General features: G+C 47.7%; 1 long non-coding RNA gene across 2 annotated transcripts; it reads right to left on the bottom strand.

Moving 5' to 3' along the window:
• Window positions 1–21,713: 21,713 nt before the first annotated feature.
• On the bottom strand, window positions 21,714–68,551 carry LOC138727388 (uncharacterized). Of its 2 annotated transcripts, none has more exons than XR_011338550.1 (4): window positions 68,404–68,551; window positions 68,110–68,288; window positions 22,183–22,414; window positions 21,714–21,760 (listed from the first exon to the last, which is right to left on the bottom strand). It is a non-coding gene; the product is annotated as an uncharacterized lncRNA (long non-coding RNA). The 2 variants fall into 2 exon arrangements; XR_011338551.1 differs by lacking the exon at window positions 68,110–68,288 and adding an exon at window positions 61,636–61,729 and having other exon boundaries at window positions 68,404–68,550.
• Window positions 68,552–71,765: the final 3,214 nt, after the last annotated feature.

Below are 71,765 nucleotides of genomic sequence, written 5' to 3'. Positions count from 1 at the left end.
ATCCAGCATGAACGACAACAAAAACAACAACAATAAACAGTAAAGAGGAAGTTTCCTTTCATCCCTAAATGTGTTATCACACATAGAGACAGCTCTGAATGATTCTTTCAACTCAAGGGAGGACCTCTGGAGCAGGGCTTATACTGTGATTTGGAAGCTGGTACCAGACGGAGGCCCAGGAGCACCACCACTCTTCTTCATATGGAGTGCAAAGCTGAGTTACTGGGCTTTATGGAGGACTGGGGCCTCTGCTCAGGAAGGAAGGAGAAGATCTGTCTTCTTCTGCACCAGCAAGTACTCTGCCTGGGGCATGGCAGTGCCTTGAGTCCAGGGCAGGGCACATCACTCACCATCAAGATCCTCACTTCTGCATGTCCCATGCACATAAGCAGGGCTGCAGAAACCCTAAGGCTTGGTCTAGAAATCCCAGATCTGTTTGCAGCCATCCTTCTAGTTTTTTTGCTTCTTGAACTAAGTGCTTGGGGGGTAACTCCTGGCATTAGGGAGGAAAGATAATATCTGAAGTTTATACCACCCTCACCTTTTCCCCTGGCCCCAGAAGAAAGAGCTATGTGTAGATCCTGGTGGATGACACTGATGCCATCATTCGCCCCTGGAGGACACAAAGGAGCTGTGTGGGAAGAAGTCTCTGCCATGCACTGTAGAACCCTCTCAGAAGCAGACCTGGAAAGCAATTCTGCCAGGGAAGAGCAAAAGCAAAAGCTAAACCCGGGAAGTGCTTTAAGGCTGGGGCTGCCGTCTGTGACATTCATCCTCTCAAACTCAGTGGCAGATCATCCTCACTGCAAAACATCGATCCCAGAATACAATGGCAAACCAAATCCTAAGGAGTAGGGGTGGCAACAGACCAGGACAGAGACTCTTCTACATGGAGGTAGCTGTCACCCATGGAAAGCTGAGGCATGATCTTAGATGTGCCGGCTGGTAAACTATTCCTGCTCTGGTCAAGCAAAGAAATGCCACCTCCCAGACACCTCTGGTGTACCTCAACAACAGTAAATTTACTTAAAGTAGAAGAAAACAGCTTAACTAATCTTTGGTCACTGGGCTTAACTTCTGCCACTGACACAGCAGGAGGTACTCACAAGCCCAATGGCTTTATTTATTTAAGTGTATTGATTTTAGCCTAGATTGGAAGAAAACAGGGGGATAAAGGGCAGGAAATTCCTCAGCTGTGAGAACCATGCACAGTACTAGAAATCAGATTTAAACTAGCAGATGCAAATACATTTGCCAGAACAAGGTAATGAATCATTCTGCCAGAGGCACAGAGATCTGGCCAAAAGCCAAACCTTGCCCACTTAAAAGCAGCAATTTGGGGTATTAAACCATGACTGCATTCCTATCACTGACCATCATTTAATATAGCAGCAATACTTGATGGCTCCCAACCAGAACTCAAAGCCTGCTGCATAAAAACAGAGCTAAAACCCTCAGACTTTCCCCTAAGACCTTATTTATAATCAATGGCCTCAGAGTCAATCAGATTCAATAAGGGAGGGCTAAGCAAGAAGAATGGAGGAAGACAAACCATATCAGAAAAAGTGTACACAGGCTGCTGTGCACAAACAAACAGCAAAGAGCACCAACGTATGCAGGAAGATGACAAGGGAAACATTTTTGGAGGGTAATATTTTGTTTACGTGTCAGCTATGATTATCTGATTAGCTTCTTTGGGGTAGCCCAGTGGCTGGGACTCTGGGACTCTATGAGAGAGGTCACAGCTCTGATGCCTGTTGTGACAGATCTTGCCGTAGCTAACAGTACAATGTGACATTGTCCTGTGGAGATGGGCAGGGAAAGCAAGGCACCTGAAAGGAATTATAAAACTAAGTCCCAGGGGCCAGTTAGAAATGAACTCATGCAGTCTCTGAAAGCAATTCCTGCCTTCTCTGTCAGTGGGGAGACCTTGAGCAACTCAGAACAAGAAACTAGGCTCCAAGTGCAAAGCCCTCTTCTTCCAAGGGAACCTCCCAAGAGCCCCTGAAGATGTGGAGATGTGCTGAAGTACCCATTCTGTGAACATTACCTCACTTAACACATAAGATGTAGGAGGCAGAGAAGTAGCAGGGATGATGGGTTGGTAGACCTGCCTTAAGAGATTAATAGGAAGTGTGCACTGTATTTCTCTTCCTCTCCCAGCAAGGACGATGCTCCTTCCAGTGCTGGTGAGGCCTGAGCACCCTTGCCAGTCACCTATGGCTTTCCTTGCTTCTTCTGCAGAAAAAGTATGTCAGTGGATATGGAGGCAGGAGCTGGGATGTCTCCAGTTCATCAGACTCCTGGTGGGGAGCCTGCTCCCAGAGGCTGAGGACCTCAAATTCCCCATTTGCAGACAAAAAGCTTTTCACTGCAAAAGGGACAGCATTGCTGAATTCAAGGAGGAGGCAGCATTCAGCTGAGCACGGACGCAGAAGGAGCAACAAGACAAGCACCAGCTAGGAGCATGTTTGGAAGCAGGTAGCAGTACAGTTGCCACAGGATAGAGCTCAAACTTTTGCCAGCTGTACAGGGAAATTTGACTGGTTTAAGATTAACTTTTACACAGCTCACAGGTTGTGGACTGCCAGGCCTATCCTCACAGCAGCATGTGAGCAGCAAAGAAAAGCACCAGAGCTTGCATCTCTGTACTGTTAAGAGCAAGCAGGCAGAAAGAGCCTCCCCTGTCTACACCTTCTCCTCATGCCCTCTGCTGTCAAAGGCCTCGAAGGCAGGTGACTTGCAGCTACAGGGATGGAGACTTACTCTGTCTTGCAAGGGCAAAAGGGATTCTCCCCAGCAAGGTCAGGCAGGTTATTATGAGAGCTAACTGATACTCCCATAAACATTCATTACTCAATGCCCAGCAGGCACTGCAAAGGGTAAAGTTTGTCCCTGTTGTTGAAAACAAAGATAGGAGCATCCGATCTGATTTTTGCAATCTGAAGCCTTAGAGACCCATCTAAGCCCCAGGCAAACACACAGCAGGAAGAAGCTCTGAGAAAACCAGCTTGTGTCTGTGGAGCCACACAAAAACCAGCAAGCAGTCAACCTGGTGTATTTTGGTTACACATTTGATAACCAATGTGTGGAACTGTAAAGATATTTTATTGAGAATTTGTTGATTTGCCTCCCCTCTCACTGGAAAAACATAGATGGAAGACCTTCAATGCAGCAATTTGTGAAAGCCTCCACTTAACCCAGAGCTGCAAGACTGAACATCTTCACCATCTTCCCTTCACATCTGAGCATCACTGGGAAGTTCAATTCTCAGAGCAGGGAGGAGCTGCCTTATTGTTTGACAGGGGTTTACACAAACCTTATTCTCAGTTTGCACAGGTTTTCAAGTCTCGCAAGCTTTGTTTTGAATTCTGCATTCAGGACAAGTACAAAACTTCAGAGCAACTGCAATCTAAAGGGGCAGATTGATCTGCTCTTGCATCAGAGTTGCACTCAAGCGGTAGTTTCTTACAGGGCAGGAGCTCTGATGCCATTCATCCAGCACGGTGGGAACTTGGTTAAAATGCTAATCTGCAGCCAGGGTTAAGATTGAACTGTATTTTAATCTGTCATTTTTCAGATGTCACTAAACGTGATAAAAATCCCCCAAACTATGGATCTAAACTGTCAAATCCACAACTTGCCCTCAAAGGAGTCAGTGGGAATTGTACATGCTCAGCACTTCTGGAGAAAGACAGGCACGTCTTGTAAGTCTCCCAGGAGGCAGTAGGTCAGCCTACATTGAAAGAGCCAGCTATTTTCCATACGCAGAGGGACCACCATATCACAAATGGTGCCCCAGAAACGTATGCCTCCATGGTGCAGGGAAGATTTCAGTCCTGCCAGCACCACATAGATCTGGGCTCAAATAACGCGCCCTAACAAATCCTCAAAATAAACCATGGACAAATTTGACTTTGTAACAAAACCTAATGCCAGCAGAGTTTTGCTTCATTTTGAATGCTGCTAATTTCACTCTTCAAGCCCTTGACCAATTGGGAGAAATTGGCAAAAGGCTCCGTTTAGAGCTGCACATGTAACTGTGTCATTTCATTGTGCCCTCGCTGAAAACAAATGCAGGAAAGCATTTTTTAATTATTTAAATACATGGTACTTTCACCTAACAGCAGGCAAATGTCCAGGCTATTACTTCCACAAAGGTACTGTGAAAAGGGCCATCACAGAAGACAAGCATCATGCCCAGCACTTGAAGACTGGAGAAGGTCCTTTTGGACTGTTGCTAAACAGCACGTTAGTGGAGCACGCAGCAGTTGTCTACCTGCTGCTCTGCATCTCACGGACTGATTGTTTGAGAGGCAGTGGATAGCCAGGGCACTCTAAAACCTCTGAGTCACAGGCAGTGTATCCCAAACCCCTTAGCCAATGAGGGATATTTGTGGATTTCTGCAATCCTGGCCTCTCTTGCTGATTACATTAAATATTTATGGCATTTCCAGACTCTTGGTAGCCTCCTAAGTTCTTTTGAGACAAAGATCCCTTAGCTAGAGGCGCAGCACACAACTGAGCCTTTGTGGCTTCCAGGCGGGTAGGAGACACCTTCTATGCCCAACAGTGACAAGCTGGCTCAAAACCAAGAAAGGTTTGAAGGATGAGCTAAGATCCCAAGCAACGTCATTCTCTTGCTGATTTACTTAACAATACTGCTGAGCTCCCCAGGATCAACCTCTTCAGACACCTTGCAAGAGTTCCTAAGGAAAAGCCTCCTTGCTGCTGCTGTACCCCCCTGGCTTTCCCTACTCTATCAAGCAGTGGCTCTGCCATGGGGTCTCAGGCAAATGGGGGCTCCATGCTGTCCTGCTCTGGCTCCTCATTGAAACTCAAACATCTTGAGCAAGCACCAGGCTTGCTGCAGTGGAGGCTCTTAAGCTAGCACAAGAAGTCCTGGATATTGGGAAGGCCCTCAAATGACACTGTCCTAGAGAGGGTTGGAAGGACTTTAGGCTGTGCTCTTCAATAAGCTACAGCAGGAACATGCAGCAAAACAGGGGATGAAGTACTCTTCCAGAGGCATCACCAAGAGGCCATAAGGAGAGAGAGTGGTGACCTGAAGCAGCTCAGGGAAGGAGTGTGCATGCCCAACCCCCTCCTGTGCCACAACCTTTCCTGGGCAAGGTTTGGGCAATTCCCTCCCTAGCACGGCACCTCAGCTTAGCATTCCCAACTTGTCCTACAGTGCCTGGAAAGAAATCTGAGGGATTTCATGCTTCAGGCTCAGTCTGGGTAAGTTTGCCCAGCCAGCCCAGTAAGGAGCACAAGACAGCCCAACATACCTGATGGTATGGGAGCGCAGCGCTCCTGCCAGCTGTGAGTGGTGGGGAGGCTCAAGAGTCTCCAGAGGAGAGGGTGGGAGGATGAAGAAACACTTCACCAGCCTGTGGAGGAAAAGCTTGTGGGACCAAATCCAAAACTTGGGGAGGGTGGTTTGAACCTGCCCTTGCTTTAAGGAGCCTGGAAGTTAGCAAAAAGGAAGGATAGAGTTCTGCTAATTGTTGAGGTGGCTGGCAGCAAAGAAACAAATTCTGGTAGGGGAGAATTTATCCTCTAAGCTTGTTATCCTGTCAAAAAAGGAAATGAGGTTAGTTGAGGCTCATTTGTTTGTGACGAACTCTTTTCTCTTACTGTTTATCACCATATGATATTACCAGCTGACTCAAACTGAGTGAATTGTAGTTATGATGAGGCCAGTGGCAATGCAGAGAGGAGGGGACAGGCCCCCAGAGTTCCCCAGAAGCACAGGATCTCATCAGACTCCATCGCGGGCCAGAGAAGCACATAGCATCACTGGTCTTTTCAGAGAGGAAATGTTCAGTTTAGTGCATCAGTCTGAGGTTTAGTCTGGGGACTGAGTTCTCTTCAGTATCCTCTTTACTCCCCCAGTGCCCAAATTTCTACCTTGCACACACCAGAAGGAACAGGGGGGTTAGATGACTGACTACACATTCAACTGCTTTTGGAGACAGTGGACATTGAGGACTATAGGCAGTATGTCCACTTTCCCCAGGGATGTGTTTCAGGTATGCTCCCCGACTATAGATGACCACATGCTAATGCTGTGTGGAGGAAAGCTGTAGAAAGGGAATGCTTTATTTAGAGGGCAGCAAAACTCCTTCTGCACTGAAGGACACCGGGGCATGTATTGAGGCAGCAATAGGCCCAGCTATTTTAGAATGAAGTTCCCCAGAATTTCATGGTCTCAACCAATGGCAAATCAGAGGATGGGATTATATTTAACAGCTAGCTCTGATGGTTTTGTGGGCCTTCCCTGATGAGATGACACATCTACTTGACACATATCACACCTACCACTTGACTCTAAGGCTGACTCCAAGTCAACTTTAGGGAGGACTGTTGTAAGGCATTTGACATTCAACTGTACAACATTCTGATTAAAAAATTAGCAGTATATAATATCAATAAACCACATGTTAACTGGATTAAGCGCTGGCTGACAGATCTCAACAAGCAATTGTCAGTGGTGAATCATCTTCAGATGGGAGTGTTTCTAACAGGGTTCTTTGGGGAGCTGCTTGAGGCTTGACGCTTTCCAGCATTTTCATCACTGGGAACAAATGCAAATCTCAGTGCTATTACAGTGTATAAATGACAAAGATATTCAAAGTGATGAATAATGAGGAGCACAGGGGCAACCACGCAAAGCAATCTCTACAGCTCAGCGAGCAAAGCCCACTTAAACAAGAAGCATTTTACTGCAGAAAGTTGTTCCTGGAATGAGGAGTGCCAGGCAGACTCCCGGGGATGCAGCGTCTCAGAAGTGGGAGCTCTGCAAAGGGTTTTGGAGATCATGACAGAATATGATCTGATAGCATAAAGTTATGGCAAGAAGATGATAACGGACATATGCTCTGGGAATGATGAGTAAGCAAGTCATATACACCTTTGATGTGCATCAGCAAGACAAATCCCAGCTCATTGCCTCTAGTGTGGTGACAACACTCTGAAAAGATTGCTGGAAGAAGTGGATATAGAAAGGAGCCAAATGACCTCAGTGCTCCAGGGAGAAAAAAACCAAAAGCTTTCCAGCAACACATAAAACACTCAAATTATTTTGTTTATCAAAAAGAAAATTGAGAGTTGACCTTAAAGGAAAGAAATACCTGCTTGAGTTCTCAATGAGGAGGAGGATGGAGAACCAAAGTGGAAAGGTGCAAAGTTTGATAAGGATGAGAACTTGGACCTGGACCTTTCCAGTGAAAATCTTATGTGCTTAGCTGGGCAAAGGGGATGGCCAGAGAAGCTGCAGATCAAAAATCAGAGGGAAGTTTCAGAATAAAACAATGGGCTAGTAGCAGAGGTTTCTAAAGGATCTATCAAGTAGGGGAGGAGGAAGAGGTATGGCACTAGAAGTCTCAAGAATAGCATATAATGGATAAACAGACATTTGCACACAAGCAGCACATAAGTGCTAAAGCTTTGTATATCTCATGTGAAAGAAAGGCCTAGATGGAAGACTAAGGTAAATAAAAATCAGATGCAAGATGGGTTTTACAACAGGTAAGTCATGTTCTGCAGAAATGTTACTGCTTTGGTGAAATACTTTCCCAGATAAAGACAAGGCAGTAGATCTCATCCATTTGGACTTCACAGAAAACGTCTGATAGTGGAAAATTAACAGTTAAGCCAGCAAAGCTGGGGATTAATGCATGAACTGGAAGATAAGTAGCAACTTGTCAATAAAGGAGCTAGTGGCGGGCAGCATTGAAAGGACAGAATGAAACTCTTTTCAGCCTGCTGGTTTTCTTGTTTCATGTTTTTTAAACAGCCTTAGCACAACAAAAACAGGGGTTATGCTAATGCAATATTTTGACGACAAAGAGGAAAACACTGCCCATAAGGCAGGGTACTGAAATGCACAGGAAGGAGAAGACCACTATGAGGATCCTGGCAACCAAAACCAAATAAGAAGCAATAGCCCAGAAGCTAAGGTCTGACAGACAGGAACAAATAGCTTGAATTCCTCTCACTCAGTAGAAGAACAGAAAGAGAAACAGAGAGGGAAAAAGGCTTGGATTCATTAGCCTGCTTTTTCCCTACTAGTTTCCTACCTGCTTTGTGCTGGGCTGGCTGGGACTCCCTAACGTGCACAGGTATAACATTGGTTTAACCTTGCTAGTCAAAATGGGGCCATATCCCTTGCCTTCTGCATGCTGCCCGGTAGTCTCCACAAAGACTCATTAATCTCTTTGTGGGCTATTCTCTCAAGACCATACTTACAGCATCTGGGTTCACGAATTGATTTTCACTGCAGCCTTGTAATACAGAGCAGATGGAAAGACAGTTGAGACTAAGACAGAGTTATCTACCAGTTTTGGTAGTACAACTTGCCAAGGTGATGTGTTTTGTTACCTAACACTCGATATGCTCAGACGACTCTGTATTCCAAGAGTGACCCCAGCATCTCACAGTATCCAAAACATGAGAGGCACGCAACGCACGCAGCAGAGGTAGCCAGCTGGGCATCACTTCACAGCTCTGTGCGGGAAGCAGGTGCAGGGCTGATGGCAGGTCTCCACTGGGGCTAGAGTTGCTTGCATTTCTCAAGCATAGCAAGACTTTTTATGAACATATTTTTCCTTAGTCTCGCTCTGAGAAACAACTGAACCAATTTTGCTGAAGCTTCTGTTTAAAGGGAAAAAAATAAATTAGCCTGGGGCAGACATTTGGCATAGAAATATTCAGCTGCAACACTCAGGGTCTGGCAAGACTATGAGCAACTGAGGGGAAAGCCTCAGTCAGCAGTGTCTGTCTCCGGTATCAATGGGGGCACCCCTAGACCTGCCCAGAGGAGTGGCTCAGTGCCACCAGGACTGTGCAGCCACCGCAAGCCTAGAGACTTGCTTGCCTGCTTGCCCTTTGTGCCCCTTGGCTGAAACCGGAGCTGTCAGAGTGTTGGTGTTGCCTTCTGCCTGAAGAATGGCATTTCCAGCAACATGTCTGTGAGAGGGCAGAGGTCTGGCATTGATCTGGAGGTCAGAACTACTTATTGGATTAAGATCATTTCCTGGAGGAGTTCACTCTGGCGATCTCTGTCCAAAAGCTAGCACTCCATAATGGACCATTCCTACAGCAAGGAGCCACCCACCAGGAACCCCTGGGCTCCAAACACTGGCTCTGCAAAGGGATCTGAACAGGCTGGACCGCTGGGCAGAGTCCAATGGCATGAGGTTTAACAAGGCCAAATGCCGGGTCCTGCACTTGGGGCACAACAACCCTGTGCAGTGCTACAGACTAGGAGAAGTCTGTCTAGAAAGCTGCCTGGAGGAGAGGGACCTGGGGGTGTTGGTTGACAGCGACTGAACATGAGCCAGCAGTGTGCCCAGGTGGCCAAGAAGGCCAATGGCATCTTGGCTTGTATCAGAAACGGTCTGACCAGCAGGTCCAGGGAGGTTATTCTCCCTCTGTACTCGGCACTGGTGAGACCGCTCCTCAAATACTGTGTTCATTTCTGGGCCCCTCACCACAAGAAGGATGTTGAGGCTCTGGAGTGAGTCCAGAGAAGAGCGATGAAGCTGGTGAAGAGGCTGGAGAACAGGCCTTATGAGGAGCGGCTGAGAGAGCTGGGGTTGTTTAGCCTGGAGGAGAGGAGGCTGAGGGGAGACCCTATTGCTCTCTACAACTACCTGAAAGGAGGTTGTAGAGGGGAGGGTGCTGGCCTCTTCTCTCAAGTGCCAGGGGACAGGACAAGAGGGAATGGCCTCAAGCTCCACCAGGGGAGGTTCAGGCTTGACATCAGGAAAAAATTTTCACGGAAAGGGTCATTGGGCACTGTTAGAGGCTGCCCAGGGAGGTGGTTGAGTCACCTTCCCTGGAGGTGTTTAAAGGGCAGGTGGATGAAGTGCTGAGGGGCATGGTTTAGTGATTGATGGGAATGGTTGGACTTGGTGATCCAGTGGGTCCTTTCCAACCTAGTGATTCTAAGATTCTATGATTAGGATCTGGATTTCCAGAGCATTTAGTGTTATGCAGGTGTTACAGCAGCACAAAGCAGCACAGGACAGCCCACTGCCCCAGCATGCTGGAGGCAGGGATGCCGAGTACAGTTGTGGCAGCCTGGGGGCACAGTGCTCTCATTTCCTGCCTCCTGGCCATGCAGGAGGTGGAGCAGTGGGAGAGAGACGAGAGTTTACAGCCATTTGCTTGGCAGTCCATGCTGCTGGGGTTAGGAATGGCAGAGCTCTTTTGAAGTGGTTTCTAAGGCAGGATACTGCTTTTTTTTTTTCTTTTAATGATACTCATGTGCTTGTGATTCATAATTATGTCTGGTCTCCCATTTGAGAGAAGCATGGTCAGCGCTCAGAGTTCTAGATCTTCATTTAGCCACTGATACATTTGGGGAGCTCTTCCTCCACCCAGCAAAAGTGGGAAAGCCAGGATGGCAGCACATGCCTAGAAAACCAGTCAGATTGCTACCTTCCAAGCCAAAGCCTCCAACCACATGGCTGCAACGTAACTGGTTGCATGTTGCAGGATGTGAGAACAGGAGAAGTCAGCCCTGTTGTTTTCTTTGCTTAGCTTGGAAATGGAGCCAAGACCTGCCCCTCTAAATCCAGGCTGCAGAAGTGTGACAAATCTCCCTATTTCACCCAAACTTTCAATGTATGTCCCTTAAAACAACTGACAAGCTCAAATCAACCAACACTGTTGGTTTGCTTGCTAAAATTGCATTTTGTGTGCATAAATACATACTTCTCCCCCGCATCCTGCCAAAAAGCTACTAAGATGTACCCAGGATTTATGCTGTGAGGTGATTTGCAGATGTGCTTCCCTGCAGAAAAGGAAATGAAACTCATGGGCTCCAGTCACAGAGCTTCTCACTCTTATGAACAGTGTATGCCTCAGGTCTCCAGATTTTGAAAGGCTTACGGCAAAACCTCAAAAATCCTATAAGAGCAAGGCTGTCTAGACTAGGGGAGTAGAAGAGAGAGGCTGTGCCCTTTAGGGAGACAGAGAAAGAAAGATGGAGAGCTTTCCATCTTTCCTCCCAGATGGAGGCAAGCAGAGCAAAAAATATGTTCTATGGACAGGTGATCAGGACCTGACATCAGCTCGCGTCTGCTCTCTTCCCTTCAGTTTTACAGCAAGCAATGCACACTGGCAAAGCAAGGCTGCCCCACTCCTCCCCACTGAAGCATCAGCATAAGGATTGCTGTTGGCGGTGTGACTTGCCAGCTGTGCCCGGGTCCTTGCTTCTCTCCCTGGAGGGACACAGGAGAGGGCAAAGCATGCACAGGGCGAATTTTTAAACAGCGTGCCTTGTTATTGAGGCATGGAGGGTCTGTCTGCCTCTAAGCGCTGCCCTCATTGTCAGGGATCCCCTGGGGAAGAAGGGAGCTAGCCCTCAGCCAGATACCCTGAGGCATAGGACAGGCTGCATGGTTGCTAAGTCATGACAGGGTGACAATTAAAAATAATAGTAAAGTTGACAGCAGTGTCACCCACTTCTCAGAGTGGACCAAATCTATCAGCTTGTGGAGCAGCTGCCACAAACCACCCAGGGTGTGCGTGTCTGAGCAGAGGGATGGGTAATGTCCCCATCTCCAACCATACCAAAGAAGTGCATGAAATACCCACACAGGTCTCACAGCCAGCAGAGCTGCCAACCCTCTGCATTTCCCAGGACCTTTCATGCCAGCCAAAATCCTGACCCAGAAAACTGTTTATCCCTCTCTTCCTTCACACTGCAGTGCATCTGCATGCTGCCCTCCCTCCTGGATACCAGGTGGGGTTCTGTGCTAGACCTGCATCCTGATTCTTCTGGACCTTTAATGGTGGAGTGGGAGTTTGGAGCTGGAAAACCTACGCGTGAACCAACCATTTGTGCTGTACCTCTGTTTCTCCGTGCAGGGGTAATATTTACATTTCTGTATGAAACATCCAGATCCTCTAGAAGAAGTAGCACTGCTCAAGACCAAGAAGTTGAAACAAAATAAATACGTAAGGAGAACAGCAAACTAGCCTGGAGAAATATTGACATTCCCAAGCGCTTATTAAGACAAAGAAACACCTTCTGCCAATTGTTAGCACAGACCTTCTCGCAGGTGAGAGATGTGCCAACCATTCAGGTGCCTGCACAGGCCCAAACCAAGGCAGCTGCTCCAACTGCAGGCCTTGAGGAACCGCCTGCATACCCACTGCAAAGTCTGGCTGGATATTTTTGGGAGACATACGCCTTCCCTTGCAGGATAACCCCTGCTGCAGGTAAGGCAGGCGCTGCAGCAGCAGTCTGTGTGCTCAGACACATACTGCCTGCTCCCTGGCTGCAGGGGTATTGCCATGGGCCAGTCACCTCCATGGGCATTTCTCCTAGCTTGGATGCTGCTGCTACTTGTTTTCATACTGAGACCAACAGGAGCTTCATGGCTCTGGCATGAGAGCTCTTTGACCTGCTTCCTAAAGGAGCTGAGCTGCCACCGAGGTGTAGGGAGCCCAATAACAGTGGGCGCCGATGCTGGTGAGGCTGCTGGTTTGCTACTGTGGGAACAGTTGCTTTATTAATGAGCGAGCTGAGCTGCCCTGCTCAAGCCTGCCTGCATTGCAATAACACCTCTCACACTCCTCCCTGCAAGGGACAGCTACCAAGTGCATCCCCCATCACCTCCTCCTTCTCTTGGGCTACCATCCATCTAATAGCTTGGGGCAGCACCCCTAATCCCCAACCCAAGTACTCATTTTCCTATCAAACCCAACAGGACCCTTACGGTGAGCAGAGAGCCTGCTTCCCAGACCACACTGAGTTTCTATCCATCCAGCCCTGCTCCTTCATGCAAGGATGGAGATGTAACATTCAGTCCTTTTTGGACAGCACATCTCTCACCAGGTGCTTGGCAGTGTGAGGACGTGGGCAGTGCTCTGCCAAAGTCAGACTCCTGTGGGCAGACAGACAGCAGTCACTAGTTGCCCTTCTGGCAGGGGCACAGCTCCCCATGGCTTTCACCAGGCGAGCACTGCCATGCAAGCTGGAAATGCAACTACCTGCTCTCCCTGGAGGACATAAGTCATGCTAGTGCTCTGGTGTGCAGGACTGTGCTTCCCTGCTCAGTGCTGGGCCATCTGTGTGCCCTCCAGATCTGGGAGCAGCAGGGTCCCATTTCCCTTACCCCTGCATGACTCAAACTTCACCCTTCAGCTCTAGGACCCTCCATGCTCCTCCCTGACAAAGGAAACACAGCTCTTGGCAGGCCCTTGTTATTTCAGCTAAGGCTCATCAACCATCCTTCTGTCACTAAATGCCTTATTATGTGCAATTAATGGACTGACTGAGAGCAGCTACAAAGTCGTTCTCCCCGAGAACCATCAGAGGCAGCTGGGTTACTTCTAGTGACTTTCTGATGCTGCCAGCTTCATTACTAAATGCAGCTGTGCAAGGGAAGAGGGGCGGGGGGAAGGCAGGCAGGGAAGATGAAGCAAATGAGTTAGTTCAAATCCAGCAGTTGTGCCTTTCAAACACCCCTCAGCAGTGTGGCAAAGAGCTTCCTTCCATCCCCAGGGCCAGCACCTCCCTTTGAAGGACACTCAAACACTGGTGCCACCCACAATTACTTACAAGCAATCAGTGGCTCCATCGTTGCCCCACGTAGATAGATCTTTACCCTCTTCTTTACCTATTTATTATTATTATTAATAATACAACAAGAGGAAAGAGAGATAAGAGCAAACTGACAGTGTAGGCTGAAACAGCTAATTTGACTGTAGCCAAACTGCATTCGGATGTGCAAGGCAAGAGAATAATTTCCTCTCTCTGATCTCTCAAACATCATCCTCTTAGATGTCATGATTACATTTGAAAACAGTCTGACGGTACTTGAAGTCAGTGTCCCTTGACAATTAACTTATATGTGCACAACTTTCATGACTCCTTGCTGTATTACCGGTGTGCATTTTGAACCACTACTATCCTCCCCATAGATGTGACTGAAAACAAGAGCTAGGTAGCAGAGGGCTCCTAAGCCAGTCCCAGACAAAAGGACACTGGTTTCATTGGAGCATGGCACTGAATTAATCTGCCTTTAGTAATGCCTTGTTACCAAAAATAAGAGAGTTACAGCTGGCATTTATGCAATCAGTTCTTCCACTGTGCTAAGGCAGTTCCTAAGGACTGAGTGATAAGGAATTTGTTGTAGCTTATTTTTAAAAAAATGAAAAAAAGGCGACATTTCATGTATTTTAAGTCTCTCTGCGTTAATTCCTCTATGCAGAGACTAGTGCCCTTCTACCAAAGGACACCTGATTTTTATGTTTTTGGGGTTTTTTTTTGAGAATTGGAACTGAAAAAGAGTCAGACCTGTAGACAGAAAAATTCTGGGGCCAAATTCATCTTTGAGTGAAATGGACCTAAGCCCTTTGAAGTAAAGGGCGAGGCAATTGCTTAGATTAATCCTAATGACCCAAGCCAGAACTCACAGATAACCCCTTACAGGGTTTCCAGCTCTTGAGCAAATGTAGCCTGAGCAGCTGTTACATTTTGGAAAGCAAAATGAAATCCCAAGTATTTGCCTTAAAGCAATTTACATCCATCCTAACAGTAAAACACTCTGTTTTGAATATTAACAAAGGGCTGGCTAGCCTGTCAAGGTTACAGCTCTGAAGGATGTGAGTAGCTCTTCCTCTGCTCTGCTGGGCTTAGATTAAGGACACAGAAGTGGGGAAAATCCCTTCTAAAAACTCAGACACCCATTGAAGCCTGGCAGGAGTTAGGATGGCAAACATAGGCTCTTAGAGTAAAAGTTTCAAACAAAATTGAATCATGCGCTGTCTTCCCTCTCTAAGGAAAGTTTTCAATTTCTGCATGAGTGGAAGAGCCACACAGCCAGCCACACGTCCACTCCAGCATCAGGTGATGAGGAGAAGCACCAGCTGCACAGCACAGAGCTGATGGGAGGCTACAGTCTTCTTGCTCTTTACCTCTGCCTGTGCACCCAGGAAATCCTCTCTGTGTACACAGATGAGGAGAGGAACCATTAATGAACCTCAGCCAATCACCTAAGGAAAATAGCTGGGGCAAGGAGCTTCCTGTGAGATTCCAATGGCAATACGTCCATCAGGGCCAGGCTTCACTCTGATGCCCAAATGCACAGCAACTTTCCAATATTGCCTATCCTGATCCCAGGTTTGCTCCCAGTTGTTTTGGCATAATTCAGGACACACGCTGCCTGTTTGCGAGGTAGTTGTATAATCCTAGCTCTCTTCTCCCTCCTGTTCCCTCCGTCTCCACCTACAGTTTACCTTTCCTCAGCAGAGATGACTTTTCACGGCACCACCTAAAAGAGTAGCAAAGGGGCTTTCTGCACGTGTATCCCAAAGGAAAGCATGAGATGCTGTTTTCCGCTTCAGCCAAGATGTCTTTTTAATACCATGCAAGCTGGGAGCATCTTCAAGGCTTTGTTGTTTCTTTAGCAGAGGTGGAAGCACTAAAGGTTGAATTTGAAAACTAAAAACATTCTTTGAACTGGCAAGATTTACCGATGCGCACATGGCTCCCAATACAGATGCACACTTGAAAAAAAAGGAAAATGGAAAACATATCTATTCCCCCTCGGCTTCTGTCACCATTTGATGCCACTGCACTGCAGTTTTACCAGGGAAATTATTGGGGGAAAGCGAGTTAGACAGCATTTCCCTGACAGCAGCTTGTCAACCTGCTCTTTGAGTGTCAGGAAAAAGAGCTACATCTCACATCTTTTAAGTGCCATTCTGCCATACCAAAAGGGAAAGATAAACACCTGGCTTTCCTGAGGCCACGTGCCTGTCGCCTCCACTCCCTCACCAAAGCTGCCGCCAGCACATATGGCAGACCCACAGCCTGTGTCCCCTGAGCCACTCAGCTGCCCAGCCCCAGTGTGTTTTTCTCCTCAGTCCAACTCCAAGTGAAAGCTCACCACCAGCTGCATCCAAGAGCACAGTACCTCTTCAAGGGATGGAGAAATAGGCAGGGATGCTTGGTACCATTATCACTTACAGTGCAGCATGAGCTTTTGCCTCCCCTACCGGCTTGGCCCTGGCTGGCACAGGGTGAAAGTCAGAGTGAGTCTCCAACATCCCATCTCTGTCTGATGACACATTGCATAGAATACGAGAGGAGAAGAAATGTTTCTAATGAGAAGAACAGCATGAGTCTCCCTCAGTGCAAGAAAAGGCACACAATCCCTGACAGCTTTCTGGACAGCTCAGCACACCTCTTTTTATGGTGGGTCTTAGAAAGGAGGCTTCATCTATCTTATCCGGAGCATACAGCACTGACTCCAGCTTAGAATGCTCTGAGCTGATGGCTCCAGAGAGACTGAATATTTCAAACCCAGAGCTGACATCGTACAAAACCCCCATTGACTTGATCTCATGTTATCTGGACAGGGTCAAGGTTGCTCGAGCAGCTACTGATATTATCAGAGCACAACAAAACCCTCTGCTGCTGAACCACTGCCTTGCACATGCTTTAAACCCACATAGCAAGATCTCCCAGATAGTTTCATTTCAGAAAGAAATATCTTCTGGGCTGTAAATAACCTTATTTTTGAATCCTCTCCTTCATAAAGATGAAATAGCCCAAGCTAAGAGAGGGCATTTCTGGAAGCGTGGGTTGAGTACCGAGAGAGGAAGGGATGCAGTTTGCAGCTGCGATCAGGTTATCTCCTGCAATGTTTCCCTGGCAACCAAAAAGCTCAAGGTCTGGGTGACAGTTGCAAAGTGTAATAGTTTCTGAAAGCCAAAATATACATATTTTGTCAGTTAGTGCTGTGTTTCCCTTGAGATAGGCCAAAGGATCAAAAAGAAACTCCTCTGAGAGCTGATTAGTCTCTACGTAAATAGGGCAGACAAGTAACTTATCAACATACACCAGCACCTGGGGGTTAGCACTAAGTTTCCATACTACTTGCACACCCAGACAGCCACCTCAAGATATCATTTAAAAAGTGTAATTAAGAGAGACAAAATACATCCAGGACACACTCAGGAACTGCTGTACAAACACCAGGCTAGAAAGCTGGAAAGAACGCTGGATGCATCGGGGAGATGGGAGGGAAGGGACAAGACTTGCCTGCAGCAATGGAGTGAGTGAGAAGAAGTTCTCTGACTGGGGCTGAAGGTCTCTTCATCTCCACTCATGCTATAGTCAGTCCAACCAGCTACTGCTATACTTTCACCAAAAGAGTTTGATCCCCACCCTAAGTGCTCCTGTAGGACTTTACCAGGAGCAAACTCGCAATAGGCAACAAGGCACATGTACATACCCTTTGCATTGCCTTTCTCTGCCTTGTCTTGACTAGCTACAGCTGTCATGGGAGGGCACAAGGCCAATACACTCATGTTCCCACCCTTTTCTGAATCTTGCTGCAAGGGATGCACTAAAGAATAGGCAAGAAATAGCATGTGTTTCTTCCTCCCCCTAGCATTTCTGCTGGGAACATTTGCAAAGGAGCAGCTCCAAGTGGTTTCTAGCTCCTTTATGTGGGCACTCAGTGCAACTATGCACTGGGCCCACAGCATCAACATTAGGTCAGCTTTTTTGCACAGGATCATTCCTATCTGGTTTTATGCCCCGTATTCCATTGGAGCTGCTGCCTTTTGAAAATTATTTTGCAATGTGAAGTTTCCCATCTATTTCTGAGCAGCAGCAGGTGCGTGAAGAATCACCCTCCAGGTGATGTTGCCCATTGCTTAATAACAGGGTTACTCATTTCTTCTCAGATGAGGTACAGAGGTGTGAGTTGTAGCTTTCAAGACAAGAAAGGTTTGTGAAAACAAACTTCTAGTGGTGGCTACATCAAGGCAAAGAAACTCAAAGCTCTCCTGCAGCGTGGGAAGAAGTTGGCTACTGCAATCTAAACATCTGAGCATGTGGTTTTTTGCTCCCTCCCCATCCCTCTTGCTCAGCTCCTTTTTGTTCTGGAGGATCTGTGAACAGGAGCTCCCAAAACCTTAACAACCTGATCAGGTGATATGCTGCTCCTCAAACATTTGCCCCTGGGGTGATAAACAAGCTTAAGTCTGGCTCCAGATGAGCCATATCTGCAAGCTGCTGCTTCTGGTTGTGCTGCATCGAGGGCTCAGTTGGGTGATGCTGAGCATGTGCAGTGTTCACCTGGCTCCTTGGCTTGAGAGACTGCTGAACAGTAAAGGGTAGAACCACCCTTGTCCCCAGCAATTTGTTGGGGTCAAATTGCAAAATTATGGGCATAAAGCCAGGGCTGTGTTGCTCTTGGTGCTTGTGACAGGCAAAAGTAAAGCAGATGGTGCTGGCTTCTTCCTTGGGTGTGTGGCTCAGGTACCAGCCATGCAGTCTGTAGAGGACAAGAGGTGCCTCTGGAGAAGCATTCTGTCCACGTGCACATGAGCTGCTGTGTGGTCCCTTTAAGACAGCTTTGCTGCTGTGGAAATATTTATAGGAGGCTCATCACCATGGTATCTGAGCACTACTGACTAATGGGGTGTACAAAATGAGCCTGGTTGTATTTGTTATTAATTTCTTTAAAGGTGGATATTTTGACATTTTGTTTTTTCTCTCTGCTTCAATTTGGATGTCCTGCTTGTATGTATAGCACCTTTCATAGCGGTGTCCCTTGAAGGCACTATGGAAGACATGAGCGTTGGGAGCGAGGATAACTAAAGGAATCCTGTCAACCAGTTCCATCCTCAAGGTTTAGAGGAGGTTTTAAAAAGGAAAGAGGAAAGGAGGCAGGGTTGTTATTAAAGCCATCAGGAATTAAAACACTTTTGTAATTTAAAAATAAGAAATCAATGAAATGAGTAAGTCACTCTTTCTCTCCATGCTTGGGGTGAAAGGAAAGCAATGCTGAGAAGATGATGACCAGTTGGACAACAAAGAACAAAGAGAGGGGAATCAGCAGTGGTACCAGCCAGGATGAGGGAATGCTTTCAAAGTGTATGACTTGAACATGCTAGGATTCTTTCTCATTTCAGCTAAAAAAAAAATTATATTGGCAGTGGTCCTAGAGTAATAAACCATGTTGAAAAACCAGAGTCAAAACTATGACTTTTCTTTGAATACACAATTTTGCTGGTGCAACTGCATAGAGTTGAATTCTTCCGTTAGCCTCTTGCCCAGATCTGGCCAGCTGGCAGCTCCCTTTTGCCAAGGAAGCCTTTTGTGAAGACAAAAAAAACACATTGCAAAAGGGAAGTGGTGTACAGCAAATCCTTGCTGCAAGATCACAGTCATAGGGAAGTATTTTATGGTTTTAGCCTCTCCACAAAGGGATTGCTGGAAAAGGTTCTCAATATGCATCCGTACTCTGTGCTGTTTTGTGGGACAGCCCTTGAGGGCTGTTCCACTAAGCACTTGGATCAAAGCATCCCAGCTATATCCACAATTCTGATCTTTCCAGCTTTTTCCAAACATATCCATGCTGCCCCTTCCACCATTTACCATGACCCTGACTCACCCACATTACATGCCTTTCTGGATACAGCATGACTGATGTAGCGTCACTAGAAAAAAATGCTCCTAACAAGAAGCAATGGAGTTAAAAATCCAGGGGATTGGCCCATGATTTTGACATGTTCTGTCAGCCCTAGTATCTAGTGGACAACACAGGGGCAAATGCCTGCTACTCTAAGCTTCTTTGAAAGCTCCAGACCTTGGAGGCTCCAGCACTAGAGCACAAATCCCATGCTGTTCCTGGTGTACGATGCAGGGATAAGGCACATCTTCCTAGAGTGCCTGCCCTCTTCCTGGCCCTGACTAGGCAGATCTCAGGAGCTTCCATGGTCAGCATGACGGGTCTACCAGCACAATCCATATTTTGCATCCCAGAAAGCCACACTCCCTTTGGGTTTGTCTCTCTTGATGAGAAAACAATGAGGTTAAGTATCCTTCAGTTTGGAGAGGGAATAGCATGTATGAACACGCCAGTCTGCAGCGGAGGGCAGTTCATTCCCATCATCCTTTCTTCTTCATCCTTGAACTGCATAAAACTCAGCTCTAGTTGTTCTTCCTTTGCCTACAAGCACAGGCCTACTGGCTTTCCTTCACTTCCCTAGTGCTACCAAAGTCACAAACCTGTCAAATCCTGGGGAAATGGAAAGTGATTCCACCTTACTGTGGCTACGGGAGATGGCTACCTGCAGATTTGCCTCTGTCAGAGCCATCTTCCAAGCTTTCCATAATAGATTTCTTAATGCTGCATCTGAAAGGTACAGGAAAGACAGTTCAGATCCTAAGAGAAGCCTGACAAGTTTCTCTTACTGGGTCGTATGAACCTCCATATAACCCTTTAGCTTTCAACAGCAGAAATCAGACCTAGAGATAGACCTTCTGCTGATGAACACAGACCTGAAGCATGACCTCAGTTCATCACTGCCCACTTGGAGAACCTGCTGGTCAGTGCAACTCCTTGGGTAGCTCCAGGGCTGCCCAGCAGCAGGGATGTGGCAGAGCACTCACTGAAGCAGCAGTGGCTGAGGACAGATGAGAGTGTTTGAGGCAGGAAGTTGGAAGGTGAACCTGGATTACTCCTAGCCCTTCGGCACACCTGACATGCAGCAAAGTGGCTGAAATGAGAGGATGTGGCTCTGACATGGAGCAGCCACAGAGCACGTCCATGTGTGAGAGGCTGCAAAGTCACAGCTGCCTGCACTGCAGGGAGCTGCTGCCTGATGCCAGGGGAGCAAGTGACTCCACTTCTGTTCCTGCACCAAGCCCCGTGAGGGCAGCTGCAAAGGGGCTTCTCCCAACTCCACTGTCACCCCAACAGCTAATGCTCACACCTTCAGGGTAGAAAGGAGACTGACGGTGCTATCTATCTGAGCAAAGGCACTGGGCAATTTCCATACTCTTTGGTTGAGGGATTATCTCCCAGTTTTTCGCCCTGGGAGGAGTTGTCATTATTATTCTGTGACCTGATCCTCCATCAGCTCCTTCTTGCATGTTTCTCTCGCTCTTTATAATCATCTTCTGCTGGTCTTCTACGGCTACAGTTTAAGACTGGGAATCCTTCAAGTCTCAAAATTGTTTTAACTCTTTCCTCCTGACAGAAGGCTCATTTTAAGTTGTCTGTGTGGCAGTGCTAAAATAAAAAAGGTACCCAAACTCCACAGGATGACACACACACTCTCCTGTCTTCTGTTAGCTCGGCTTCCCTAGCACCTCAGGATGGGTACAAGAAGGCATCTTTTCCACTTTCCCTGTTCTTTTTGTTTAGTTTCATCTTCAGACCCGCAGTTCTCTTTTCTCTCGCCTTCCCCACTCTCCCACCTTGTCTACACCCTAGCCCCCTGCCAGGGGCCACCTTGTGCACCCTCCTGGCAGCTGTCCTCCCTGTGGAGAGCAGGGCCACCACTGAGGCAGGTCCCGAACAGTCCCACAAGGAAGGCAGCCCTGTGGCAGACTCATCATCCCCAAAGGGAAAGGTTGCCACATGTTCTCCCAGCTCCCTGCCAAGTCCTGGCTTCCCTGTGCCCTCACCTCAGGTGCTGGGAGGCAGGCAGCAGTAGTGGCACAGGGGGCTGAGGTCTCACTCTTGATCTAATCATACGCATGTTTTGTTTTCCATAACACAGTACTTTAAGGACCTTCATAAGCTGGGATGGGCTACATTCCTTAGGCAGATAGATTATTCCACTTGGGGGTGGAGGGGAGGGAGGGGAATAAAATGTCATTTTGCAGAAACTCTTCTAATGCAGCACTTCACTGGTAAAACATGTTCTAATTTGTTTATTTTTTTCCCAAACATCTTGAAGTGGTGTTGTTTCAAGATGAATTTCTGTTCTGAAAGAAAGACATCCAAAGAATGAAAACAAAATGTTATTTTAAACCTCACATACCCACTTTTCTTCAAATTTTTAATTTGGTCACCGGATAGGAAAAAAAATTCAGGTTTTCACCCAGCCTTGTTTGTTGAAAGGTAAGGTGGGGGCAAGACAATTCTGTGCAACTCACATCCTCACTTTAGTGCAAGTCTTTCTGAAAGCACCCAGGACAGATTAAACATATGAACGCTCACAGCATCTCAAACTGGGAACTTGAATATTAACAGACTTATGTCTTCTGGGGGCAAAGACAACAAGCAGAAAATAAAAGGAGATTCTGTTTGCTATCTTTGTTATCTGCTCTTCTGCAAACATACCAGCAAGATCTAATAGAAGGGAATTTTAATAATCTTGTGTTCAATAAAATAATAATTTTATTACCATTTATTACATATATTTTCACAATCTTCTTAGTTCTGCCGTGTGGAGAGGGCGTGTTGCTGATCCCACTGCTTCTTTGTATTGAGGGTGACTTTTTGCTTGGCTCTGCTTCCCACCTTTGTATTTTGTTTGTAGAGAGGAAAGTCGTTCCGTGGAGGTGTGTGCTTCAAATCACTTTCATCACCTGGGTATGGACTTCTTTGATTACTTCTTCCACGGTCTGGGATAACATCTAGCCAATAGTGCCCAGGAGAAAAAGGAGAAGGTGCAACAGTGAGTACATGCTAAAGTGACAACATTTTTTATTGTTGAACATACAAAACTGTTTTCAGCATACTTTTTTGACCTCTTCCTAAAGCACCTAGCATTCTGTATAGATTTTGTCCATACCAGTGGCCTGGATAAGAGAGACTTACTTACAGCAGGACAAGTGTTGTGTGGATGTGATTTGAATTCTTTTGCTGCAGATCATCACAAGCAAAACAACGGGAATAGCATTTGTGTGTCGACATCAGGGATTTTGCAGCATAATGCATAATTCAGTTAGGTGTGTGATATTTCTCTCCTGACACTGCTAATTCTCACCAGCAAGACTCACCCTGTCACCCTACAATTTGCTTTTAGCTACTGCTTCCATCAAACAGTCCACAAAGATGCAAAGAACATATTAATGACCTTACAGTTAAATCAGATCCCACAAAAACAGGCGTGCCGTGCAATTCCCTCCCACCCCAAACATGTATTTCATAACAGTGAATGGTATTTGTTAGGATTTTTGTATTTATCTCTCGTCATTAGATTCCTTTGAAGCTGCTCAGCTTTTTTGGGATGGGTTTCAAATCCCAGCACACTGGCAGGAGTACGTGCTTGGCCAATTCAGCGGTCTCCTTTTCAAAAACATTTGGTTGCTTAATGGAGAAGCATGTTTGTTCAGATGCCCTGAAAGCCCACCTTGGTGTGAACTCACCTGGAAAGAGAGTTTATCTGTCTCCTCTGTTGTGTTTGCCTAGCTCCAGAGATAAACTATCAATCAAATGTGGAGGAGGAAAGGAGGAAAGGACAAGGAGGAGGAGGAGGGAAATAGTTTGACAAAACAGTAAGCCAACTGATGCCCTCTGAAGCACTTGGAAGTATAGGCAGGCTACAGAAAAGATTTGTTTCGCAGAATTTGATTATTTGAAAGGGAATGAGACACAACTGTGAAATATGGCAAACAAGGAATGTCCACAAAAAAAACCCCAAAACGTTTGAAAAATCACCCACTTGTGACTAGGCGAGTGCACAATCCTTCCTTCCTGACTGGGTGACATTCCACCTCAGCAACCACACTGGCTCTTGGAGTACCCAAGAAACCCAAGAGATTTTTGCTTAATGAGCCTCAGGGGCTAAGCTCCACCACAACACAAAAATACAAATATGACAGGAATAGGATATTTTTGTAATGGAGTGTCACCAGGAAAATCTGTATTGCCCTCTGCTCACCACCAGTCAAAGCTCAGGGGCATTAGAGTATATTACTCCTATGTCATTCTAGCTATCTATGCTTGCAAGTAATTTGGTGAGGCTAGGTAACATGCCCAACGCCACTGCCTTCAGATGCCCACAGCCACTACTTCGTCCCTCAGTTAGCACTAGCTTCTGATGCTTCACCTTCATCCACCCAGGGAGGTGGTTGAGGCCCCTTCCCAGAAGGTGTTTAAAAGATGGGTGGATGAGGTGCTGGGGGGCATGGTTTAGTGATTGATAGGAATGGTTGGACTTGATGATCCAGTGGGTCTTTTCCAACCTAGTGATTCTGTGATCCTGGGGGACCAGGGCTGCTACAACATGTTTCATGCGAGGCCAAGTGCATGTCACCAGACGCACTGAGTTTGTTCCCAAGACCTGTGAAGGATAAGCTGTCTTCTCCTCCATGCCCCAGCATGGTGAGCCCTGGTCCTGCCTCTGGCATCAGTGCTTTGGTGCCCTGTGCATCTTGGCTCTGCCCATCTTAATTTAGGGGAGCCAGCGCATGCTCTGCTAGCTTCAGTTGCCTTGTAACAAACATACTGTGGCTGACACGAGCAATAAGGGACCAGCATGAAAGCTAGCGCATTACAAATGATTTATTGGTCTAATAAAGAGCCTCAAATTATCCGCCGCCTCCTTCCTTTCCCTCCTTGCCCCAAGGACTGATACTGCTACTGTACAAACATTTTCTCCCTCACATTAGGTAATGTCACAGAGAAGGAAAACAAGTATGCAGCCCCCAGGAGAGCCACCCAGCTGGCGGCACCCCCATCTCCAGCAGCAGGCTGGTAGGCAGCAGCCTCTGATGCCACAGCACAAGCATCATTGCCACGCAGCTGGGGCATAAACAGACTGCTTTTGCTGCTCTTCTCTTCCTTTATGTATTGCCTCTTGCCTTCAGCATTCCAGAGAAAATATGAGTGACCTGCCTTCTCCCTGCAGCCTTGCTGTTCCCTTCGGGTTGCTTGCAGCCAAGGGTCTACTCTCATCGCCAGACGTGCAACCCCTGCCTCTCATCCAGTGCAGGGGCGGGGATCTCGAGGCTGAGGGTTTGTAGCCCTAGAGCCAAGAAGAACCAGCAGTCCTGGAGGGGTGGCTGGGCCAGTGACAGGAAGACCTCATTTATTTAAGGGTTGGAGGATTTTGGTTCCCAACATGGGATCCCGGGTAGCTCATCCAGCCTCCTACTCAGCATCCTCACCTCTAATCTATATACACCATCCTTTTCACAGCAATCAACACAGATCTTTGGTTGATAAAGTCTGGGAGTCTCTGATCTACAATACATAGCTTTTTGTTCAGCTCCTTGGGGACCTTCCTTCCTCTCTGCTTATCCTAACCTCCTGCATGTATTCAGGTCCATTACTCCCAGCAGAGCCCTTTCTTGGGCTATACAAGCCGTGCTAAGTGCTGAGAGAGTGCAGATTCTTTTTCCTGCCCTGGGGAGGAAGCATGTCCTGTGGTTCAGGCCCACAAGTTCTGCCTCTCCTTCCAGCTCACTTGAACAAGTCACAACTTCTTACCATACACAGAGCAGGAGTAATAAATTAACCTACTTTAGATGGCTTGCAGGCCTTAACAAGTAACCGTTGCTAAAGGGCTCGTGGAGCCTCGGAAAGTGGCACTGTAAAACAGCAGAATATTATCATCCTCATCATCATCTGCTATTATCCTGAAGATTGTAAGGTCGGATGAGGTGAACTGAAGGCAACAAAACAGTCTTAAATATTCAACATCAAATTATTTGAAGTGCAGCAAAGGAAAAGAAAAAAAGAAGATAAAGAAAAGCTAAGTTGTCCTTCTAGGCATTTTAGCTTCAGCATGTGACAAGAGCCCCACGACTTCGAGACTGCTTCCTCCTCTCTGCATTCAGCACAGAGCACAGGAGCTCTGCTGGGTGAGGTGGGCATCCCAGAGCTCCCCACAACTCCGAGGACCCTCACAAGGGCTGATGGCTTCCTAGGGACAAACATGTACCTGAGCACCTGAGATCACCTCAAGTTGCACTGGGCCACTGGGAGCCAAAAATGCTGTTCACTAGAGAGTAAAAAAAGAGGACTGTGGGCAATGCAGAGATCTGGGAACAGGGGGACACTTCTTGGGGGCCTGAATTGCTTGTCTAGCGTGAATAAGAGAACAAAAATTCTGGAGACGATGTTATAGAGGTTGCATTTTGAGTACTTACATTCCTCACAAGGCTGACCTATTTGTACATGGAGAGACTTTAGCCTCTGGGGGTAATTAAATAATACTTTGAGGAAACAGAGGCCATAGGAAAAGAAGCGACCCAAGGTCTCTGCTGCAAGCGTACTGTGAGTGCCCAGGCAGTCTTTGGGCAACCACACTGAACTGTCCTGACTGCTGACAGTTTTCTCTTCACCTTTGTCCTAAAGGCATACAGCTACACCTCACCCTGTGGTAGAGATAAGCCTGGTAAGCGAGGATGCCCTTAGGGAGGAAATACAGTCAAAGAAGAGACTTAAAAGCCTTCAGCCTGTTGTCTCTAATAGACCCAGCCCTCCTGCTCTTGATTATCTCACTTGGTGCAAAGGTATGCACCTGGTGGACCTTGTTTCCAGATGTCTTAGTAACAGCAGATCTCTCTCTATATTTTGTTTGTGTCTTCGTGTGTTTTCTCCATTTCAGTGGGAAGATGGCTGAGATACGTTTTACCCATCACATTACATTATGGTTTCTGATGGTACTGCTGGGCAGGTCCCTAGACTGCAATCCCCAGCCTGGGAGCAAGAGAAGACCACAAAAGGAGCCACAGCTGAGCAGCTAGGGGTGAGTCAGAGCAGCCCCTCGGGCACATGTTCTCTCTGCTTGTAATGAGTGCCAGCTGAGTCTCAGCAGGGGCATCCTAGCTCGCACCTCTCCCTGACTTCCCAGCCATCCAGCTTGAAGCTGCTGCCGTATCACCCCAGCACTTCGGCCACATGGTTTGGCTGCTTGAGTCCATCAGCAAGATACCTCCTTGGCCAGTTACTTAAATGAGTTTCACACCTCATCCTGATTTCAGACATAGAGGTTCCTGTTTAATCACGCATAATGAAACACAGCAGAAGCCCACTTCCTTTTGCTGGGAGGCTTTGGTGTGATGGTTTTGGGTGGTGGTGGTGGAAGGAGATGCAGTTTGGTTTTCTAGTTCTCTCCTACCCACTCCTCAAAGAACTTGATTCTTTTCCAGAGTGGAAAGACGCTCACATCCCCACTGTTTCCAAAACCCTCTCCCCCGGGTATCTGAAATAAGAAGGAATCTACACCTCCTCTGCTCCTACGTCTTATCTCTTTCACCAGAGAAAGATGCCAACTCCTACCTCCATAAGCTAATGTGTCATATTTTCAGACATACTCACTGGTGCTTTTTGCCTTGTTGTCCCTCACACTGGAGAAGACTTACTATAAATATCTGAAAAGCTGCATCCTCCTCTAAGTCCCTATTATAGCACACCTGAGTACTGAAAAATACTTCACAAGCCCCAGGTTGCTGCTGCACTGAGGCTACCGCACATCACACTGACCAGCAGAGTCCACTTGCCTTATTGTGCTTCTTCCTTCTCTGCCTGAAGTCCTCTCTTACCTCTTCCATTTACTGTGTAGTCACTCTGTGGCAGAAAACAGTATCTCAGCTTTTGATTTTATGGTGCCTTGCAGAAATAATCCAGATTCAAGTTCTGAAACATGAATAGGCTCAAAGGCATTAGACAAATGCATGGAGGATGGACCTGTTTGTAGCTCTTCCAGTAGAGGGTCTGGGTATGTCCATTTGCTCAGGAAGCCTTTGAACCTGAAGGTGGGAAGGTTTACCTGAGGACACATCTGTCTGCGTTTACCCTCTCCTTATGCTCCTTCCCCAAGCATTTCCCACTAGTCCCTGGCAGCATACCACAGCTAGAGAAGGAAAATGATTCAGTGCATCCCAGTATGCCCATTTGCATGTTCTTTTAAGTGGGGCTGTAACACACTGCAAGTGAGAAGGAGAAGCCTGATTATTAATAATTGCCTATACCTGCCTGCTCCCATCAATGGTCTTCTGCTACTTTACACTGCATAGGTGGAAGAAGGCTGAACTTGCCTGGAGCTGTAACAGCAGGTTTCAGTGGCCAAAGGACAAAATCTCAGTATGTTAATTTCTTTTAATCTACTCTTCTCTCAAGGAGAGGGACTCCTGTGAGGGACAATCAGACTCTGGAGCATAATTTCTTATTACTTCATACTTGACAACCAAGCTAGAGCAACTGCTAAAAGCAATGGAGATAAGTAGAAAACAAAAATGCTACCAAATAAAAACACCTACCTCCTTATACTTAACAGCTCAGAATAAAGGACTGAAGACCATAGGATCAGGATCTGGGACTGGGAGACGCCCTCTGCTCTCCTACACCCTCCCAGCCACCACTGCCAGAGCCCTTGTGAATAGCTGGCTGTCAAAAAAAAAAAAAAAAGGAATAGAAGATTTGAATCTGAAGTCGGTTTAAATGGCATCGGGGTGCACTACCACTCTTTGACAGGCGATTCATCACAGGTTGCTTAATTACATTGTGTGCCCCTGCCCATGTGCAGTCACTGGGAGGCACGTTATCTCCCTTGCTTTCCCAGGCTCCCCTCGGCTGTGTCAGCACAGGGGCATCTGTGTATTCTCCCTAGTGCTGGGCTGAATTATGACCCTGCCCGTGCAGAGCAACCCTGGAGCCAATACTGTGAGTCCTGTGCCTGAAGGCACTTCGGTCCCAGATTTGCTGCCCACTGGAGGCAGCTACACAGCTAATTGGTCACCTCCCTGGCAGCTCCAGTCTTAATGCTCACACTCTTTTACATAACCCAGATGATATCAAACTTGCTATGGCTCGTTTGGGATTGCTAGGGAGCTGGTGGAGTTTTATTATTACTGTTATTTATCATTATTTGCATTACAATAGTGCCTTGGGGCCTTTGTTAGGATTAGGATGCAGTTTTCCTGGGTGCAGGGAATATATACCTGGAGACTTGCAGCTGGAAACCAAGTGTGTGCTTAAACTACCTTGGAAAAGCACTGCTGTGAATACAAAATAATCTCTAGCCCAGTGGATTTTAGTCTTTCCTATTGCCTTGATGTTCCCACTTCTGAACATGACACCTCCTGAGACCCACCAGCCTTAAGAAGGGCTTAGAGGCCAAGCAGGAGTGTTTTTATTTCTGATTAATGAAGGATCCTGTCTGTTCTCTCATCACCTCCCAGGGTTAAAGTCAGTCCAGAATCCAAGGAGACATATCATCAAGTCTTCCAGGACCCCCAAGTCCAAAGAGGAGCCACATTTATGTTTGGATTGGCAGCACATCTCCACCCCAGCACCTCAGAAGGAAGGTGGTGGGCACAGTTGGTGGGGAACAGCTCTTCCCTTGCAGGTCAGCCTCTGGGCTGCTGGTCAAAATACTTGGCTCTCAGCATGGCTGTGGGGAAGGAGAACAGTGTGGAGAGGGCGTGATCTGCCTTGGCTGCTGCCAAGCCTCCTGAGCCTCTGTGTGGGCTGTACAACAAAAAACAAAGCCAAAAGAACTTAGCAGTTGTTCTCATTTTCACAAAGCAAACACCCCAAAGACCCAGAAGCTCCTAAGGCAGAATGCGTCGGATACCTAATGGCATATAGCAGTGCCAGGCAACAGCTTAAGAAATGCAGTAATGATTGCCCTGCTACATTATGACCACTTTTTGCTATTTATTCAAGCCCATTAGCATTTGTCAGAGTAAATGGAAACCAGTCACTGTCCCAAGGAATTCAGTCTCTTTCAATTGTCAGGTCATAAAAATTCCAAGTGTGAGATGTAGGGAAAAGAGCTGAAATTAGGGGGTGAGGAGATCTGCTGTAACGTGAATGTCATTATACACAGTATTCTGACTAGGACATCAGGCCCTGAACACCACTGTGCTTCAGGCATTCACAAGAGCATCTCTGGTGCCCAGGTCTCACTTGAGATGTTTCTCCAGTTGTACACCACTACAGCCTTTGTTTATTCAGCAGCACCACTACTCCTCACAGTGGACAGGACCTCAGCTGGGTACAGAGCAGAAGAAAGAAGCTCCTGTGGGACAACTGCGGCAAGAAGCAATTCAGTGTCTGCACCCCATCCAATTGCTGGGCCTGGCCAACCCATGCAAGCTATTAAAAAAACCTGCCAAAATTATACCTATGGGAAACAAGGGGCTCAGCCTGACAAAGACTTTCCAGATTGGTTCCAGGTCATGGGCAGACCATTATTTACCATGTGAACATTCTGCAGTTGCCCTTGAGCAGACTGGAGTGGTCAGGGTCTGGCTAGTGTTGTTGGACGTCTTGTTTCTTTCTGCATCATAGCTGCCCTATGCACACTGTCCCTTGGCTCTGAGAACAGATAACTTTTTCCATGGCCATCTGCCAAGGGCAGTGCTCACAGACTCTTTGCTTTTTCCTTTTTCACCTGTAGGTCTCCACCTGTAGGACCAGCAGGTGAGTACAGCCTCACTGCACAAGAGAAGCTTCACCCAGATACCCCATGCTTCTCTCCCAGGCATATGATACCAAGCCTGATGTGACTGTATGCCCCTGGATAAAAGATCATTTAAAATGCCCAGTGCTGAAGTGTAGTCAATTGAAAAGCTTCCCTACTAGGTTCACTCTGCAGTAAATTTATTAGCAATGGGACTTCATAGATAACATAGGTGGAAGAGGGCAACTTGCTGGTATTTGGGGAGAGAGAGATTTCCACTGTTCTATCAGCTGGCACACCTCAATGGGGACAGTGCCTCCAGCATTCAACAAGCCTGGCTCAGCATGGAGTAAGTGAATCTTGCTGTATTTAAAGAGATGGTCTCAAGGGTTCCCTTTTAATCTCATCTCTGCTTGCAATTCCCCCTTCTGAGCCTATGAGCAACATTTCTTTCGCGTTCAAGTGCTACTCTGCACTCTTCAATTTTCTCTTCATCCCTCCTTGCCCTCTCCTTTCCTCCACTATCCCCAACCCTATGTTTCTTTAATGGAGCTTGAAATTATAATACAGTGATTCAGCTTCCTTTCATGCCTGCCAGAAGTCAGTGGTGAAAGCCTGGAAAAAGGGCTTGCTCATTATTTTAGCCTGCAGACTCTTTGCTTGCACTGTGAGGCTTGGAACCTTCTTTCTGTCGCAGGTGGCAAGGAGAGGAACTCCCCTAAGAGGTCTTGGGGTTGGCCATGGCCAATTGTGCAGTGATGGGACACAACACACTAAGTCCAGAGTGTGTTATTTTTCGCTGGCCACATGCATGTGGGTGTGCCAGGGGGTGTTCAAACTGAAGGGTCTCTAAGGTGCCAGGGGATGCGCCAGCTAGAGTCCCAGTGCTCCCTCCCTTTCCCAAAGCCTCATGCACTTGCTGTGGTGTGGCTAGGACTCCATCAAAGTCAATGCCTAGACCTGTTTCCTGGAAAGGTCTCAGGGCACCCCCTCTCAGGGATTAACTTGTAGCCCAAAGATTTGCCTCCTGAAAGCACAGCCTCTGTAGGTTACATGCAGGTTGTAGTTTACATCTCCTTTTTTATAGTACAATGGCAGAGCTGCAAAGTTATAAGGAAATTTTCTTATGAGGCTGCCCTCTGACACCTCCCACTCTCTGCTCTGCCCTGGTCCACGTACTTTTGACTTCCACACCAACAGATGTGCAGCCCCATGTTTCCTCTTCTAGCTTCTACTCCCTTCTGCACAGGCCTCACACTAATCTCCAGCTTGCCTCAATCTCAGTTAATCACTCTCCCATCAGCATGGCATGCTCTATGGAAGAAACATCTGCTGAACACCCTGTCTGCCACTGGCCCAGTCTTGCTCACTCCGTTCATTCGTTCATTCCTTCCTTCCTTCCTAGCAACATTCCTCCTCCTGAATGCAGAATTTCTCCTGTCACCAGCTCTTTGCTCCCTTTCATTCATCAGCCCCCAGGTGTTCCAGCTTTGGAGTCACAGCGTTGACAGTCTCCTGGAAGAGTGTGCAGTCTAGCTCCTACCAGTAATTCCTGCTTGTCTTCATCCTTTCTAGATGAGCACATTGTCTTGGCTTCATTTTGTCACTTCCTTGTCCACCTCCTTATTTGCTCAGCCCTTTCTGTTGCCTTTCCACTCAGTGCCCATTCATATCTTTCCTTTGACTTCACCCCACTTACCAAGACATTTTGTCTGTTGCAGCTTCTTCATCCACAGTAAGTTTCCTTTTCTCAGTTCCTTCCACTGCAGGACCCATGTTCTCCCTGACTCCTGCAGGATGTATAGGGGTCTTGGGGGACAGACATGCTGCATTCTGCCCCACTTCTTTCTAAAGCTTGGAGGCACTGATCTGGCCCCTGCCTGTGCTCTGTTCTGGATGCTCTCATGTCTTGCCGAGTGGCAGAGCTACATTCAGGTGTGCTCCCCTGCAGTCCAACACCTCTATCTCATCCTGGGATGAATGTCAATGATTAGCAATAATGAATTCTACCAAATTCCCCTTTACTTTCAATGACAGTGATGTCTGTCAGCAGGCAGTTAACCTTTTCATCCATGCAGTGAGCAGGAATAAAGAGGCATTATAAGGATATTTGTGCACATGAAGTGACCATTACCTTGAGGACTTCCAGAGTCAAACAGCATGAATTTTTATGGCTCAAGCCTGGAAGCTGGACTACTTGACAGAAAATTGGCACACATTCCCTGTGGGTCAGCTGCAGGCAGGGAACGTGCATCTGCTGAGCTGTGAGTTATGACTGGACGTGCGGCAGTAGGGACCTATGGAGGGAATGCATACGTGCTGAGTGGGAAACGCTGCTCACCACACCATCAGCGTGGCTGGGAACATGGGGGGAGTATTGAGCATGTCTGTGGGTATTGCGGCACTACCCACAACAGAGACCACCGCGGTGTGCAAATGTGAGTGTGTGCATGTGCTTAGAGCAGCCGGGATGTGTCTTCTAGCCTTTCAGGTTAATTGATTTAGGAAGTAGTTAGAATTTTCCTCCATTAATGATGCAACCGTTCCTCTTTAGAGCTTAGCCAGGGACACTTTCCAGTAACTGTTCAGATAACAATAAATGATGCATGAGTTAAAGACACTATGTCAATAAAGAGAGGTTGTATAATAAACAGGAATTACACGAAGGGAAAATAAAATCCCTAAATCAATTCATAAAAATCCTCTGTATAAAAGGTAGAAAGCTGGACCTTTTTGAAGAACTGGCTGTTTTTAAGAAGCACCAGTAATCCATCCCATGTATCCTTTCTTAAAAATATTATATAATGGTAGCTCAGCCAAGGCAAGACTTTGCTGTTGGCAACATACAGGAACATAAGCAGTATTACTTTGAATAGACTCAGAGCCCCATAATATCCCTTAACACCTGAAGCATGACAGAAGTCATTGGAGCTACCACAGACAGATGCACCAGCTGTAGGGAGAAGCTATAGCCACAGGACAACCAACATATAGCAAGCCAGGCTCTCTGATCACAAGATTACTCTTGGTCCTCCGTATGTGCCTTGAAAAGTCGAGTTTGTTAGGTGCGCTCAGGATTTCCAGGCCTATAGCAGCTCTATCAGAAATTCTCACAGCTGAAACCAGCCCCAAATCCACACACAATCACAGAACATGCTGCCTGGAGACACCAGAGGGCTGGGATGGAAATCCCAGCAGAAATGCCTTTAGTCACATGTGCCTCTCTGTCCCCTCACCCCGTACTACACAACACAAGGAGCAAGGATTACGGCAGTAACTGGAAATCCAGAGATAGAGGTTGACAGTTATCATAGAATCATAGAACAGCTTGGGTTGGAAGGGACCTTAAAGATAATCTAATTTCAGCTCCCCTGCCACGGATTGTGCTATAATAGAAACAGAAGAGTTAAACTATCAGAAAGCCGAACACTCCTTTATAGGGTGACACAAAAGAAGGCAAGGGAGGAAATCATATGCATTTACTAGTCCCTCTGGAGCCGTAACCCTAAGGTCCATCAGTTTAAAACCTAATTTCAGATTATTTTAATTGCACGTAGAGCTGTTTAATGGAGAGTGTTAAACGGCTGCTGGACACTAAAGTCATGTTTGCATGAGATAGGTGCTCTGCTTTGGCTTACTTTCACTTGTTGCAATGCACAAATTGCTTCACGTGAAAGTCTCAGCTTCAGCAGTCTTGGTGTAATCCAGGGGTGGAGTCACAGTGGGGCAAAAGGGAGTCGCTGTCCCTCAGAAAGTCTGCAAGGCCAGAGATCGAAGAGTCTTTTCTGCCTCTCATGCAAGCTCAGCTAGCCAGCAAAACCGAAGGAAATCTCCCTGCCACTTATTTCTTACTCCACCTCCTTACAGCTGCTAAGAAGACAGCTCTGCTCCTGCAGACATGAGGACACTGCCAGAGCAATGTCAAACAGGAATTAATTATGGTGACAAGTCTCACCACCATATGGTGGTCAGAATGGCTCAGGAAGGGAGAACACCTCTGTTTTCTCACTTTTCTTTCACCCCAGGATAATCTTCATTTCTGGGTAGTTCATGACAGGGTGACAATAAGTGCAGAGCCTGTCCTTGCGCACAGCCCTTCCTGATGAGGCAGCTGCTTTCTGACCCTCTGGGTGCTAATATTTCTCTACATCTCTCTGAGGAGGAGAGCCAGATCACAGTTAGGTCTGTGGCTCATTCCCCCTTGCAATCCCTGCTTATGAGAAGTCTGCCTTGCCATTGCACTCATTGCTGCCTTCTTCCTCTCTCCTCCACTGTTGTGTCAACACCGTTTCCTGCTGTCCTCTCCCAGAAGGATGTAGGGGAGTCTGGATGGCCTGAACCTCATCTCCTTCTCAGCAAGCCTGCAAGAAATCTTTGTCGTGGCCAGGGATGCTCTCAGGTACATAGCAATAGACCAGCCCCTGATAACACAGCTGGTCTTTGCCTGAGCAATCCATCTCAAGGAGTGGGAGAGAAATTTCTGGCTGCTTTAGTTGTGTAGTGCCATTGCCCCCTTAAAATCATCCTAAAATTTGGAAGAGCAGGAAGGTTAGTCTCCTACTACATCACCTTCTGCCACATGCTAAAAGGCCCATACTGTTTTACTAACCTCCTTTTCTGTGCTCTAGCTAGCCCAAGATCCTCCTTTTACTGAATCTCTCTGTGGTTTCTCCCAGCCTGCAGCTCGGGGGCTTTCTGAGCAATAAAGCACTTATTTCTTGTTTTTAATAGCCGTTAGGAGGGTTTTTTTCCTGCAAGTTTGTCAAAATGCTTCTTGGACCACGTAAACATAAACCCATAGCATACTGTGGCAAGGAGTTCCCCAGATTAATGCCACCTTGTATTAGGAACCTTGTTGTTATGACCATCCATCATGCTAGCTTCAGCTCCTACCCCTGTATTCTTGTAGGGCAACGGCTAGGGAATGAATGTCCCTTACTTGCCCTCTCTGTGCTGCTTCTGATTTTACAGACCTCTATCAAAATCTATTGAGCAAATTCTCAGCTGAGGAATTCAGCCCTTCTCAGACAGGCTGCATTGATTTATGCCAGCTGGGGTCCTGGCCCTCTATCCTTACTGAAAATGCAGGATGACCTCTAAAGACTTAGGTAAGCTTTGTGAAAACACTCTGTGTAGTGAAGGTCAGTGTGTGTCTCAGGCATTTTCTGTTCCTGCAACACATATACAGCTACAGTTTTCAGCTCAAAAAATTCTTTTCAAGACAAAAATGGCAAGTCAAAGCAGGCATGAATCCACTGACCAACAGCTTGTTACAGAGAAATCTGTTCCACGATATTCAAGTGATGTTTTGACCGAAATGATCAGAGTAGCTCAGGCTTAATACAGCTTTACATCATTAACAGTTAACGTTGAGACAGAACAGTGGAGTAAGCTGTACTTATTGCTAGTCAGATAGTCTGCTATGGCCAAGGAGAAAATAATCACTAAAGGCAAGGGGAGATTAAAGTGAAGTGACAATGTCTGAGTGCTCATTTTTCTAAAAATTGTAGATTTACTTGGCAGTGCTCACAGCTTGTTTATTCACTAATACTCACAAGAGGAAGGATTATCCCTTTTCCTTAACCAACCTGTTTATAGCAAGCCATCTCCCTTAACCTCAGCTCGAGTGACTGAGGGTACACAAAGCATTGGGCACACGTGAGGAAGGGACTGGCCTTCTGCTTCACAGGTGGCATCAGCAGTCCTGGACGTGGAGTTTCATTTCCCACCAAGTGCACAACTGCCCTGTCTTCTGCAACCCACAGCAAAAACATAAGAAAAGCAAGGATGAAGCGGTGCTCTATCTCCCTCGCAGTGCCCCAAGCTTGTTGGACATACTGCCACGAGCCCCTCAGGGCTCATTGCCCTTAATACATACCTGCACATAGATTTGGCCCCAAGGCATCACAGTAAGAATACAAGATGCTGCCTTAGCAACGCTGCTGCTTTCCTTTGTTTTCCAGGGCAAAACCACAAGGCCAGGTTCTGCCTTCACCGTACCCCAGCACCACAGCAGAGAAAATCAAGCTCCTGAGGCTACCAGCTTGTGAGAGACAAACCAAAGGCCACTTCCCCTGCTACTGGCTGCTCTGCCACGTGGATACCTGTACTGCTGGAGAGCAGGTTACCCTGGGTACTAGGCTGGAGTTAATTTGCAGTGCCAGCAACAGAGGGAGAGCCTCTAACCCGTAGGTGAGGCTTGACATGTTTTTTGATTAAAGCAGTCTCTGAGCATGGAAGATTTTTGTGCTAATGATGACAGCCACACAGCTGAACAACTGCCACCCCCTCTTCATGCAATAGTCCTCATTTAGAAACTAAAAAGAAAACCTGAAGAGCTCAAAGCCTGCTGATTGTTAGTGTCTGTGCTTCTCACCCATCCCCACAAAACATCGTGGTGTCTGACTTCTATGGTGACTGGCTGTACTGTGCCTAACCACGTGTGGCCAAGCAGCACTTTTTGTGCCAGAAGAAAGATTCGGAAGGGGAAACAGCCCTTCTGTTACATTTGCAAGCACAGCTTAGCCAACAGGCTACGAAAACCTATGTCTAAGAAATAGTGATGGCTCCCTGCAGCATGGCTAACAGCAGGAAATACAGCCAGAGCATCCAGAGTGCAGCTGGGGGTTTGACCCTCCAAGGTGAACTGAGGGGTGTACTGCAGCCTATCAAGCTGCTTACATCAGAGAGCATAAACAAAAATCCTACTTGTGAGTGTGGCTGGGGAGGGAGAGGAGACACAGACTGCCTCCACCTGACTCTATTCAATGAGAGGAATCTGTGTTCCTAAGTAACCTGCATAGGGCTAAGATCCTTGCTTATAGACTACAGGTTGCTCACCACAACATTTCCTGGTGCTGCCCAGTGTTTCCAAAGACAGTTCAGGGCAATTCATCTACATAAGACACAATGATGAAGGCATTTGGATGAAGGCATTGAGTGCACCCTTAGCAAGTTTGCGGACGACACTAAGCTGGCTGGAAGTGTTGATCTGCTGGAGGGTAGGGAGGCTCTGCAAAGGGATCTGAACAGGCTAGACTGCTGGGCTGAGTCCAATGGCATGAGGTTTAACAAGGCCAAGTGCCGAGTCCTGCACTTGGGACACAACAACCCTGTGCAGTGCTACAGACTAGGAGAAGTCTATCTAGAAAGCTGCCTGGAGGAGAAAGACCTGGGGGTGTTGGTTGACAGCGACTGAACATGAGCCAGCAGTGTGCCCAGGTGGCCAAGAAGGCCAATGGCATCTTGGCTTGTATCAGAAACGGCGTGACCAGCAGGTCCAGGGAGGTTATTCTCCCTCTGTACTCGGCACTGGTGAGACCGCTCCTCAAATATTGTGTTTATTTCTGGGCCCCTCACCACAAGAAGGATGTTGAGGCTCTGGAGCGAGTCCAGAGAAGAGCAACGAAGCTGGTGAAGGGGCTGGAGAACAGGCCTTATGAGGAACAGCTCAGAGAGCTGGGGTTGTTTAGCCTGGAGAAGAGGAGGCTGAGGGGAGACCTCATTGCTTTCTATAACTACCTGAAAGGAGGTTGTAGAGGGGAGGGTGCTGGCCTCTTCTCTCAAGTGACGAGGGACAGGACAAGAGGGAATGGCCTCAAGCTCCACCAGGGGAGATTTAGGCTGGACATTAGGAAAAAATTCTTCACAGAAAGGGTCATTGGGCACTGGAAGAGGCTGCCCAGGGAGGTGGTTGAGTTATCTTCCCTGGAGGTGTTTAAGGCATGGGTGGACGAGGTGCTAAGGGGCATGGTTTAGTGATTGATAGGAATGGTTGGACTCGATGATCCAGTGGGTCTCTTCCAACCTGGTTATTCTATGATTCTATGATTCTATGATTTTTTGAGATCTGCCAAATGTCTCTCTGTTTAGTCCTTCAGGAACTAAAAAAACCCTCAGCTCTTTAGCACACTCCAAAGCGGCCATAGAAAGATAGAGCTCACTTTTGGAAATGTTTGCTGTGATGCCAGAACAGTCTGAGGCTCATAACAGGGATGCAAGGAGGCACGGCCTGTCCCAGGCAGGTGGATACTTGGGCTGGATTGGCACTGTGTGATCAGCACCAGGAATAGAAACTCTTACCTAGTCCCTGCAGTGAAAACATTTGCTTCACACCTCTTGGCCCTGGGACCTTAAGTCCAAACTCAAGTGTAGCATTCAAAGACAACATAGACCTAAGTACCTCTAAAAGTAGCAGACAGAACTAGGATTTCTGTGTGTATAGGGCATATATTGCAACAATTTTTATTTCAGTAGCACAAACCTTTCAAAATGTCTTACAAGTGAGATACCCAGCAGCAGGACATTTGTACGTGTCCACGCTTCTGTGACCATTATTTGCTCACCAGCTTTACCCATTAGGTGATCCTGAGATGTAATACACCATTGGGCTATGAAGTTCAAACACAGGGGATCTCCTTTATGTGAAAAGAGTAATACTGAAGCCCCTTTATCCCTTCACCAACGTAAGTGGTGAAACCAAAGCACTGCTGTTACCTCTTTCAACTTTTATTCCTCAAGAGGAACCTGAATAGACACCAATTCTGATGTTAAAGTGCCTTTTTTTTGGTCTAGGTTACACCACTTATAAAAGGATTTCTTCTAAAGTGAAGAAACCCAGATCCTCAGTCACTGGTACCCTGGGATGTGAAAGCTCAGGGTAGGAAGTTGCAGCAAGGTAACACCTGAGTAGCAACACCTTAGTGTCTGGTAAAACTATGGTGTATAGACAAGGCCTCAGTTTCAGCACAGGCTTATCCTCTCCAGTTCCATGGTCTCCCATGTCATGCTTAGCACCTAGTCTGACGTTTATAAAACTGTCCCTAGACTTAAAACTTCTCCATTCCCCTATGCCTCATTCACAGTCAGGGTCCTCTGATCTGTTCCTTTTTACTGTGGCAGACTTCTTGATGTCCTCTGCTACTCAGAAAAGCCGCTGGCCTGTTGCGCCGAGTGCCCAGCCCTCCTAAAATTTCAACCACCCAAGAACGTTTTTCTCACATAAGTCTATTCTTCTTTTCCATCCCTTTCCAGGGACTTGAACCTAGCAGGGACACACGTGGAGTGAGAGATACCATAGGTAGTGAAATACGGAGAAGCTCATAGTGCCCTTAAAGGGGTGGAGAACCAGGAACTCCCCCCACCTCCATCTTTTTATACTTTCGGGTTGAACACCTGGATCCCCCAACAGATGCCAATGCAGTGAGTGAAAGCTGCTTAGTGTTATTGCTGTTATTGTTCCACATTGTCCTCCTTGGCGGCACATTAGGTCTCCTGCTGAACAAATGCCTTGGTGCCTGACAAAGCTGGCTTTCCCTCCCCACAGCCCCCTGCCAGCACTGACTTTCAAGGTGCCAGCTGTCACTTGCTCTGTGTCCGTCCTTCCTCCTGAAATGCAGGCGTACCAGGGCAGCAGTAAAGGCAGACAGTCAGAAAGACAGAAGAAGGCATTTGGAGAGCTGGAGCGGCACCAAGGGAGTGAGGAATAGCAAGTGAGGAGAGCTCTTCAAAGAAGAACATCAAAGCATCAGAGATGAGGAGAGAGCTGGGAATGACAGATCTGGTTTAAAGAGCCATCTATCTCCCAGCTCGTACTATGTAAATTACTCCTGCTCACTGGCTGCCGCTGCTGTGGAGGTAATTGCTAATATTTTTCCGAAGCACTTCCTCTGTGCCAAGACACTAGGCCCTCTGCTCCCTCTCGCAACAGTGCTGGTGGCAGGAATGTCTCCCACCGCATGGCAGCCATGCAGTCCATGGCCTGCTAGGGCAGCAAGCTCCTCCTTGAGATGGGGCAGCTGTGCTGGTAAGGGTGGGAGGCTGGCAACCTGCTTTTTGGTTGGCCTATTCTCCATTTGCCCTCCCCGACTTCCAAGTCTCTCCACAGGCTTCTCACTGTGCTGTTACACTTATCCCATCTACCTACTTTATTGCATCCTCTCCTTCTCCTCCATCCCACTGCTCCTCCCACTTACTTCTCCTTGTCCTGCTCTTCTGGGGGCTCCCTTACACCCTGGCCCCTTTCTGCCTGCCTAGCTAAGTACAAGTCTGGCAGGAAGGTGCCTCCCTCCGCAGCCTGAACAGCATAGTCAGGGGAAACAGATGCTGGCCAAGGCTGGATTCGGCAACATTAAAATGGAGAGGCTGAGGAAACCCTCTGTGCTTTCTCTTGTCAGCTTTACAGTACTTGAATCTTCCAGCTGAAATGGAGCCAGAACGTAGCACCAAGCCCAGGACTAAGGAAGTGAGTATTACCTTTTGGAGTCTTTCAGTCAGCCTATTCCTCAAAGTCTGAGCTTCTTTCTTTCAGAGGACAGCTAAGCATTTTGCTGATGTCATTGCTTTGAAGTGAGCAGGGCCAAAGCTGTTCACCAGAAACCTTCCCTTTCCCTCTGAGGAAGACCTGACTCCCAAGGCCAAGGACACACACCCTCAGCAAGTTACTCCTTTCTCTTCATCCATCCATTTCCCCTCTCACAGCAATGGTGCCTTTACTGAAAACTGGATACCTTCTTCCTTCCTCATAAGGGCATGTCCCTATGGTCCCTTTGCCCCCTTCTGCATAGCAAGTGCCCCCAGGCTCTTGATGAGCATGAACTCTTCTCCCCATCCCTATTCCTCCAGTTGTCCTTCACTGACTACTTCCCACTCTGGGGAAGGCTAAAGGCAAATTCAAGTTAGAGGAGAAAACCAAGTGAATATCTGGGGAGGCTAAGAGGCAAGGGGTTACTGCAGGAGGATGTGGGAGGACACAAGTCTACTTGTCTCTGGGAGTCCCCCTACATTTGATAAAAAAATCAGGCATAATGGGCTCACCTCAAAGCCCATGGAAAGTAGTGAGTTTGGATGCACCGCCTTCCCAAGGGTTAAGATGTAACACATTTTCTTCCCTAGCTTCATCTAGCTCAGTGGAGGGAATGAGGTCCCGAAATTCACCTTACGGGCTGAAAAGGAGCGTGAGAAATTGCAGCCCAAAGGGTCAATTTTCCAGAAATATCTAAGTACCCAGGAACAGGGGCTCGAAATGAAAGTGTCTCTCGAGCCATCTCTTTCCTTCACCGCTGTGGTGTGATAATAAGGTGCTTTTTATGTAAGTGACCTATTTTCCAGGGAAGCCAGTTCTCCAAGTGGGGAATTGGAAAATGACTAGTGCAGCAGTTTCGTACTTTAATATGTTTTCGTTCTCCACAAGCAACAAGCAACTACTGTACCCAGAGGATGAAGGAACTGTCTGCTCTCATCAGGCATGCTCCCTGGTGCCCAACCCAGACAGGAGGCAGGAGGCAAGCCCACGCTGTGTGCTCTGCAAGCCCCTGCCAGGCAGAGCTAGCAGGCAGTGCTTTCCCCTCATACCTGCTGTCAGAAAAGCCTTTCCTCCCTCCCCAGCCCAGCTTGGCTATTTTTCTGTAAAAGCCACAAATGTGAGGCTGGGGGAAGAAACTGAGGAGACAGAAAGTTGCATGGAAGGGGAATGGTGAGGTGGCTATGGGATTAGTTGGGAAAGAGGGGTCAGGGCTGGTCGTGAGACCTAGCTGCCCACTGTCAGTGGAGCAATGCAGCAGGGAGGGTGGCCAGGCAAGCTGAATGCAAAATGAGGGGGACAGAGCGGGCTGTGAAAGTGAGGGACACCCCTGTCAGAGGCTGAGCACAAAAAAGGAACTGCCCGTTAGGAGATACGTAGATGTGCTTTGAATTTGGTATAAGCACAGAGCATGGCTTTAGGACATGAATGGTTGGACTTGATAATCCGGTGGGTCTCTTCCAACCTGGTTATTCTGTGATTCTGTGATTCTGTGATTCTGTGATTCTGTGATTCTGTGATTCTGTGATTCTGTGACATGAAAGGGATTGCTTTCCCAGCTCAAGGAGAGTGATTCCTTGAGAAAGAAGCCCAACTTACTGCCCTCATCTCCCAGCAGTCTTGTGTGTCATGAGGGCCAATGAACACTAAAAATTAGCCCTCTCACACCTCATCGCCTAACTAAAAACTGCAACAGTCAGAACTAGCTGGGTGGCACAACCAGATGATGCTCACAGGGAAGATGAAGTCAAACTTCTGAGACATGAGAAGCCTTGGATCCATCCCATAACTGCTAATAAGAAGGGAAGCATAAAGGTGAGGCTTCAGCAGGCTTTGTGCTGAACAGCTTTGTGCTGAAAGGCTTTGTGCTGAACAGCTGTAGTGCTATCCCACACTTCCCCACACAGTGCCTCTGCCCTCAATGCTTTGGTGAGCACAATGAACCCTCTCCACGTAGGACAGACCTCATACAAGAGAAGAGGTGGTGGTCTCACAGGATTACCCACCACCCCAGCATCACTCCCTATGGCTGTAGAAGAGGTGTGAAACCTCCCTGCCCAAGATAAGGCTTGACCTTCCTTTGTCAGCTGCCTTGTGCAGCCCCTCTGTGTCTATGCCCACTTCTGGCAGGTTGGCACGGCAGCAGCAGGAGACACAGCACCCTGCTGCTTCTCACTACATTAGCCAGACAGGAAGGTGCAATTAGGTGTTTTTTTCCAGCAGTGAAATAGTGCCAGCATTGTAATTCAGTATACTCCAAGGAGGAGAAGTGCGTCTCTCTCTCTCTCCCTCTCTCAGAGGAGCTCCCTTCATATTCAGGCACGTGGCATCACAGCAGTGACACCCTGCTCACATGCTAAGGGTTCTCCCTTTGCTAAAAACTCACATTTTTAAAAATTAAAAGCCATGATTCTGGTATGAGAGATGCATTCACCAGGGACAAGTTTCAGCTTACCAAGCTGCTGTGAATCAGTAGACCCCTTCGCCCCGAGGCATCAAGAGAGATTAAAAACCATTAGTACACTAGAAAGACAACAGCGGTTTAATCAAAACATCTTGGGAGCAGCTTATGAATACTGTTAGCAGGCAATATTTTCTAGTGTATTTGTCTCTCATTAAGAAGAGACTAACTTAAGCAGCTTCCTTTTGAGTTTTTGCTTTCTGAGACCTGAATTTCCTTTAATTGCTAGTGCACAGGCCTTGCTCACCACTCATCACCTCCTATTCCTCCTGTATCCATCACTGCAGTTCAGCATTCCTGATTTTCAGCCAGGATGCTGATTGTGGCCTCTTTTGTTTACTGGTTTCCTCTCCCCGGTATTTGCAATTCTAAATAAGTTGAATATTTATTACAAGCTTGTCATTTTATAGTGAGGACTGAGCTCCCCCCAACACATCCCCAGACACGCTTCTTGTGGTGAGGGGCATCTTCCTCCATTCTGTCATGGCTCCACAGGCAGTCTATGGGGAACAGAAGGGCCAGGGATAATATCTCTGGATTAACATGGAAGAAAAGGTATTTCTCAAAAAAAGATGTCCAAAACTGCACTCCATGCACGTGCTGCAGCAGGCTCTGTGGTCTAGGCCCCTTTCCACTTGATCCTGACCAGCTGCCACCCTAGAGGTCTTGTGTGCCACTACTGCTGTAAGGTACAAGCAGGCACATAGGGCCAGGGAATGGTCCCCGCAGCCCATAGAGGGCACAGCGCTGCTGCTGGGCTTGGTAGAACCAGCTATTGCAGCAGGGTGTCCAGAAACATAGGGGCTTGCTGCCATCACACAGAGGAGAGCTGAGAACAAGCTGTAGACCAAAGGAAGCTACTGTTGGAAAGAAAGACCCATCATTTCCAGCGCTAGAGTAAATGCTGCCTTTGCTCACTGACCAGAAGTTTGCTGCTGGCTTCTCCTCCTGGCTGAGCTGATATCAGGTGGAGACACCACAGCAGGCTGGGAGAAGCCGTGCCGAGACTGAGAAACAGGAGCAGGTAGGAAAGGCCTACCTGCCTTTGCAGGGGAACAAAGCTGGGAAATCTTAACCGCTAGGCTGTTGCTTCCCTTGTCCGCTGTGCATGACTGCAGAAAACAGCCCTGCTGCTGTCCTGCAGCTTTCCAGTACAGCCATGTATGGAATAAACTGGGCAGCCCAAGAGGACAGTGCTGCAGAGCAGCATCCAGCAAGGTGATACCCACACTTGCACTGAGCACCAGTGGATGGATATCTCGTCTGGGCCCTTCCTCTCCTCTTCCTCCTAGACTGATGACTGCAGAGAGGTATCTTTTTGTACAACCAGCACAGAATATCTCTAAACCTGTGCTGCGGGGGATCATCCTTACAAGGTGCAAGTGACCTTCCTCTAGTCCATCTTGCATCCATGAGGAAGTGCACAAACTAAAACTTCAGAATGAAGATGTCTGTTTTTGCATAGAATTAACAGCTAAAGAAGCCTCCCCTTCCCAAGCAAAAAAATAATGACCCAGACTAACTCTCCAAAGAAAAGTAAATAACATTCAGAGTAAAGTTGCTGAAAATAGAACAGCATGCCCCTCTGTCATCCTTTTTTCTGACAAAATTGCCACGATTTTCACACCACTAGGCTAATACACACCATCTAGCATTTGTCCAATCATTTTTTAAATAACCCAATCACAGAGAAGCTTCCATCAGTTCCCCAAGATGCTGTTTTACAGCCCTGATCTCACCACTAAGAAATTCTCCCGTTCTTCAGCCTACATGTTGTTATGCTTTATTTCATTGCCTTAGTTAGTCCACCTGCCAGATGTCCAGCACACCATCCAAGGGCTGCTCAGTTATAGTGTCTTGACATGCCACCATATGACTTCAGTGAAATATGGGGCTGAAATTTAATCTACATGCCTGTAGCCCAAAGCTATTAAGACCAGGTCGAAGATTTATTACAACACATTTTTTCCTCCTTGTCACTGGGCTCAAGGACTTGTTGGCTGCACCCGCGCTGCTGTGACCCATGGGACCCAGGTTGTTGCTTGCCTGTGCCTCCTGCCTGTTCAATCAGCTGGGACCCAGGAGGAACGGCAAGGGTGGAGGAACCCCTGTAGGTGCCACCTATGCCCTGGTAGGCATGTCCCATCTCCCCACATACAAGTATCAGAGCAACACAACAGCCTAGGTTACCTCCCTGGCAAGCAGTGAACGCAGAGAAATTGGGGTCAGGCTGCCCCAAATAGGGGACAGCACGGAAGTCATGTCTTGGGTCACACCAGGACCAAGTCAATCAATACAGTCATGCAGATGTTTGCGTGCTTTGGATGACTAACAGGTTCATACTGACCTTCTTCCGCTACTGAGACTCATCAAGCCAAACACTTATCTTTCCAGACAGGTCCCAGCTGCATGTCTCCATTCTCCTTAAAGTCATAAGACCATGAGAGGTCTGAGAGCCAGTTGCTGCAGTAGCCATGCACAGCATGCTTTGGAGCATCCCAGCAAATGGTAAACATAGAGGGAAACCACTCTTCTGATTCCGCTCATCAAAGAGCCTCCAGGTATTCAGCGCTCTCGGAGAATGAAATGGGCAACCTGCTGCAATCACCTGAGCCACAAATACCCTTTTTCTGCACCTTTCAGCCTGGCATGCCGTGGGAGAGGATGATCACTGCAAAAAAACCCTGAGTTATCATATTCACTAAATTATAATGCACCTCCTGACTCCTTCATTGGATCACATTTTAGGAAGTCCTCAAAATCCAGATTAGGGTAAGGCACTGGGTAATAGGAATGTTCCTGAGGCCTTTATACTTTCAGACAGAAGAAGATAGGACAGACTCTTCTCCAGGAAGCTGCCTTTGTTCCAGGTTACATTTTCGTCTCTCCTAAGGAGCCATGCAACAGGCAGGAATTCACTCATCCAGCACTGGATCATCTTGGGGCTGTGGATCACACAACTTCTCCCTGTTACTCTCTCTGCCCTCTGCCAATATGGAAGATCAGAATACAGGAGTGGTGGATCCCGGGTACTCACAAAACCCCCTTGGGCTTGTGAAGTAGCTCTTATAGCATGCCATTGCCCTGCCTGTACATCCCAAGCCCACTGTGCAAGGGAGCACTGACTTTGTCAACAAGCCAAAAATGCTTGCAACCCTCTACTGGCATTAGAGGCCTGGGTTAGCCACCCCTGCCTCACAGCACAAGGCACTTTGGCTGTAAGAATTAGGGACAATGGGAGGAATTTCCAAACACACACGAGAGCCCAGCTCCTTGGAGGCACCATCTAATCTGCGTGCTTGCCCGCAGCTCTGGTGCTGGTGGGTCAACTCCACCCTGCAGACCATTTCTTCTAATGAGCAAATCCTTCTGCACACTTTACAGATCTGCCTCATATAAACAAGTAGGTCATTCCAGTAATCTCTTCATCTTAGTATTAAAAAGCTTGTCCAAATTTAAGCTTGGGGTGTGTCAGCCTTCTTACTCCTTAAGGGCTTCTGCTGTGTCTCGCAGAGACAACACCAAGGCTGCTGAAGTTAATGAGTGTTTCCAACGGCTGATGAGAGCCCGGCATTCCATGTTCTGTAACTCTGGCCAAAACACCCCTGCAACAGAACGCAGCTGCCCCTGTTCCAAACTGGAGATTAAGGAGCTCGAGAGAGGACAAACAGGTTGCTCCAAACACAGAGTGCTCCAAACTTACAACGAGCAATTCCTAAGCTGCTTCCAGGAAGACAGAGAATTTTCTGTAGTAAATACTGCCTGGCATTTAGCTGCAAAGACCCTGATTTTATCAGAGAATATAGATGTGTGTTAACGTGCATTGAGTGATGGCGTGTGTGAGTGAGAGAACACTTTGTTAACAGCTCAGCCTCTGGAAACTGGAGCCCATAAGGAAGCTGACTCCAGCTCAATATCGTACAGCAAATTGAGGGCGTTTGTTGCAAACAATGCAATAATTGTATCTGGGTCTAAATGAACTCGACAATCTCTCCAGGATATAGTTATTATTACAGTTAACAGGAAGCTAACACCAGTTACTGCTCCAGAATGTACTCTTTCCTTGTCTCCTGATTGGATGCCATCACTCTCTTGCTACTAGCAGTGATTGCTTTCCGCAGCCTTCATCCATTTTCCTTGCAACAAATACAGCTGCCTGGGTTTTCAGCTGCTTCCTCATTGCATTGATCTGGCTCACATTTCTCCCCTTTGGTCCCACAGGCACCCATTGACTCCAAAAGCCCAGGTCAAAAATCAAAGCTGTAAATTTTCTCCAGGCAAATGTACATCCAGATGCTGTCATCCAAACACAGGGGACATCACAAGCCAACACAGGGGACATTTGCAAGCCAATAAGTGCTTATGTCCAAAGAATGAGCTCAGAACAGCTTTTTCAACATAAATTCATTGCCCTGACATTCAAAATGGTACTGCTGTAGGATTGCCTATTGTGGTCTGCTGACAGAGTCCAGAGATTTGCCTTCTCTACCATTCTTCCCCAGCATCTAGATCAGTATTAATGTCAGCCCTTACCAAAGAGGAGAGCAGAGCCCCTGAGCACAGTGGCTTTCAGGGGCATGCAAAACAAATTGATATTGCAAACTCTGACCCTTATTTCCCCCAAATGCAAAGCCTCGCTTCCTACTTTGGAGCATTCACTTTCAAATACTGCATCTCTCTCATATGGAAAAGGCAGTTAAAGATTTCAGAAATCAACACAAATTGGTTTTTATGCTCTGGCTGAGATTCTCCTCTGAGGTATACATTGACCGTGGCTTCACTTTAAACAATATATACATTTCCATAAATGTTGCTGTTGATCTCAGTAGTGCAGACAGCTGCTTAAAGAGCAGTTGGCTGGTTTTGCTTCATTAGGGAGCAACACTAGCATGGCTGACACAAGCCTAGGAGGTGGATGGGCACTTTGGCTGGTGACTGCTCCTGCCCTACTCCTTGAAGTTGCACGTGGAGCTGGTGTGAGTCTCACCTCTACAGAAAAGGAGCAGGCTTGGGCATTCAGTCCCATGGCTCACAGCCAGAGGGCAATTTAGGACATGGGCATCTTCCATCTCTGAGGCTGCTGTAGAGAAAGGTAAGAAGAACCCTCCCTGCTTTATCATTGTCAACTTACATATTGGATCTGCTGTCCCTGGATCTTGCTCCTGCACTCTCCTTGCAAGGGTTAGAAAGCCAGCGGGGAGCAGGGCAGACGGGAGGATAACCACCCTTCTTGCCCCTCCACCAGCAGCCTGCTATACGCACACCACACAGGGAGCACTCACATATGTTTGGGGTATACGGAGAAAGAGAGCACATCATTTCACACACAGGTAGGCAGGTCCCTCGGTGGGTCCTCTCGTAGCCCACATAGGCAGCGTGGTGCAGCAGAATGTCAGATGCAAAGCACTGCTGAGCCCTTCTCCAAAGCACCAACATTTCTTTGTGTCCACGGAGCAGAAATGACAGGTAAAGCTGGCAGCCACATGCACTGGGGCAGCTGAGGGCACAGCAGCCAGCAGATCCTGTGCTGGCAGGGCTGCCAGGCTGGTCCCCAGCCAGCCTCGCCACTAGCAGTGCCCCAACGCCCTCTCTTGGCGGCTGCATTTGCATTTCCACAGCCTCGGCTGCTCTGCCTGCAGGAATCACCGTCTCCTACTGTAAAAGATGGGCAGGGATGCTCGCTGGAACCAGCAGAGATGACCACAGAGAAGCAGAGAAACAAATATGAGCCCAGCCAGCCAGAGGGTGGGAAGATGCCGGGACCTTTTCTGACAGCTGGTGGCTAAACGTTAGCGATGAAGAGAAGAGGACGTGTATTTGTGTTTCCCCCTGCACGACACTTGGACTTTTGCAGTGCACAGGGCATTAGATGCTCACCAGTACCAGGCAAAGCTGCTGTGCAGTGAGCGCTTGATAGCAAAGAACTAGACCTGCACAGCTGGCTAGGGAGCCTCTGAAGGAAATATCGAGAGAGGGGGAGGACTGCTGTTCATTCTGAAATCAGGGAACTGTTTCATAAGCTGCTTTCTCTGTAAAGCAGAGCTAGCACACCATGGTAGTGAATAATGCCTCACTGGAAGAGTCTGCATACTACAATTAAAACCTGAGGCTGTCCAAGCAAAGCTTCAGGGTGGGACACAGCGGCCACTGGATCACGAGCCGCACAGCAGCTCACTGGTGGTTGAGTTTCAACAGAGGTTTTTTTTTCCCAGGCAGTTCTGCACAAGAGCTACTCCAGGCAAAGGATACAATAAATCAAAGGTACTTGCATCATAAGCTCCCTCTGTCTTCTGGTGAGACAACACCGTAGTGTCAGCCACCTGAGTTCATCAAGCAATGCTTAGGGGACCAAATAATTTGAACCAGTGTGATTTATCTGACTGCATGGGATAGATATGTCATCAGTCAATTTGCCCATGGAGGCATAAAGGAGCCAGGCAATGATGCCTGGAAAAGCCCAAGTGCAGAGTGAGGACAAGAGAGAAAAAGAATGTAGAAAAGACTGCATTGACAGATGAAGATTTTGGCAGGAGGGAAAACAATCACTATGTGTGTTACGTGTGCCTCATGGCATTCTTGCAAGGCTGAATTAGTTAATAAGGGCCGTGGGAAATTCAGGTAAAGGACAGCAAGGCAATGGGACCGGTCATGTGCCCACTGCCACTTGCAATGTGAGCTGCCCTGGATGGAAGAGAGAGAAAAATATCTGTCTTATTTAGATCAAAGCAATGCCAATGGGCTTGGCTGATGCAGGAAGAGGAATTGCACCTCTACACCTCTACTTCAAGAATCTTCTTTATCTGTCCTTTTAGGTTACAAATAAGAGTAGAGAGAACATTTTGACAGCAGCAATGAGATTGCTAGAAAATGGACCTGTGAAAATTGATTTCTGAGCTCGCTGTTAGGGGTGGAAAAAAAAGAATAATTTCAGGATGTCCGGAAATGCAGATTTTTCAGTTTGCTTGCTGACACGTACCATGGAAAAAAATAAACACCATGGACTAGCTAAGTTCTTGCTTTTGATAGAAAACTTCAGTACCATTTACTTCATCTTTATGTCTTATATTTGGGTGCTTTTTTAAAAAGAAAATCATATTTCACAACAGAACATTATTTCAAAATGAAGAAATGAAATGTCTTGTTTAGAAACTGTGGGAATAAAACATTTAGATTGAAAAAAACCCACCCCACTCTCCATTATTTAAGCCCAAACTATTTGTTGAACTTGACATGCATTTGCAAATGGAATCAGTTGCCCTGGAAATTGAGGGGTTTTTTTCCTTGCTGATAGTTGCTTTGGGGGGTGGAGAGAAAATAGCCTATTTCTGCCTTGGAGTTCATTTGTTCTTGAAGCTCTTTAACTCAGCTGGAGTCAGACATGTTCATCTTCACTGTGGGAATGACCGGGCTACAAAATCAGTCTGGAGGTGAGAGCTGACAAAGGTGCATCGACCTGGCACAGTTCCTTGCACTGTGCTCTGGCTCAGGGAAGGCTGCAGCCCTTGCATCTGCTTTGGTATCCTGACTCCTCTTCCGGAACGTTACAAGATTTGGGATTGCTCACGGAGATCTGTGCAGAAAATACCCTGGAAATGCCATTTAGGCACGAGGGATGCAAAAGCATATTGTTTCCAAAGAGAATATGTCAGAGTTCCCCTTGGTGCAGGGCCCCATTGCGCTCGGCTGGGTGGTTTTCATTAGGAGAAGCAGCAACGAGGTGTGAAGCTTGGCTGCAGGATAGGGCAATGCAATCCTCCTGCCCTAATACCCCTTCCTGTGGGGAGGGCAGCAGGGCAGCATTTCTATGGAAGCAGTCTTTGCTGTTTATCCAGTATCACTGTTGTTTATCCTACTTTTGCACTTCTAATTAAGCTCCTTATTAAAACAATTAATTCTCCAAACACAAAACAGCAGTAAGGGAAAATGATTACAAACCAAAGGCTGTTTGGTGGAGTGTGGTAAATGAGTCGCGGAGCACTGTAGATTAATCCTGGTCCCCATGGATAAGGATTGTTGCGAGAAAGCCTTCTCTTACTGCTGGAGGGTTGTTTTGCTGGGGCTCAGCAGAGGACAAGGGCAAAGAGAAGCCTTTCTTCCCTGGGAGCAGCACTATGAGAGCCTCCAGATCTCACGCCTGACAACGCAGCTCGGGTATCCTCTTACTTTGGGAGGTGCTATGTACATTAGGGCTTAATAACAAGCTCAGGATTTGGGCCTTCAAGGCCTGAGGGTGGCTCTTCTACACTAGTATTAAGAGCCATGCAAAAATAAGACAGGAGACTGTTCCTCCCTCCAGAAGCCATCCCCTCCTCTCCACATTTTTCTCACCCTAGGCTGCCAGCTCTCCTAGACCTCACTCTAGCCATAGCAGGGAAGAGCTAAAGCTTCTTCTTTTGCTATTTAGATGTGATTACCTTCTACAGCATAAAGAATCTTCTCCCTGGAAATCTATTGTTCCTAAAGGCAGGCTGTAATAAGCCCTACCTGGTCTCCTATTCTGGTCTCCTCCAAAAAAAAAATAAAATAAAAGGAGGAGGTAGGGAGGAAGAAACAGCAACACAAGATGAGAAGTAGGTGGGGCTGATGAGCAGCCAATCTAGCATAAGAAGGAAATTGCCTTGTACTTTGACTGCCCTGCTTAGAGCATCCCATGATTTGCCTGAGCAGCAGAGCAATAAGAAACATTTATAATACGGTGAGTGACAAATCTAAGGAGACTTTTCCCATCCTCACCTTGTCAATACTAGTTGTATGGTATTCAAGTACCTGCTTTTTTTTTTTTTTTTCAGGGCAGACACACTTGACCAGCTAAAGCTTTCTTTCTCTCCCTTGAGCATCTTCCTTCCCACTCCAGATCTGCTGGAGTAGGAAAGGCACCCGTAATTTGGCAAACACAGTGCCAGTCAACAAAGCCAAGAGAAGATTAAGCCCCAGCACAAGTGAACAAAAAGTAGTGCCTGCAGCTTCACTGTCCTTGGACTGCATCTATCCATTCCCCAAACCTTTTGTCCTCTGGCTGTACCACAGTGTAACCTCCAGCTGGCAAATATCCCATTCTTACCACATGGCCCAGTGTCCCAAGGGTACCGTCCCCACTGCGGTTTGGCAGACAAGGCAGTCAGTCCCTGAACTGGGAGCTGACTCGGGGCTGGCCTGTTGCCAGTTGAGGTCAGGCTGCCCAGTCCCATCTCCAAGTCTCCTCCCCAGTTCTCCTTTCTCCAGCATCTGGACACAAACAGTCTCTAAATCTCTACAGTTCTGTACAGCACCAGAGCCCGGCCCAGCCACGCTGTCACGGTGCCACCAGGACAGAGCAAAACAGGACACATCTCCAGGGATTAGCAGGCTCCCCGGCCAGTCAGGAGCAGGTACAGCCCCTAAACCCTGTATGAAAAGCTCTGGAAAGACCCTGACAGCAAGTGAAATCCTCCTCTGGATTTCTGCTGCCTGAACACTGTCATTCAGGGGGAAAGCAGGCTGACACATGGCTAGTACAGCATAGGGAGACAGCAACGTGTGACAGACCATGCCATGAGCCCCCTGGAAATGGTCCTGCCTCTTGTCCCAAGCACAGAAACGACAGGTGCTTATCCATTTTTGTGGCCATTTCTGCTTGCCAGCTGCAGAGTGGTGGTGCAAGGGAAAGGCTGCAGAGGAGCAGGCTGCAGCAGGGCCAAGTGGGTGTCCAGCCTCCAGCATCAGGTGCTTGTCTCATGCACCAGCTGGAGAGTTGTGAAGGGAAGCTAAGATACAGAGAGGCTGCCTGCTACAAATAGCGTTGCTGCTTTTCATTTGCATTTGAGAGAAAAAAAAAACAAACAAAAAAACCAAAACCCAAGTCTGCTGCTGCTTCTAATCACATGCTTTGGGCTCCTCATGTGAACACAAGATGGGTCAGACTCCAAGAATCTGTAGAAGGGAAGCCTGTCAGGCAGCTATGGCTAGAGCATGGTGGAGAGGAGGATTTGTGAGGCATTAAAAACATGTGTTGAAACTTGTCCAATCTGGGGCCATTTGCATCAGCTTGTCACACACTGATACCATCCTCCAGCCACTGCAAGCAAAGGCATGAGGGAGGTGCCAAGCCCTGGAGCCCTGGCAGCCCCGCGTGCCATGATGCTGAGGTGACACGAGTCAGCTCACAGGCAGAGTCATTAGTTAAGTTTACTGGCACAGCACAGTTTCCCCACAGCAGCAGGGGATCCAGCCAAGACCCCTGCTGTGCACCACCAAGGGCTCATAGATGCAGCCAACTCTTTCTTGACTTACAGAGGCCTTTTTTTTCCCAGGAGAGGGGTGTAGGCACGCATCATGGGGCCGGCACAGAGAAACATGGCTCCTGCCAGCACTGTGCGTTCAGGAAAAGGGCTTTGTTCTCCTTCTGGACCTGCGGTTACTGCAGTCACTAAACTAGCAGACAGAAAAGAACAAGACCTGCCTAAAATGCTCGTAAGCCACACAGACATTCTCTCCTGTCTCTTGGGGTTAACTGTAGCAGCGGCAACTCCAGATTTCCATACATGGCTCTAGCCAAAGCCAGACATCTTACCGGTCCTCCAGACTCTTTCTCTGCACAGCACCAAGCAGGTAAACTTCTCAGAAGTGCTTTGCAAGTACTCAGTTCCCCTAGTGTTGACTCCAGCATGTTCAAGACCCCTTTACTGCTGAGGTTTGAGTGACCTGCCAGCAGCTTGCTTTCTCACACCAGGCAGAGCCAGAGCATGGCAGCAGGAGACCTGCATCTCACAGGTGCCCCAAAATGTTATGGGTCCCACCAGCCCCTGGCTGCCAGAAGCTCTCTGATGCCTGAAGGAGACCTCCCCCCCATCTGGAAGAAACAGAGCATCAAGTCCTCTGCTGCATCAAGGCAGGCACTCGCCACACATTGCATGTGTGTGCCCTGCAGGAGAAAGGTGGTGGCTCCCAACTTGGCATCAGTTCAGGGCGCTTTCTGATTTTGGTGGAATTCAGGAGACTGCCCTGTTGGGGATATCAGTGCTCGGGAAGTTGGTGTCTATCTTTCATTGACAAATGGACGACCCCTTTCTGCCAGACTGCCAGCAGAGAGGCCTGTGCTGGAAAAAACCTCCTTCAGCCAAACAATCCCACTCATCTGCCTATTGGGAGGGCAAGGAAAGTAGCAAAACACTTTGGGATGTCAGCCAGGCGCTGTCATACAGCAAACAGCTGGCTGGCTCTCCCCCAGTGACAAAAGCACAACAGTTTTGGCATGGCAGCAGGAGGATGCAGTGAAAGCAGAGCACCAAGTGTTGCTTGGTGAGGGGAGGGGACCATGCTCTTCTATGTGCTGCTGCACTCCAGAGCAGGAAATATATGGGAATCATGTGCATCTGTATCCATGACAGCAGAGTCACATAAGCAGCGAGGCATTTCCATCCCCTCCTCCTTCCACCTGCCACAGCACTGACAAGCCTTGCAGGGAGGCACGAAGACCTTGTAAGGATACCCAGGAGAGACGTGAGCAGTGCTCCTGGGGGGTCAAACCATTTAATGAGAAAGTGAGCTGCCTAAACAAGCCTGAGCATTAGCTCCTATACAGACCAGTGGAAATACCAGTGCAGTACCAGTGCCTCCTGCACCACTGCATTCTGCAAGGCCACGGGCCTCCAGATGCCTCTGCAGAAGCTACGAAACGAGGAGGTCAGGGGCAAGCACCCATGGGGCAACCAAGCACCAGTAACTCACAGGATCACGCCCTCTAGGACATGCTGCCACATAGGGAATGGGATGGAGGAAAGGTGGCCAACCAAACAAGCTACCACTTTTTTGTCTTCCTTCAGGAGGGGATTTAGCCAGCTAGTTACCTCCTTGTCCTAGGGAAGAGGCAGGAGTAGATGAGAGCTCTTCATGTAACTCCAAAGTAAATGCTTTATGATAACTGAGAAATCAAAGAGTTGCTACTTTGGGAGGTAAGACAATAGCAAGGCACTCATTTTTCATCAGCCTCTGATCTCTAGCTCTAATTGACCTCAGCAGAAAACACAGATGTGCTGCAATTCTAGGAAAATAAAAAAAATCATGCCCCAGTGTCATCTCAGATATTCCCAGGAGACTAATAGCCAGAGAAATGTGGTTGTTCATGCCTATCCACAGGAGGCTTGTGTCTGCAAAGACATTTCTGTTGGGTTTCTATCTGATACCAAATGCACCCTCTTTGATGTGCATTTTTGGGTCAAAGCACACCAACGTCCTCCAGGTCCCCTTTTAGCCTGTATGAGCTGAAGAACCATTTCTGATGGGAGAACTCATTTATAAATGACTCCAGAAAGCTGATCTGTCTGTTCCCCCTGGGGAAATGGGCCCCTGTAGATGTCCCAGGAGGTTTGCTGCTGCCTCTTGAGCCCTGCAGTGCCTAGGGACAGGATCAGTACCAGTGAGTTCTGGGGAGCTGGGAGAGTGGGACCACTCAGTGCTTACAGGCTATAGGAGCTACACTGACTTTTCGTGGGCTGCCGCTTGCATAGATGCTATAGCAATACCTCCTGACTCTTACTCCTTGCTCATTGTTTCTTCCCATTGCTTAACACTTTTCTTCCCTGTTGCAGAGGAGGCCTGCAAACCCTTTAGCTTTGAGTAATGCCTGCTGAATATTGAGGCTGATTGCCTTTACATAGATGCTGTTTTTCTCTCTGTATTAGTGGTCTCTGGAAGCTCCCAGGCCAATTGTTTGAAACAGTGTTTTGTAGCTGCATGTGACAATAAGGAGAGAAAATATGCTAATACACAGGAAGAGAAAAAAGACAGGTCAGACTGTGAGAAAAGCAGCAGCTTCCCAGACGCAGCAGCCATGCAGGGAGGAACAGCTCTGCACGGGCAAGGAGGGCAGGCCACCTGCCATGCTGGTAGCATTCTGGGCTAGAAAGGATTGCTGAGGTTTTCAAGAGAAGAATGGCTTTTCCTCACGCGAAGAGTGGATTTACCATGTAATGAGGCAGTTGGGAGACACAGGGGAACCACAGACTCTCCTGGAAAGCTTGCTTGATCTCCATTCCTCATTCCCCTGGCACTGGAGAGAGGTACAACTGGTGACAGAACACGTTGTGAGCAACTCACATTCACAGCTGGGGATGGTACCTGATGTCATTTCAGATTCAAAGAAAAGAAAAGCTTATTCCCTGCCTATCAGAAAGGATATGGAGGTTATCTGCTGAGAAGGACAAAATCAGAAGCAACCAGTTTCTGGACAGCTTTGGAGGTCAGATTACTATTGGGAGAAGGAAGAGCACAGGCTGAACCTTCCCCACACTCACTAGATGTACATAACTCAGACAAACCTGAACCTTTGCACACTTCCCAAACAGACAACCCACAGGTTACATGCACGGAGGCACATCAACTTCTACTCTAGTTTCAAGAAATTCAAATGGTGAAATTGATTCTGCATGTGTTGGGGAGTACCAAGAGAAGGATGTCATATTTTCAATCACTTCTTATGTCTTGTTTACCATTCAGGCCCTGGGAAGCACACAGCCTCTTCATTGAAAAGCTTTTCTTCCCTTACATCTTCATTCATTAAGCAAGCTGTCGACAGAAGCCTGTAAGCACAAAGCCCAACCACAGCAGTGGGCTTAGGAGACTGCTTTATTTTTAGAAAGAAAAACCTCAAAACTACCATATTTCTCCGGAGAACTAACACTAGAACCATTACTAGCAAAAGCTGCCTTGAAATAAAACCGTATTTAATGATGGCATTTAGCAGCAGTTTCAAGGGCCCAATGCTCTTGGAATTTTATTAGAAGAGGGGAACGTTTTTTAGAGAAGGCATCCAGGGCCCATGAAGGACTGCAGAGTAGGCAACGTAACTGGCCTTAGCTTGCCTGTCACCACTTGAAGTAATCTGTGATGCTTTTGCTGACAGGACTCAGCATTTCCCCTCTGGCTTTGAGTAATGCAGGGATATCTCAGATTCCTAAGTGGTTTGCAGTGCACCATCCTTTTTTCTCAGTAAGTCTCTCATTATAGGCCAATTTCAACTTATAAATTCATTTATAAGCCAGTCCATTTGTGCAAATCGCCTTGCTAGAGGCAGACATCTGCCTTTCCCATCTCCCTTTCTTCCTTCCCTCCTCTGTTGGAGCCCCTAATAAGGACAAGTCCATGTGAATCCAGGACATCTCTTGCCTATTGCTTGCACGAGGCAGGGGCCAGCAGCAGGCACAGCTTTATCCAGAAGCTGTGAAGAAAATTAGAAAGCGGCAGCACAGCTGCAACAAGGAGCCACTTTTGCTGCCCAGCTACCTCATGGTAAAGGCACTAGAGATGTCTTCTGTGAACAGAGGCATGTCCAGACCCGCGCTGCCAGGCGGTGCAGGCAGGGATGGATTCCTCTTGCCTGCAAATTGTGGGCAGGGGGCTGCTCCCAGGAGCCACTCAGCAAGGAGTCTCAAAGAGTGCCTACCTTGCTGCTGCTCCTTATTCTCAGCCCTAACACACCGTGGCAGAGGCTCATCTGCACCTGCCAGTAGCCCATCCCAGTGGATGCTTTCCCATTGCTAGCACAGCCTCCAAGTTCAGATCAAGAGCATTTGGGCAGCAAGCCACATGCTGGAACAGGAGCAACCACCACCTTTGGACAAGGAAGGACAGGAGGAAGGGAAGTGGCACAAGGGAAACTCTGCAAGAAAGTTGACCTTGCAGGCCCAAGAAAAGGCAGGCGTCCTTCTCCAAAGCAAAGGGGCTGTGCAAGGCCGGGCTCCAGCCCCTCTGCCAAACCAGGCTAAGCAGAGATGGGTCTTGCGTTGTCCCAAGCTGGATGCTGGCTCCAGGTCTGTAAAGACAGGCCATCAGCCACCTTTGCCACTGTGCTACCAAGGTCACATTGGCTGCAAAGCAGTGACCAGAAAAAAGGAGGAGAGAGTGATCCCTGTCTCTGACAGAGCCAGTGTGACGAATGTCCCCCCTGGGAACCACTGATGCCTCATTGTTCCCAGCCCTCAGGCTGCCGTCCTGGGGCACGGTCACCTCCCCAAAACTCACTTTATTTCCCGGGAAACCCCAGCAGATGGTGCCAGACTGTCAGAAACCCTCCGGGAACCCTGGCTCGATCTCCACTGGGGACCCTGGGAGCTGCCGCCTGCCTCCCCTTCTCCTGCCTGGGAGGCGGCAAGGAACACGTGAGATTTTGGGAGGCCCTGCATTAACCACTACTAAAACCCCAGAGACTGTGAGAAGGTCAGCACCCACCCCTTTTATAATAATTCAGCCAATGCTCCTTGGCCAGCATCACATTATTTCCAGTATTTTATTTTCCAGTGCGATGCGTGGTCCTCTGAGTGGCCAGAGCAATGGAGATTCTCCCCTCCCTTATCTTGGCTGACTTTGGTCTGGGCAATTTATCTCGATCCTTAGTGTAAAATTTTCCTTTGCACCATTTCATCTTATTATTCCAGAATAAATCAGGATCATTTCCATGTCAAATGCCAACAGAGGAGCATCAGAGCAGGGAGGGAAGTTGTAGCGCTGAAGGCATTTCAGCCAGCTAGGAGACTTTCCCCTGTACTCAGGCACTGGAACGATGGGCTGGCTCTTCCTGCTGACCACAGGACTCCCTGGGATCTCCGGTGATTCCTGGAGCGCCCAGAGCAGAGATCCTCTCCAAATCCTTTCTCCAGGTATCGGCTGGTGAAGATGCAGGAGGCTCAAGAACCAGAAGCCTGGGAAGGTGTACAATACCAAGGTGTTTCAGTGGTAGCCTGAGAGGGTAACTCAACAGCAAGTACTGCTGGGCTGGCCTGGGAAAGCAGCCTCCCAGGGTTCAGAATTAGGACAGCAGGCAGCTCAACCTTCCTCCTCCTCACCACAGGGCTTGTGGACCAGAGAGGGGCTCAAAGGGCAGCAGTGCCCTAGGGAAAAGCGGTGCACCGTGCAAAAGAGGAGAGATCTGGGTTGGCCTTCTAAGTAAAAATACATCAATGTATGACCCAGGGTGACACGGAATCTGTCCTGCACTGAGGGTGGGTCTGTACCACAGAGCAAGCGCTAGGCGTTTCCCCACTAAGTCAAAGGTCTTCAACTGCTTGTGGAGCCTAGAATGTTTTCCAGTGGAGAACACATGCCCTTGTGTCAGTAGGACTGCCAGCAGGCAGCAGACTCATGTACCTCAGACCCCATAGAGCACGACAGGCGTCCTCAGGGAGCCATACAGCAAGGACAGAAAACTGCTGACCTAGAAACAGCCACATGGGCGTTGGTGATCGCAGCTGGTGGTGACACAGTCACAGCTAAACAAAATCAGGTTTTAAATTACAGAGCAGGGAGACCACCCGTTCCTCGTCTACACCCAACAGCTGAGCTCACCCGCATGCTATTTAAAACCATGATACCACTCTTCCAGGCACACCACTGAGACATGGAGAGCTGAGCTAGCAGAGCCCCTCTGGAAAGCAGGGCTGGGACCAATAGCTCAGGAATGGATTTGCTGCTTAAGCCTGAATGTGGGAGCTACCTGGCAGAGAGCGGCCTTCTCAGCTTTGCTTTCCCCCAGCAAGTGCCCCCGTCTTCCCTCCACTCCGGGTGGGCATTGCATCACCAGCCCCTGCATTCTGGGCGCACAAAGCCTGTCAGGTGGCTTTCATGCTGGAATCCTTCCCAGTAGGATCCCCAATCTGCCGCTGCCACCTGAATGGCCAAGAAAACACAGCCTTGGCCCTCTCGTATAGGTGTAAGCTATGCCCCTCTCTCCTCCTTATACGCACTCCCTAAGCAGCACCATCCCAACCTCCTCCTCCTCCTCCAAGCAGGCAGCCCAACTCTGTGTTCCCACACCCGCGCCATGTTCTCAGGATGCAGCCTCCTTACCTTTCCCCTGCCTTGCAACCTACAGGCACGAGCATGCATAACTATTTCCTGCCTGTTTAGAGGTTTCAGGTGCTTTAAGCCTGGCTTTCCAAACACCTGTGGTGCTCTGCTGAGGTCAGGCCAATGGTGCCTCTGGCTGCCAGGGCTCTCTGCCCTGTGGTGGCAGTTTCTCCTTCCTTGGGCATCCTGCATCTGCAAGCCTCAAAAGCACGCCTGGATGAAGCCTTACTCCAGCTGAGGTTTATTTCCAGGCCAGTTTCCACAGTAAAGAGGCCTAAGAGAGCATTTTGCCCATCCCTATGGGTGTGGACTCACTGCCCTCTCTTCAAGTTACAATAAAGTTTCATTGAGAGGGTAGCAGTCTCAGTTGTATTAAGGTCTCCTTGAGTTATGTATTTCCCCAAATGCAGGTGAGCAGACAGAGGATTGAGGCACCATCAGCATGCTGGCCTTTGCTTGGCAGCCACCAGGCAGTTATGGCTCTCTGGGGCACACTTAGGTATGTCCTCCTCGTGAGGGCATTTTTAATCAGATACTTCAGCTTGTTCGGTTCTCACTGGGTCACTGCCACCAGTGGGGCCCTCAGCCACAAACCATGAGCCCCCCGTTGCACCAAAAAAAAAGACAGACATCACCCAGCAGGACACACTTGAGTTTGAACATTGCTACAGTGCAGAAATGAAGCGCAGAAAAAAATCGAGGACAGCAGTGTGATTTCACTTACTTAATCTCCTGATAATTCCCTCTGTCAGTGTTGCCTCTCAGTTTCCAAAGCATCAGTTTTGCTCAGAGAGGGGGATATTTCTCTCGAGGCTTTAATTCTTGAGATTAAACACCTAGGAAATGCCTGTCCAGGACACACCAATGGGCTGTCTATGCCTGTCTCGACACAGGGCTGACCACTCCTGGAGTCTGTCCCCACCATCTTCCCCCCAGTACCCATCACCATGGACCCAAGGGTATGAGAAGGCACTTTCTCATGCCTTTGAGTACCCCATGTCTGAGCCTGCTGTCCCCAAATACCTCGCACCCTGTCTGAGCCTGCTGGTGCTGCTTGCCTTCCGCCGGGAAGCAAGGGGCAGGTGTCCAGGACTTGCTGCATGAAAATGTGCTTCCTCTTGTAGTTTTTTCCGAAGAGGAATAGGAGTTTCAGCGAGTGCTGCACAGTGCCTGTGCTGCAGGGCTGGGTGAACAACAAATCCCTGTTCACCACCTCTGTGGTTTAGCAAACCTCGTTTGTATTCCCTGCCAACATCCTTCTCTTCAAACCTAAAGTCTTTTCACATCCCTCAGACATCAAAGGACACAGTTACGGCTATGGGAGCCTAACCAGCGTTCCTGAAAGAGCCAATATAACCACATCTAATTCCATACCTACCTTGATATTCAGGTAACTGCCCCAGGCTGAAGCCAAGGACATATCCAGGGGGACTGGTAAGACACATCTGAGAAACTGTGGGGAGGACTAAGCCTTAAGATCAGTGTATAAACTGGTATAGATCTGTCATGCACCCATCAACTTCAACCTGATGACACCTATGGTTCTAGCCCATGAGTCTTTGACTGCGGAGCCATGAAAAGCTTTAGAAGAAGTGAGAGAAAGCCATTCTGAAAACTGCTGCAGGACTGGAAGCATTGCAAGAACAGCCTGTGCTGGTGCAGTGTGATTTCAGTTGCTTGCAGTTTGCATAGAGGTTTCGTATCACACCACAGCACTGTCATCATGCGTAGCCTAACATTTCTAGAGCGGGCAAAGGCAGCAGTGAACATCAGTGTGTACATAACAAGTACTGGAGATATTCTCTGTATCTCCAGACAGGTTGCATGAGGCAGTTATGAGACTCCAAACTGGCTAAACTTCTACAAAAATGACAAGCAAGAAAAAAAAAATCAATAGTTCATTGGCTTTTCCACATACCTCAGGCCTTTGAAGGGACAGAGGTCACTTCACAATGATCCCTTCCTGGATATTCTTCAAAAGTTTTTGTTCCTTCTTGATGAGTTCAGCCATGCTGCAATGACATCCTTGATAATGAGGCAAACTCTGTCACCAGCAAAACTCAGTTTCCAGGCTGATATTTAAATAAAAGTATTTCAAGCATATGCAGAGGGTAGAAGAGAAGGGGGAAGAAAAGGAGTTTGTGAAAGGCTGATATGAGAGCTTTACCCTGGAAGAGAAGATATGAGAGATTTACCCTGGCAGTGCAATTAAATGAGCAAGACACAGCTGAAGGTGAGCATGTGTTATAAGACAAACACCCCCAGGAACACAAAATGAGATTAAAAGGGAGCTAAAGAAAGCAAGCAGCAGAAAGTTCACACTGCTCAAAGACGTGGTGTCTATTGCAACCACTCCACCAACTGTACATCTGTGGCCATGCCATGCACTGCTGTGTACACCCTTTCCTGGGACAGAATTTACAGTGAAGGACAACGCGCTGTGGCTGGGACAAAGGACAAGACATGGACCAAGCCATACAGTTCTGTTAACTTCTTTCCAGGTAGCTGGGGTGACAAACGAACACAGAGCATAACTTCATCAGCCCCCAAGCCATGTGATGAGCCCTCTCTCCCACTACCCACATCCAACCACCACATTTGGTCTTCAAGGATAAGAGATCAAAAAATCCAGAGGTAGGTAACCTCCATGAGAGCTGCTGACCATCATGAGACATTGCTCAATAGGCCACTCAGGAGGGAGAGAAACAAAATATGGTGGCATCTGCAAACCCCCATCCAAATTATGGAGGGGCCAGCAAGCCATCCAGTGGATTTACTGTGGTGGCCTGCAAAAAGGTGCATGATAAATCCAAGATTCTAGACTCAAATTTTTGCTGCCTGTCTTCCTCTCCTGACCTCCCCTTTCTTCACTCTGCACCCTGAGACACAGAGAGGAAGTGTCAGTAAGTTGCAGATAACATCACTGCATCATTTTAGGTTCAAGGTATGTTTGAGGTACAGATAGAAATTTTCCCTGTGAAGTGAAAGCCAAGCAGAGGGAGCATCAGATCAACATCATAAATGCACCCTGGAGTATCTACATGCCTGTGCTATGTCCTCTTTCCTACAGCAGAGAAAAAAACACTCTGCATTACCCCTAACATGAGAGCTGGAGAAGTCACAAGCTCTAGAGCTGTGCCTCCTTCCCTTGCGTTGCTGTTCCCAGGGTGGTCTCACATTCTGCTGCTTTGGCACACTTGTCAGCTGCCCTCATGGCATTTACCTCCTTCTCTTGTGAAAGTAAAAAGGACACAGGCACTGCTGAGAATAGAACAGCCCCCACAGGGTGAGGAGCAAGGCTGGCAACTGAGTTCTCACTTCTCTGATCCCTGCTTGGACTCTCAACAGCACAGTTACCCCATAGGGCAACACATCCCTTCCTCTGCCACTCCCTGTGATGCGAAGCAAATCTGGTTACTCTGGCCAGCTCTGCTCCCCAGCACACCCTGGTGAGCCATCACAGTTTCTTCCGAAGGACAGGCAGCTCTCCTGGAAGTAAACACCAGGGTAGAAGACACCTGAAAGCTCATTCTTCACTTCCAAGAAATGTCTGCGAAGTTGCCATGGTCTCCCTGCCACAGCAGGGAGCCGTCTGTCCCCTTGTTTCTTGTAATGCTTTTATGTTCATGACATGAAGATGCTGAAGTAGCTGGGACTCAGCACCAGGTCCCACGGGTTGTGACCAGTGAGGCCCCCCCTATACTTGCTGACACCAGCCCAGTGGATTCAGGCCCCCTGGGAAATCATGAGGGCCCGGCTCCAAGGTTCTCAATTACTCCAACATTAGAAGGTTTTAAAAACACTTGTGACGACAACTGTGGCCAAAATGCTGCACTTGAGAAAGCTTAGGGGGAAAAAAATCCTATGTCAATATTTTATTAAAAAAAACCAAAGCCAAGCCTTCTGTAATTTGCCAAGCTCTAGATTAGCCATTTCTGAATGCTCCACCTCAAACACGTGAGATCCAGTCCTGTCCTTGGAAGAGGAGCACCTCAGAGAGAAGCTGATCAAGAAATCCTTAGAAGCACTTAAGGAAGACTCAGCAGGCTGCCAGCAGCAGAGACCCAGCTTCAAAAGCATGGAACTCCACTGCCTGAGCTAAAACTCCAGATCTTTCCTCTTGCAGACAGTGATCAAAACCAGTCATCTCCTCCCATGACAAGACACTAGAGCAGAAGAGCAATGTGTACAAATGTGTATAACACAAGCTGTCAGCATGTGCTGTGCTTATAGCCACCAATAACTTGCCCACGATGAACCCAGGCTCCTTTAAGATTTTGGACAAAGGGCACCAGCGAGCTTATGAGTTACTGAGCACCTTGAAACTGTTGGCCTAGCTACCAGCATCTTAAATAGAGATTTCCAGTGTAGGTACACAGCATTCCTAATTCATAGTCATAAAGACATGCAGCCCTTCCATTGAAACAGGTTTGAATTCTGAGACTGAGGAGATTTGCAGAGCAAAATGACCTAGGCACTTCTGCCTTTTTCCATGAAACCTGTGGCTGATGGCCAGCAGTCTAGCAGACTGGCAGAGGAAGGAAAGCTGTCATTAGCTGGTGTTCAAATAGCTCACAGTTCAGTCTCTGCTTGCGATCTCCAGGACTTAGGCTGCCTCAAACAGTAAGCCCATACCCTCAGGCAAAACTGAGAAACGTGAGAAACTCAGAAGCAATGGAAAACCTGGGGCTAGAGCAGAAAGATTTAATACAGTTCACCTTGCCCATGTGCAGAATCATCCACAACCCAAGCATCCCCGCTGAAGTTCAGAGGTCCCAATGAGCAGCTCAAGGGAGGGAGAGCCACTCATTTACATGAAGATGCAATGCCAAGAGAGAAACAACATGACAGAGGAGGTGGTAAGAATCAGGTGGAAAAAACATTTGTCAGGGCCTTGACAATGACCCAGAGCACTCCCACTGCAAGAGGAATTTTTTTTTAAAGCACTCTCACTGGGGATTTATGGGCGAACATGACTGTATATTTTACAGTACATTCTTATGGCCTCATCAGTCAATAATCTGCATTTAACTCGGTCCCTTCAGAGTGCGATGGGCCATAACGCTTGCGAAACAGCTGCTACATGCTGAAATAATAATCAGGGAAGCAGAGAGCAAAGCTGATAATTGACTCTGCTAATGTGCAAGTCAGGACTTTGAGTTATCGATCAGATGTGCTTTGGTGGCTCAGCAAGAGCCTAGTCCTCTGTGCCTAGAGGTTATTGACTCAGATGTTGCCAAGAAGGGAGTCCTCTCTCCTCCCTGCATACTGCCTTTCTGGATATTCACCTGTTCTGGATTTCTTTCAACATTCCTCCTCAGACTGGTCTGATATAGACCCCTGAAATTGTCCAGCAAAGCAGCTTTGTCTCTGCTGGTGTCCTACACAACTAGTTCTTCACTGTCACAGCTATAAACGTGCAATGCTGTGGAGACAACAACTTTCACTTCTCACTGCCTGTTCCTGGCACCACTCTTGACGTAGGTACTCCCTTCCTGTCAACCCCTTTTCCTTCTAGCCTCCAAGTGAATCCATCACTTCCCCCTTCAGGTGCTCCACCTGCCTCTCCTCCCTCTCCCAGAGGAGTCTAAGGTTCACTGCAACTTTGGTACATTTATCCCTGACCCCAGAGGTTCCCCTGCCATCGCCAAACAAGGCACTGCACTGGCACGTCATCCCACACACCACGACTTACCACCCCCTAGCCGGTGTTGGAGCCACAGCAATAAGCCGCTTCCTGCACTATTAGTTGGATGTCTGCAGCCATGACTTGAACATGCTCTTGCAAAAAGCCTGCTCAAAGAGCTAAATAAATTATGCCAGACAGATCTTCTTTCTCGGCTAATTCACTGGTTTGTGCAAAGACTTGTAAGAGTTCAGGAAACACAGTTTCCTTTTGTGGAATCTCTGCAGGTTGCACCTCCAAGCAGTCTTACTCATGTAAGCTTCACAGCCAATTCTCCTAATTTGCTAGGTATTGCATTCATTTGCATGCATGTCAAACAGGCCTGTAATTCTTCAGATCATCCCAAGTGCTGTTAAAAATGTGAGTACAATATTCTCCATCCTTATCAAACATTGCTTTTTCTTCTAGAGTTTTTGTGGGTTTGGTTTTTTTTTCTTCAAGGAGAGAAAAAATATTTCTTTTCGAGATGCAGCCCTTTCATCCTTATGTTCCCCAAGACATCTTGGCTGTATGCCATCATGACCTAGCAGTTTACTCATACTTATACAGTCTGGTTGCTCTAGCTCTTCCTGTCTCAGTTGCTGATGCTATCTTGCATTGGTCCGGAAAAGAGCAAGGTCTGAGCAAGCACCTTCAGAGCTACTTTTGTAGTGGAAACTAAAATGAAGGAACTATTCAGCCCTTCAATAACGTCTTCAGTTTCCTTACTTGTTTTCTTTTAAGTACTGGTGACTCAAGTAATCCTTCAAATATTGAAGCAGACCTTCCAGTGCAGGTTACTTGAGAAATCAATGCTTTTATATCTCTAGGCTTTTGCCCGTTTAAACACTTTTGGATCTTCTAAGACCAGGGAAAATGCTGTGTGATGAAGGGTTTAGGCTGGGCTGTTCAAAAACACTTGTGAGATACTTCATCAAGCAAATATCTTCACAAAAGTCTTTAATCATTCAGTGGAGAAAGGTAAAAGAAGAATCTGCGGCTGAAAGTTAGAGCCAGACAGGCTCTGTCAGGGAAAGCCATGTACTCTTAGCTGGAAAAATAATTATCCTCCTCCAGCTTTATTCAGACCTAACAAAAGATATCCAGGTGAAAAGCTAAAACTCTCATGCAGCCTTACAGACTTCAAGTCACATACATGGACCCCAAGATGCACATTGCCATACCTGGGCTCCACTCCTTCTAAGACACCATCTAGACAGCCCCAGGAGCAGGTGTGCCATGTGATTAATAGCCACGCAGAACCTAAATGGGGCCTCTCGCTCTCCTATGCTGCCCTGAAAGGAACTGAAAAGAGGATGGCGAGGCATCCCTTGACATCAGCCCACCACAAGGATTCCCCAGGGCGCCTCATGGGTCCCCATCATCAGGGGCGAGACGATGTGCAGGCACAGCTGACAAAGAATCACAAGCTGCTGACTCTCTATAAAAGCTTTTAAGAGGCAACTAAGAGAGGTGTGACATGTGGCCTGGTAACAGGTTATGGAAACAACCACAGTGCTGAGCTGTCTATCAGGTGGTGGCTGCAAGTCACACTACCAGAAACCAAGCTGGTGATGGTGACAGCTGGTGGAACAGCATGGAAGTGGTTAGCTGCACTTTGCCTTCTGGCATGGTATGGCACAGCTGCAAATGCTGGTCCATGTAGCAGTGGGGCAGCAAGCCCAGCAGGACCACCAGCTGCCACTGGAGAGGTGGCCTGAGCACCGCTGCTAGTGCCCAGAAATCCATGGTAAGAGGTCTCAGACACTAATCAGGGGAGAGCAGGTCCTCTTCCTGGCAGTGAAATAACCATGTAACCATGTGTTTTGTGAGCCAAGCTGCAGTGAGAGCCTTGGGATGTCCTGCTGGAGAGAGCCTGTGCCTCACCACACGTGCCTCCTGACGTAGCGTCAACTTCAAGCTCAAAGCTGAGCAGATGCTCTTCTAGAGTCAGGCAGAGCCCCTGGCAAAGCCAGCAAATTACTTCTCTTTTTAGTGATTGCTTATGAGGCTGGAGACAATACAGATTTTACAATATGAACCCCTTCAGCCCACAAAGTCGTGGCAGGTAATAACTTCAGTTATGAACACCAAACAAAAAGCCCATGGTTTTCTCTTCCAGATTTGCCATAGTGGGTTGATTCTCAACATTTTGAAGCAGCAGATCATGGATTTAATTTAACTTTCTTGTAGATAGCCCTGCTGCCTTCTTGTCCATCTCTTAACCAGAAACCCCACAAGGGCCCTCAGTTCCTTGGAGCACCATGTACTGCTCTGTAGGCCAGGGCTCTGGGGCCAGTGCCATAGCACTTCAAGCCACCCTTCTTCAGTTCCTCCTGAACACAATTCAAAAACAGAGACTTGTCCTAATCCAGAGCTGGATTTAAAAGGAAAAGACAGAAAATGGAGTTGATAACAGCTACTGGGCTTCAGGTGGAAGCCTGGCATTCCTCTCTGCCCACCATAATGCCTCTTTGTGTGGAGGACAGGACAGGTTGAACTCAACAAAATCTATTTTGAGGAGTCTATAAGTTGCTTGAACCAAATAATAGACGTCCAATAGGCTCTGTTCCCCCTCTGTCTGCAGAAGAGAATAGTAGCTGCCCATCCAACCCCAATGTTCTCAATGCTGTAGGATGCACCCTTGTTTCCACAGCTCTACACGTCCCTTCTCATTTTCCAGGCTGTCTTTCCAAATGGATTCATTTACTGCCAGATGTTGCTTACCTTGCAGAGTCTGTAGCTCATGCAGCTCCTAGATTTTCTCAGAGGTTCGAAGTTTTTACCAAGAGTAGCAAAAAGTTGACAAGACGTTTGCAGTTTTGCTGTGGCTGAGAGAGTGCTGAGTTGCAGCAGGCAGGAGAACGATGGCTCCATATGGAGACTTGAGAAGCTGAGGGTCAGCTCTGCAGCTCAGAGATGTGGAAGAGGGGGATTTTGAAAAGAAAAATGGCATTTTGCAGAAAAAGATGTAAGCAGTTTCCACACAAGCATCAGGAAAATACTTTCCAAATGCCTTACCTGGAAGATGTGTATGCACAGAGCCCATGGTGGCAGGCAGCAAATCTGCAAGGCAGAAGCCACAGCAAAAGCCTCCCCCAGGCCTCAGTGCTTCTCCTGAGAAAGGAGAAGCTGCAGCTCTGCAGGGGTAGGAAGACCTCATGTCTCGGTAGCTTAGGGTTCCTGTTGCATCAAAGACTTCCTGACCAACACTGCAATTACTTTATACAAACTCAGTGTGCAAACAACCTCTGCCACCCATTGCTTATGGCCAGCTATCCTCTTGCTCGTCTTGGGGGGATGGCAATGGCAAGACACCTTGGTATGGCAGCCAACTAAGCTGAGTAGCACCATCTCCAGAAGGACAAACCCTGCATACAAACAATCAAACCCTTAGACCTCTCCTGGCTTTGGTTGTATGGAGGGACTCAAGGACATGTGAGTCCTGGTAGAGTCGGCAGTGCACCCCTGCAGCAACAAAGGCAAATCACATCCTGAGGTGCATTCATGGGGCCATTAGCAGCGGATAGAGATGCGATCATCCTGCTCTACCCAGTGCTTGTCAGGTCGTATCTAGTGTACTGTGTCCAGTTCTCAGCCCCACAGTTCAAAAAAGATGCAAACAGACAGGAGAGGGTCCAAAGGAGGTCCATGAAGATGATCAAAGGGCAGGACAACCTGCTTTAGGAGGAAAGACTGAAGGAGTTCAGTCTTTCCTCCCTGGAGAAGAGAAGCTTTGATAGAGATAGAGACCTCCTCACAGTTTACCAGTACCCACAAAAGGTTGAACCAGATGATCTTTTGAGGTCCTTTCCAACATCAGCTATTCCACACTTCTATGAGACTCATCCTGTCTCCAGATCCCATCTTCCCTCTCCAGGCACCTCCTGGAACCTGTGCAGCCTCCCTTCCAGGTATTTACCCTGTTACCTAGGGACACCATCTCTAGCCATCCCTCCTAGGGTCCCCTCCCTTGCCTCTTACAAGGGGAAACCTTGACTACGCCATCCCCACACAACATGTGCCCTTGACAGGAGAAACATTGTCCTTGCTTGCAAAACCTTGGCTGCTTCTTTTCTTTTGCAGGAGGATGTGTTCTCTTGCTCATTCCCCCATCTCTTCCTGAAAAAGCAGAGAATGAAAAGGAAGACAAGCCTGCCACTTTGTTGGCCCTCATCAGAAGGGTGCAGGGAGTGGGAAAGGCTATATTTTAGAACCTACCCGAAGGATTTTTTGATATCCCACGCACATACACATTTAGCTGGTGGATCCAGACTCCTCTGTGTTGTTTATCCTAATCTTTTCCTTGCACTGCACATCATGCTTCACCATGAGGTCACAAACCCTCTAGACAGCACAAATCACTGGTCCTAGCCCCATCCCAAGCAAATCAAAGCTAATTTATCTATTGTAGAAGAACAGGCAACAAATCACCCTCTGACCAAACAGAGCCAGGGAAGTGCTTTAGAAGGGTGCTGCAAAGCACACCAAACATGGTAATATAGACTCTGGCTATACAGCAGCTCCCAGCATGGGAGAGATGGTAGTGTTTCTCAAAGGTCTTGCTTTTTACACATCTCCATTGCCCATGCTGCTCTGCTTGAATTTGGAATCAGCTCCCCTCCAGCTCAGCAAAGAGTTTCAGTTACAGAGTATCTAACTTCTGTCATGTCAACCAGAGTCACATCTGGTGATCCTCCACCCCACTCCACAGCATCTGGAAATGCAAAACCTCTAATCCTAACCTCAACCAACTGCCTCGAAGGTTCAGGATGAGATTTTGGTCCTAATCCATTACTAAGTGCTGGAAAGCTCAGAGCGCCTTACAAGCCTGCTAATGAAGCAAGGGCAATAGGGAGAAAAATAAGAATCCCTTTTCTGTGCCAAAAGTGAATTCGATGTTGTAGAGAAACAGCGTAGTCAATACCAGGCATCCTGTGATTACTCTGTTCCAGTCTGTTCTTTTCCTTCCCTAACAGGATTTTCCCAGGACTAGTTCCTTCATCAGCCTTTCATTGCAACTAAGGCAGGATTCCCAGACAATCTGTCCCACTGCCTCAAAACAACTTTCTGTCTATCACTAACAGGTCTGCAGCACCCATATGTCCTGCAGCCTCTGCTGCTAACAACAGTCTTAATCTTCTTCCTTAACACCAGTTATCAAAGTAACACTCCGAGGCAGGAATAGATGCTAAATTTCAAATCATTAGCAAAAAACAGAAGCAATTATGAAAAAAATAGCCAAGAGTAAGAAATCTCACACTGGATTAAAAATAGCTTGTTTTTATTCATTCTCATGACTTCAATTTGGCATGAAAACTGCAGGCTTTGCAAGCTGAGAAGGGAAATGTGCTTAGCTAAAAGGCCAGCAGAGATGCCCCACATGCAGATGTAACCCCTTGGCTCATGCCTGCAGCACAGAGGAAAGTGTGCACAGCACCACAGCTTGTTTTATGGACCTGGAACGTCTCCGAGGGGAGAACTAGACAAGACAGGCTGGGGTGTGGGTAGGGTTACCTTTTATACTGGGTAGTGGTTGCTGCTAGGCAAGTGGGATCAGAGTCCTGGCTTGGACCAAAAGGGTGACAAAAGTTGCTCTTCCCATTCAAATGCGTTCAACACTTTGTATGTTGACGTAAGACATGGGCCTCCTCAGGGATCTGAGAGCATCCAAGGAGAAAGATTGCCCCTCAGGAACCTGCAGCAGCTCCCCTCATTGATCTTGCTGGAGGAAGGCAGTTTCCTTTGACAGCATTCTTTCCACAGACCTTGAAAACCACCATCAAATGAGACACAACTGCTGCCATCACTAGTGGGCACTTCTGATGGTAGCAGCATGGCAGACACTGACAAAACAAAACATCTGTCCCAAAGTGGGGAGGAAGGTAGGATGCCTGCAAAGTGAGCATGGGTCTTAGCAAAACCTAAGAAACAACTGAACCTCCAGGAGATAAAGCATGCCTTCCACCTCCCTGTCAGAGAAAATTTTGAGAAAGAGCCATTTCCAGCTGCAAGGGAAAGTTGAAGCCCAACTGAGTTAAGGCGCAGTTTCTGCTACTGACCTGGGCGGTAGTACCAGCTTCATCACCATCCTGGTCCACACAAGATGAGTGACAAGCTGGGGATATTGTTCATATGGACTCAACAGCAAGTCCATGTTGAACACTGCATTGAGATGGGTTGTTTAAATGCCTTGAAAGTTTATCTTGGCTGGGTCAGGCATAGGGGCTCAAGGGAGGGAACAAGAAAACTAAATACAATTCCCATGAGGATTACTTGTTCTTCAGTGCCTGAAGAGAGTCCCAAAGGGCTATCATGTGTAGGGTTAGACTCATTATATGGGGCTCTATAGAGCTGCTGGGAAATGCTTTGAGCGGGGTCTA

This window comes from Phaenicophaeus curvirostris, chromosome 1 (genome assembly GCF_032191515.1).
Source record: "Phaenicophaeus curvirostris isolate KB17595 chromosome 1, BPBGC_Pcur_1.0, whole genome shotgun sequence".
Taxonomy (NCBI): Eukaryota; Metazoa; Chordata; class Aves; order Cuculiformes; family Cuculidae; genus Phaenicophaeus; species Phaenicophaeus curvirostris.
The sequence above is the reverse complement of the archived record's forward strand: the minus strand, read 5'-3'. Positions and strand labels throughout refer to the sequence as shown.